General features: G+C 32.5%; 6 protein-coding genes and 1 long non-coding RNA gene across 19 annotated transcripts; 1 reads left to right on the top strand and 6 right to left on the bottom strand.

Moving 5' to 3' along the window:
• Positions 1–12,721: 12,721 nt before the first annotated feature.
• On the bottom strand, positions 12,722–17,547 carry LOC107432924 (SNF1-related protein kinase regulatory subunit beta-1). 5 transcript variants are annotated; one of them, XM_016044145.4, is made up of 6 exons: positions 16,850–16,989; positions 16,113–16,167; positions 14,532–14,785; positions 13,776–13,954; positions 13,466–13,628; positions 12,722–13,212 (listed from the first exon to the last, which is right to left on the bottom strand). In XM_016044145.4, the coding sequence occupies exons 3-6, from the start codon at positions 14,664–14,666 to the stop codon at positions 12,895–12,897; spliced, it is 795 nt and encodes a 264-aa protein (XP_015899631.2). In that variant the 5' UTR covers positions 14,667–14,785; positions 16,113–16,167; positions 16,850–16,989; the 3' UTR covers positions 12,722–12,894. The 5 variants fall into 5 exon arrangements, with proteins under 5 accessions (XP_015899631.2, XP_015899630.2, XP_024922337.2 ...); XM_016044144.4 differs by having other exon boundaries at positions 16,113–16,195; positions 16,850–16,986; XM_025066569.3 differs by having other exon boundaries at positions 16,113–16,174; positions 16,850–16,973.
• A 1,029-nt stretch (positions 17,548–18,576) lies between these two features.
• Positions 18,577–25,710, bottom strand: LOC107432911 (calmodulin-like protein 12). The gene is made up of 6 exons (XM_060811888.1): positions 25,534–25,710; positions 25,044–25,416; positions 22,962–23,059; positions 21,410–21,527; positions 20,909–21,277; positions 18,577–18,874 (listed from the first exon to the last, which is right to left on the bottom strand). Exons 1-6 carry the CDS (start codon positions 25,607–25,609, stop codon positions 18,745–18,747), a joined length of 1,164 nt encoding a protein of 387 aa, XP_060667871.1. The 5' UTR covers positions 25,610–25,710; the 3' UTR covers positions 18,577–18,744.
• A 551-nt stretch (positions 25,711–26,261) lies between these two features.
• LOC107432920 (uncharacterized) lies at positions 26,262–36,771 on the top strand. 7 transcript variants are annotated; one of them, XM_060812221.1, is made up of 3 exons: positions 26,262–26,410; positions 26,522–26,684; positions 33,788–36,771. In XM_060812221.1, exons 2-3 carry the CDS (start codon positions 26,524–26,526, stop codon positions 35,739–35,741), a joined length of 2,115 nt encoding a protein of 704 aa, XP_060668204.1. In that variant the 5' UTR covers positions 26,262–26,410; positions 26,522–26,523; the 3' UTR covers positions 35,742–36,771. The 7 variants fall into 7 exon arrangements, 6 of the variants coding, with proteins under 6 accessions (XP_060668204.1, XP_060668205.1, XP_048323857.1 ...); XR_009634504.1 differs by having other exon boundaries at positions 26,322–26,684; positions 33,788–36,368; positions 36,402–36,771; XM_060812222.1 differs by having other exon boundaries at positions 26,322–26,684.
• Positions 36,548–40,557, bottom strand: LOC107432921 (4-diphosphocytidyl-2-C-methyl-D-erythritol kinase, chloroplastic). 2 transcript variants are annotated; one of them, XM_016044137.4, is made up of 11 exons: positions 40,166–40,556; positions 39,935–40,030; positions 39,715–39,783; positions 39,424–39,528; positions 39,284–39,340; positions 38,965–39,165; positions 38,122–38,214; positions 37,931–38,030; positions 37,410–37,509; positions 37,103–37,188; positions 36,548–36,768 (listed from the first exon to the last, which is right to left on the bottom strand). In XM_016044137.4, the coding sequence occupies exons 1-11, from the start codon at positions 40,340–40,342 to the stop codon at positions 36,668–36,670; spliced, it is 1,185 nt and encodes a 394-aa protein (XP_015899623.2). In that variant the 5' UTR covers positions 40,343–40,556; the 3' UTR covers positions 36,548–36,667. The 2 variants fall into 2 exon arrangements, with proteins under 2 accessions (XP_015899623.2, XP_015899624.2); XM_016044138.4 differs by lacking the exon at positions 39,424–39,528 and having other exon boundaries at positions 40,166–40,557.
• An 863-nt stretch (positions 40,558–41,420) lies between these two features.
• Positions 41,421–47,710, bottom strand: LOC107432916 (anaphase-promoting complex subunit 8). Of its 2 annotated transcripts, XR_007239054.2 has the most exons (5): positions 47,551–47,710; positions 46,663–46,969; positions 44,050–45,300; positions 43,747–43,927; positions 41,421–42,494 (listed from the first exon to the last, which is right to left on the bottom strand). XR_007239054.2 is itself a non-coding variant. In XM_048467902.2 (4 exons), the coding sequence occupies exons 1-4, from the start codon at positions 47,634–47,636 to the stop codon at positions 43,838–43,840; spliced, it is 1,734 nt and encodes a 577-aa protein (XP_048323859.1). In that variant the 5' UTR covers positions 47,637–47,710; the 3' UTR covers positions 43,497–43,837. The 2 variants fall into 2 exon arrangements, 1 of the variants encoding a protein (XP_048323859.1); XM_048467902.2 differs by lacking the exon at positions 41,421–42,494 and having other exon boundaries at positions 43,497–43,927.
• LOC107432910 (hydroquinone glucosyltransferase) lies at positions 41,563–42,556 on the bottom strand. The gene is made up of 3 exons (XM_016044118.2): positions 42,295–42,556; positions 41,950–42,242; positions 41,563–41,811 (listed from the first exon to the last, which is right to left on the bottom strand). Exons 1-3 carry the CDS (start codon positions 42,554–42,556, stop codon positions 41,563–41,565), a joined length of 804 nt encoding a protein of 267 aa, XP_015899604.2.
• An 8,438-nt stretch (positions 47,711–56,148) lies between the features above and the next one.
• LOC107432918 (uncharacterized) lies at positions 56,149–59,852 on the bottom strand. Its single transcript, XR_007239063.2, has 3 exons — positions 59,595–59,852; positions 57,696–57,862; positions 56,149–56,614 (listed from the first exon to the last, which is right to left on the bottom strand). It is a non-coding gene; the product is annotated as an uncharacterized LOC107432918 (long non-coding RNA).
• Between the last annotated feature and the right edge of the window lie 11,585 nt (positions 59,853–71,437).

The following is a 71,437-nucleotide window of genomic DNA, read 5'->3' as shown; positions in this document are numbered from 1 at the left end:
TTTCTCTATCTAGTAATTGTGTACTGAATATTTGTTTGTTTTTATATCTTTCTATTTAACTTATTTAAACTTTTGAGAATTAATAATGAATAGTATTATTTGTTAGCATTGTAAATGCCATGATCGATATTAAAATATATATTGCATACATATATAGTATATCAATTCCATGATTATAAGGATTCTTTATAATTGAGATCAGGTATAACAAAATTTTTTAGTCTCTAATTCATCCTCAATTTCTTGAGTGCCTCAGTTTTCATTTTGGTTTTATAAATTTAACACTTCATTTTCAATTATTTCAATTGAGATATTTAATTTTAATAATTAATTAGTAAATATATATTTGCATGGAGCATTAAATTTTGGGTATGTATATTTTTTTGTGAGCAGTAAGTAATATAGATGTAAGTAATATTGATGGATAATCCAAATAAAGCATGATACTATTATGAGTCTAAATGCCCCTTCCCTAAAATAGTTATGTTTTCATCAGTGACAAACTTTATTAGAATTCCAATCAGTCTAGCAGACTTAAGACGCATGAACAATATGCACCCCATTCGTCATATAATTATTTAACTAATTCTGGGCTGTTTTTTACCAAAATAAAAATTGACTTGGCTGTTTGCTTCCCATACCACAACAACTGAACAACGTATTTACATGGCACACACACATTCCTATTAGGAGCAGCTATAATGGAATTCTTTGTTTTAAAGAGACATAATTTTTAAAATAAAAAAAATATTTTGAAAAATTATATCAAATAAAAAATCTGATTTTTATCAACTCCAATGTTGCTCTTTATCACACTTTCTAATTTCTTATTTTATAATAAATAATTAAGATTCACTTTTCTTTTGTTTCTTTCATCAATGGCTTCTCTTTATATATAAATATATATGTAAATATATATGTGTGTGTATATATATATATATATATATATAAATATATGAAATCAAATAAATTATATTAACTGTGTATACAAAATATCGGTGTAATAAATACATACATTAAAAAATTTTACATAGAAAATAGGTTTGGCTATCTATATTTAAAGAGCTAAATCTCACTTTTTATTTTAATTTTTCAATTTAAAAAATATATTAAAGCTATGAAAAAGATGTTTGGCTTCAAAAAATTGTCAAATTGACTATTTAGAGGAACTTAATTTTTATTACTTAAGGCCTTAGGTAAGAGTAGTGCTGTTAAATTATTAACATTAACAAATACTAAGATATTTAACAAATATTTTTAGATAAATCATCTTAACTATTTATTGGTACATTAAGTGGTTGATAAGTATAGGAAAGTTTCAAATAGTTATCCATATGATTTGTGGCGTCTTGTATCGGAAGAAATTTCTAATACTTCAGGAGTTCTCACAGCTGAGTATTCCTATTCAATATTTGAAATGTGTATTAAATTTAATCCAGATCATGAACGGCTCTTTTTTTCTTCTTTTCTATTTTCGCGCCTTCTCCTTTTATAAAGCACGGATTCTAACCTTTGCAATTTCAAACTCATCCAAAAAAAAAAAAAGTAAATAAATAAATAAATAAGTTCTAACCTTTGAAATTTCAGACTCTGACCCAAAAAAAAAAAAAAAAAAAATTGTCAAGGAAAATAAGATGTTTATGTGGATGAAGTCAAGGTAAATAAAAAAGCTTATGTGGATGAAGTTGAGGTGGGGAAGAGAATAGAGAAAAGGGAAAAAGCCTCCGATTGCAAGTTGTTTAGAGAGAGAGAGAGAGAGAGAGAGAGAGAGAGAGAGAAGGGCTTTTGGTGAGAGTACCATTATTGTGTTGCAGGATTTTTTACGGGTTTGCCGTAAAATTGTGATTTGGACCTTTAAAATCGAAAATTCTTTTGTGATCTAAGATCTATTATTATTATTATTTTTTTCATTGGAATATGTAAATCTTTTTAGTAAATTTTGGGGTATGTAATCAGATGGGTAAAGAAAATATTAAATAATTTCGGATAGTCTTTTTATGTAAGCTAACGATTCTTTGGTGCAAAAAGCACAGAGGTGTAATAATTTATGGGTGATATGGTTGCTCGTAATTTGAGGCAAACCAGAAAATTAGAGTTGCAGTATTTTTTTTATTTTTTATTTTTTGTGACAAAATCGTCAATTTGATGACCCAATTTGATCAAATCGGCACCCAACTCTGACCTCTACAATCGAGCAATCTTAACTTTTTTCCTTTTTTCTTTTTTTGACAAAATCTATGCTTGATTTTTGAGTTTGAAGATTGCTGAAGTAGAACTAATTGTGTTTGAGCAGGAGAAGGAGAAGGAGAAGGCTCTCAAAACCAAGGAAAACGGTATTTAAAAAAAAAAAAAAAAAAAAAAAAAAAGCTTACATACGGAGAAGAAAAGAGCCGTTTATGACATGGAATAAAACCTGGCAAGGTTATACACGTGTCAAGCATATAAGGAAAGGAATACTGAGTCCTGGGGACTCCGTGAGTATTAGAAAATTTTCCCTTGATCAAATACAATGGACAATATAATATTTATCCCAATTCATTGTCAAAATCTTAGCATGAGGAACCGGATTAATGCCTATATCGAAAAACTAGCCATCTTAGTCTTTGATGGAATAAGACCATGGTAAAGATGTGACCATGTGTTTGACACTAATCCGAAAAGAGTTTTAAAAAAATAAATAATTTTGTTTCATGCCATTCGATGAAAATATCAAAAATATGAATTTACAAAAATATCGATGAAAATATCGATATCGATGGAAATATCGATAAGGTTACGGAAAATATAAATTTTTAATTTAGAATACAAATTTGAAGATATAAAATAATTAATATAATAAAATAATATAAAAATTCAATAATTAGAATACAATAATAATAAAATATAATAAAATACTTATCCATTTAAGCATATATACTAAAATTTTATATAATATAAACAAAAAAACTAACAATGTTATTTATTTATTTTTAAATAGATAAAATCAAATTTATTAAAAAAATAAATAAAATTAAATTAAACACTAAAATAAAAAAAATAAAAAAATGTATATTAAAATACTACATATAAAAAAATAATGTATTATCCTTTATATAATATAATATTATCATATTATTATTTTATATTATTTTATTATAAAATATTATCATATTTTATTTATTTAATTTTTTTATCTTTCTCTTTCCTTCCCCCCCCACGTGGAAATTTCTTTCTTATCCTTTCTTCTTCTTCCTCTCTTCCTTTCGTCTTCTTCCTCCCTCTCTTCTCTACTAGATCACAACCAACCCACATCACAACCGCAGACATCTCCCAAAAAAATCCATCGAAACTCGACGATTTTTTGCCGACTTCTCCACCGGAATTTCCACCATATCCACCCAAAAAACGAAATCCCAACCGACTCCTGTGTTTTCAGACGAAACCCATCGAATCCGGCGACATTCCGGTGACACCCATGACAGAAACTCTTCCCCCCCCCCCCCCCCCTTTTGGTGTCGGAGGTGGTCGACAACCAACAAATACGGTGACTTTTCGCCAGTGTCGTCGATATTTGCTTCACTGAATATAACTCCTTTTCAATCATATATACTCCATTAGTAATTACTTTCTTTAGAAGAAAGTAGAAGAATAAAATTTACGGAAAGTTTTGTGATTTACCAAGAGAGATTCTAGTAAAGGATGCAATTAGCTGAGTTGACAAAGACCATACTTGCTTATCTTCTCCTGTCCAGATTCGAACCTGTAGCAAACCGACGATGCCGTTAATTATTAAAAAAAAAAAAAAAAAAAAGAGATTCTAGCAGATATCTATTTGCAAATTTCCTGTGAAAATATTTTCCAACTTAGATCTGTATGTAAAATATGGTATGAAATTATCACCCATCCTCGATATATTTCCATCCAAACTAGACAACAGCGAAGTATATTTCAAAGCGGACCGTGCACAAATTGCATGGATTTTTTTGTTTCCTTCTTTTTCTTTTGAAAACATGCTTTATGATCCTAATTTCCATAATCAAATACAATTATAACTGTATAATTGTAATACAATCATTTCATTTTCTAATTTTGGGTATATTAGAGAAATGAATAAATAATTTAATGATGTTTCCAACCGTAGAATGTGGTAGCTTCTTCCCTAGAGGAAAGTCTTTTGCCAACCAGGTGGATGTTAAATTTTTTGGAAGTTACTCATAATGGTCATCTAGTTTGATGGAACTTTTTGTTTTGATTGTGCTCTTATAAATATATATGCCTTTAAGACATTTCAAGTTATGTAATGTGATAATGGGTCGAACATACGTTCGGATTTAAGAACTAGTATATTTTCTCATTCATTATTATTATCATTATTTTATTATTTTTGATAAGTTAGCGAGGTGGATTACATCGCCAGGCCGCTTTAAACCCACTACTTGGAGAATCATTAGTGGTTATTATGCCAGCTGAGCTGTCCGAGGAGGGCTCATTTTTTAGTACGTAAGGCCCTTAGTAAGAGTAATGTTGTTAAATATCAACACTTAACCTTTTATTTGACAAATATTTAACAAATGAAAAACTATGATATTTATCACAGATCAAATCATGGTCAAATATCTCTATACATGACGGAATATACCAATAACAAATATCTTAGTCTTTGATAGGATAAGACGATAATAAAGATGTGATCATGTGCTTGACACTGATCCAAATAAGAGTTTTAAGAAAATAAATATTTGTATTTCGTGCCAATTAGGTAATTCGTCAACATTTGCTTCCTTGTTGTTCCACTTAATTTTGTTCATGGTGTGCCTAAACACAATTTCCATCTAAAATAACTCCTTTTTGATTATCTATACTCCAATGGTGTGTTTATCATTCTGCCCAATTAATCTTTTTAGAAGAAAGCAGAAGAATAAAATCTATGGAAGTTTTTGTGATTTACCAAGAGAGCTCCTAGAAGATATCTTTTGCAGACTTTCGGTGAAAAATATTATCCGACTTAGATCCGTATGCAAAACCTGGTATGTAATTATCAGCCATCATAGATTTATTTCCATGCATGCTGATTGGTGTGCCAACAATCATAAAGGATATTTAATTCATCATTTGGGATGCCAAATCTCACGCTTCAATCAAGGTTTTGATTTTAAAGAAAGACTGAAATTTCCAATCCCCATGAAATTTCGTTTAATTGGTTCATGTGATGGTTTGCTTTGCGTGAGACGCAAATTGTTCACAATTAGCATCCTATATCCCTCTACATATATCTGGAACCCTTCAATTAGGAAATTGAAGAAGCTTCCAGACACCAGGCACCACCTTCAATACCGAGACGTGATTGCCGTTCGTTATTATGTTTCTGCATTTGGTTTTGATAGACAAACTAATGATTACAAGGTGTTTCACATTTCCCTCTTAGAATTATTAAGCAAGCAAGAAGTTATCAACTATAAACTTTACTCTCTCAAGACTAATTCATGGAAAGGGATAGATGGGAATATACAAGGGAACGACCATCCATCTCTATTTCCTAGTGGCTACCATGGCTGCCGAACATATTTCAGTGGAGTTTTTTATTGGATACAATCTAGGGAACATCCAGCTTGTTCAAGATTCTTAATGTGGTTTGATTTTTGTAATGAAAGAATTTGGAAAACAAAGTTGCCAATAGATGATGATAATGAAAGTGTTATGTCCATCGGCTATTTCAAAAATTCACTTGTTCTGTATATTTCTGATGCTAGACAACGCCGAGATATATTTCAAAGCGGACCGTGCACAATTGATACATGGATGATGAAGAAATTAAGTAGCACTAGTGAGGTGGTATGGGAGAGACAATCATCTGTGGTAATACCATACCAACTTGCTTGGCCTTTAACCACTGGATTGAATGGTGAAATTTTACTTTACAAGTATTGTCGCCTTGATGATTTTGAGCTTTATTTTCGATTTGGTGTATATGATTCTAAGAAACAGAATATGAGACATCTTGATACCCATCTTGATGGAGACCCTAGTTTGGATGAATTTTTGAATTGTTCATTTAGTTATTCAGAAAGTTTATTGTTTTTCGGTGAAGGAGACACATATTAATTCTCCTTCCTTTTATATTTTTTTAATTTTTTCTCTATCAAATTGTTTTGTCCTGAATATTTATTTGTTTTTATATTTTTCAATTTTACTTATTTAAATTTTTGAGAATTAATAATGGATAGTATTAATTGTTAGCATTGTAAACGTCATGATCGATATTAAAATATATATTGCATATATATATATATAGTATATCAATCCCATGATTATAAGGATTCTTTATATAATTTAGACCAGGAATAACAATATTTTTTTTACTCTCTAATTCATCCTCAATTTCATTCGAGTGCCTTAGCTTTCATTTTGGTTTTAAAAATTTAACATCCCCATTTTCAATTATTTCAATTGAGATATTTAATTTTAGTAGTTAATTAGTAAATATATATTTGCATGAAGCATTAAATTTTGGGTATGGTAATGCATGGGTGTCGGTACAAGTACACGTTATTATTTCTCCTTCTTACATTTAAAATAATTGTATATTTTTTTTGTGAGCAGTAAGTAATATAGATGGATAATCCAAATAAAGCATGACATTATTAAAGCGGATCGTGCACAACTGATTCGTGGATGACGAAGAATTAACTAGTACTGGTGGTGAGGTGGTATGGGAGAGAAAATCAAGCGGATCGTGCACAACTGATTTTGAACTCTATTTTCGATTTGGTTTATATGATTCTAAGAAGCAAAATATGAAATATCTTGATACCCATCTTGATGGACCCAAGTGTTGATGAAAATTTGAATCGTTCATTTAGTTATTCTGAAAGTTGATTGCTTTTAGATGGAGAAGACACATACTAATTCTTAAATTTCCTAATCTATCTTTCCTTTTATTTACTTTTTTTTTTTTTTCCTGTATCCAATTATTGTGTAGTGAATATTTATTTGTTTTTATATTTTTGTATTTAACGTATTTTAGTTAAATTTTTGAAAATTAATTATGGATAGTATCGATTGTTAGCATTATAATTGCCATGATCAATATTAATATATATATTATTTGCTTCAGTTTGCATCTTTGTTTCAATTTAGATATTCAACTTAAGTATGCAGATAAGTTGTGGTCAGGTTTTCTGGAGTGTAGCTGGTTAGACATATGGGGAGAATTATTGTTTCCTTTCTACGATTTTTCATAGAATCTATGCGTGTATTGGTTTTATGCCGAAGTAGCAATCTGTTTTTGCTTGCTACACATTGCTTGTGTTTATGCCATCAAACTTAACATTTCCAAAAGAGTTCATTAAAATAAAAAACACTTTTTAATGATAAAAAGCATTTTTTAATATAAAAAGTTAAAAAATTTAAAAAGTCTTCCAATAATGTTCTTCATATGGTACTTTTCATTTTTTTTTTCCTACAAACATTTATTGATATGTTTCCCTTCTCTTATTTTTTACTTGAATTTCCTCTCAATTATTAATATCTAAAAGATAAAAAGTTAGAAATGAATAATTAAAATATGAAAGTAATTTGAGAATTTACTCATATTAAATTAAATTATATGATATTCAACATATAAAAAATGGATTTGAATCTTTACATTTGAAAAACTAAATTTATTTTTTTTATTTTAATTTTAAAATAAAAAATAAATTAAAGCATATTTTTAGAAACTTAACTCTTTACAACAAAAAAATATATATATAAAATAGATAAAAAGTTCCTTAAAAATGCTCTTACATCACTTTGGTATGTGTAATCGCCATCCATCCTAGCTTTATTTACATGCAGGCCTATTTGTGCTGCAACAATACAAATACCCATATCATGGATACAAAAGCTCATTCTTAGGCTAAGATAAAGGTTTTTATTTTCAGATAAAAAGAAAATTGAATTTTATTTCTTTGCGGTTATTATGGGTGGCAAACATATTTTATTAGAGCTTTCTATTTGATACAATTAAGGAAATATCCAACTCGTTCAAAATTCATGATGTGGTTTGATTTTTCTAGTGAAAGAATTTGGATGATGATGACAATATCATTATGTACAAAATTCAATCGTTCTGTATAATTTCGATGCTCAAATACATTGGATATATATTTCAAAGCCCACTAATGAGTGTGATGATAATATTTACATAAGAAGAGTGGTAGAAGTGTAGAATGGATGCAGATATTCGTAATCAACCATCATTATCATTCCTTTCATAATTTCTCGAACCTTCTTCTGCTTGAGGAATAATTAACTCTATTACTAGATTTGTTTACGAAAACATTGATAGAGGGGTGAATAGATCTTTTTATGTTAATTTTGACAAAAAATAATAATATGTATATGAAAGCTAAGACAATAAGCTTAAAAATAATAATCTTACAAAAAGCTTTGATGACTCGGATCAAACAGAAGTAATGGCTCCTTTCGTGAAAAGCCTTTTTACAACTTATAATGGGCTTTATATGGTCAATCCCTTTTCTTCTTAATCTAATGAACCCCTTAATTAGTCTTTTGTTGGATCAACCTTTTTTAAAAAAATAAAAAATAAATTTCCTTGTTTTAAAAGATAACAATTTGTTTTTGTTTTTGTCTTTAACATGAATGGAATGATTAGCCACCAAAAACAAAAAAAAAAAAAAAAAAAAAAAAGACATGAATAGAATGAAAATTTTATATAGTAATGCCATATTACAATTGAATTATTTTTTCTTTCTTACATTACTTATTATACTCCAATCTTTTTCTCAGAGTCTCACAGAAACATATTGCATAAATTTTTGTTTCCCTCATTTTTTTTCTGAAACCATGCTTTATGATCCTAATTATCCATAATCAGAAGCCAGGCTTTATGACCCTAATTATCCATAATCAGATACAGTTACAACAGTACAATTGTAAGACAATCTTTTATTCTTCCAATTTTGAGTATATTAGAGAAATGGCTTAGTACTTCGATGATTTTTTTTCCACTGTGGAATGTGGAAAACCTTTTTATACGTGAGGTTTTGGGTTCTAATTCACCCAATAATTAAAAAACAAATCAATTATTGGATTAACAATTAATACTATAAATAGATCAAAGGCCTCCGCCGAAAATGAAAAAAAAAAAAAATTCGAAGAGGAAGAAAAATTGTGGCCACAATTTAAGAATGGGCCACATATTGAACTACGAAGAATTAATTATCCAAAACAACGATTGCATCAAACTTTCAGTTTGAAGAAGATAAATAAATAAATCAGTAAACCAAAAAGAGACAATATAATTAATATGCTAATAATTAAAAAAAGCAACTTTTTGTCTCTATTGATCACCGCACCTGTATATTCTGGCTTCGGTGTGTGCGTGTATATGTTAGGCATTCAGAGAGTGTAATTTACTTCCCCTGTTTTCTGTACTCTCTTTCACTCTTCATCTCTCTCTCTCTCTCTCTCTCTCTCTCTCTCCTTCTTGACCTCATTGTTCTTCAACTGCGAAGAACAAACAAAGAAATTAGAGAGAAATCTGTTTGTGATCGATTATCGATTAGTTGGTATTCAGAGAGTTTTTTGTTACTTGCAATTTTACTTTTATCTCTCTCTAAACTTCCCTTGTTTTCTATACTCCGTCTCTCTCTCTTTCTCTCTCTCTTTCTTCTTGATCTCGTTGTTCTTCATAAGCCAAGAACAAACAAAGAAATTAGAGAGAAAACCAAGTGTGATCGACGGTTAGTTAGCTACTTGGCATTCAGATGGTTGTTTGTTACTTGCAATTCCAGTTTGATTTGATCTCTCTCTAATCTTCCCCTGTTTTCTATAATCTGGAATCTCTCTCTGTCTTTCTTTTCTTCTTGTTGACCTCATTGTTCTTCATCAGCGAGGAACAAAAAAGAAATCAGAGAGAAAACTGGTTGTGATCGATCGGTGTTACTTGGTTACTTGGTATTCCAGAGCGTTGTCTATTATTTGTGCACTTTTAGTTTGATCTCTCTCTGTCTCTCTCTCTTTCTCTCTCTCTAATCTTCCCCTGTTTTCCATACTCCGTTCCTCTATTTCTTTCTTCTTCTTGACCTCATTGCGATCGATTATCGATAATCAGCCAAGAACAAACAAAGAAGTCCGAGAGAAAACCGTTACTGTGATCGATTATCAGTTACTTTTTACTTGATCTTTTTATCTTTCTCAGTATGGATAAGGAACAGGAAACCCAGTCAAGAGGCACTAGTTCTTCTCCTCCTGTGGCACCCAAAATGCAGAATGTTGAAGAAGCAAAAAATGATCAGATTCAGAATGCGGATGATACTACTACTGCTGCTGCTGCTGCTACTTCAGACGACGTCGTTGCAACGGAACAACCAGAAGCTGGTGGTTCGTCATCGTCTCAAGAAGTTCCGGCAACAACAAGCGGTGATAGTGGTCCTCCGACGAAATGGCCAAAAGACAAGAGAGGCAGAGGAAAAATTGGTGCCCAAGCTGCTGCAGACACATTGATGAGAATGATGCTCACGGGGATGAATCACGACGTCGCTTCGTCTGGTTCCCGACTCATCCAAGAAGTTAAAGAAGAACCATCCGCCAAGAAAGCAAGATTGGAAGCTCCTCGTATGACCTACGATTGCTGTGCCTGCAACGCCTCCTTCTCTACTATCCAGGACTTGACTGATCACATGCCCTCCCACCACCAATTTGATGGCCCAGCGGCAGACTCCGTGGCCATGCAGCAATCTACCGCTAATTCACATGGAGATAATGGAGGTGATGAGCCCCAAAAAGAAATGCAGCAGGACGATGATGGAAAAGGTAAAGGGATCTACATTCAACCTGAGCTTCCGGATGATGATGATGATTAGCATGTTCAGGGCCCTGTAATAATATGATGGATTTGCATGCAAGTAGAAATTGATATTTTGGGAGGAGGAGGAGGAGGAGGAGGAGACATTGATTGGTTTTGTGTCTTTGTTAATTGGGTGGTTCTCCATTTTACCCTTTTTTTTTTGTTTTTTAAGTGTAATTCATGATACTGTTTAGTTTACTGCAAGTTCTACATTTGTATGATCTCTCACGATCTCTTGCTTCGATAAACTTTTCATCTATAATATTCACCAAAACTGATTTCTTATTGTCTACTTGTTTTGTTGTTTGTTCTTTAAATAGTTTCTTTATTCTTTGATTTTATTATTATTATTACTTTTTTTTTTTTTTGGGAATATTTTTAATCTTCGATTACGTGTACTTGCACAGTGTATTTTCAATGATATTATATTTTAATTATTATATAAGTTGATGTTAACGTCAAAATTGTACTTAATTAGACATTATAGATCATGGGCTTTCCATATTGGTCCCATAATGGGCTTAAAGGAATTTCTTTGGGCTAACTAACCCATAAGGAATGGAAGGCAGGCACAAATCCTAAATGACTTTGTAGGAGAATCAACTGGTTTAATGGCTATATTGAATTCGAGCATACCAGTTGGCTTGTTTGAGCCTTATGTGACAACCATCACCGTATTTTGATAAAGACCACTTGTCATGGGTATGGTGCCTAACTCGGCAACACAAGTTCCTAGTTCTACAAGGTAGGATAAATATATGTGTACATTTTTAATACAATTTTTTCTTTCTTGGTCAAGGTGTAGATATATTATACATGTGATATCCATTCTGATACCAAACTCATTAGCAACTACAATTAAGACTTAATTCATGTTTCAAGCAATGGTATAGAGAAGGAAAAAAGGTACACCCAGTTGTTGTAGATGGTACTGAGGCAGGTTTGCCTTTCCTCAAGAGGTCTTCTTAGACATTTACCTTGTAATTGGAATTTGTTTCCAAGGAGGTTGATCTCTAAGGGAAATAGATGTGTTAAATGCAACTTGATGGATGAAAATTGTTTCCATGTTCTTTAACTGGCTCTTTACAAAAGGTAGCTAGTTAGGAAGTGTGGAAATCCACAATTTATTTTGGTGCGTTGAAGGACTTTAATTTTGGCTGTTTTTTAAATCTGTGTTCTTCGGTTGCTTCTCTTTTTAGTATCTTTGATTTGGAGCGGTTAAGTAAAACTTAAGAGAATCATTTTGAGACCAGAATCCCAGACAAGATTGTGGTTCATTGTCCTTTTAAAATAGAGATGGACCATATGGTAACCTCTGCATTATACTCCCAATTTATGTATTTTGAAAATAAATTTAAAAAAATCCAAAACCATAGCCACATCACCGTGACCGAATACCTCCAGAGCCATTCCTTAACCTTTTATCAAAATGGAATCATATTTGAAATATAGACAAAGATATTCTACAAGAGGAACCGAAATAAACAGAGGATTTTGTGCAATAGAGCTCAAATGGAACCAGCAATTTTGAAATTTCAAGCATATATAATAAATTTTCTGATATGTTGTCCATTTGCCTCCATTTTTTTTTTTTTTTTTTGAGATAAAAGAGAGATTCACTCACATTTGTTGATATTGGTAGAAAAAAGAAATCACATAATTAAATTTCAATATATATATTTCTTTCTAAATAAATTTATATAACTGCTTGTATGTTTGATTTAGTATGTTCCCACTCCATATCCCGCATAAAAAGGATATTGAGGCAAATTGCTTTTCGTAATTTGAAGGAAGGAAAATTTCGATGAAGCAAAATCACTAAAAAATTATCTAAAATTGCATTACAACATAACAACGAGAACGAGTTTACTTAAAAAAAGAAAAAGAACATTGACAAGAGTTAAGACTGCTAAACCCGTTCCATTAAGCAAATGTACTTTCACAGCACGAGTGGAAAATACATTTCTAAAGTCATCTTTACAGAGTTGAGATCAAGGACCCAAAAAATTAAAAAAAAAAAAAAAAAAAAAAAAAAAAAACAGAAAAGAAAAAAAAGGTGGGATTTACTTTTTGAGTGGTTTGTAGAGGACAACAGTGACATATTTGGATTCAAACCTATGAGTTAAACCCAACGCAACCACAGATTGGGAGGGCCATCCTTTCTCCATAAAGAGGTGGTTGAGTACAACATGTTGGGGCTTCGAAGAAGAAGCCTCATCTGAATTCTCCATACCAAGGACGGTTAGATTGAGCTGGGATGGAACAATCGCTGGCTCTTTCGCAAAATCTTCCTCGGATGGAAATGCTTGACTGTAGGTAGAGTCAGGAGATGATGGTACATCAAACTCGGCTACACTATCAAGGATTTCTGGCACATAATCCTACAAAAAGCATAGAAGGATTGATCTCGTTTTAATAAATGCATTACGACAGTCCACCTCAATAAATTCACACCTCAAATAAAAAGAAACAAAAAGCAGATGGTTATGCGGCTCATGTATGGCAGGTATAAGATATTTACACATTATTTGACTGCTTAAGGTGCCTTGTTAACTTAACTTGCACACTAGGAAAATCAAAACCGTGGGAGAAGGAAAAAAAAAGAGCAGTGACAATGTATGATAAAGTACATACATGAACATCAAGAAGATTACAGATACGACCCATCTCATCAGCTTCAAAGGGAAGTTCTGGGATGTATCTCGATTCACCATCAACAATGAACTTATAGTGGTATAAACCAGATGGCAGGACCATGAGAACTGCAAAATCTTTACCAGATCTCTGCAATGTTCTCCTGCGAAACACAGGTATAATAACTTTTAGCATGGTTGTTGCAGATACAAAATTTTCCAGCCACTGAAATAGCAGTTCATATGTCTCAACAAGCATTCTCAACAAGCATTATTGAGTTCTTGTTCATCATGAATGGTAAAACGGTTACCTAGAGTTCCAGTTATCCCAAGATCCCTCCACAGCAACATTGCTACCATCATAGCTCCATGTAATCATGGTAGGAATTCCTCGCTCTGGAGGAGAATCACCAGCATCACGAGAATTGTTCTGCCACATTTGAGGGTACAAGGGAGATCCATCACCCCTTCGCAATGGAGCTACTGGAACCTGCAAACATGCATAAGCCAACTATTTTCAAATCCTATTAAGATATTTCCATCTACAGGTCAAGGTAACCGGCCATTCCCCTAAATCACTCAACAGGAGACAACTATTAATTTCCCTTCAACACTTCTCACCAGCCTGCACTGAAACTATGAAGACCATTGCACCAATATTTATATACTATATAAAGCAAATTACTGATATGTTGAAATGGCAGCTATGTCTATTAAGCATTAAATAAATATACTTGAAAGTAATAAAATGTAATACTTAGATCTATGTTTTATGCTTTCCTATTTGGCTCATCACTGTTATACAGTACTACAAAAGAATCAAATCTATTACCAAAAAGAAACAAAAGAATCAAATCAAACAAGGAAAATACAATTTTTCTATATTCAATGTCCAAAAAAACAACTTTTTACTTCTGGACCGGTTATCTCACAAGCATACTCCCCACATATAAGAACATGTTCCCTAGTTTACCATTTGTGGGAAACACCCTGAGCATTAGGAAACACCCTGAGCATTAGAATGTACATATATAATGTCTCTCTGCCTTTCGAATTGTATTCCTTACATAGCTATTATGGATCAGATGGTTTTGGAGTATCCAAGTTTCATAGGGCTGAACCCGCCAACCGAAAACACTTCCTTTCAGTTTGATAGTACACTTGTGCCGGTAGACCAGAATCAAATCCCACACAAACCACATGGAGTATTCTTTGGTCTCCAGAGTGATGACAATTGAACTTCCATTAAAAATATGAAATGAAGCTTATCCACTGTGTGCAAAACTGGGTGGTTGGTTGACAATGGTACACGTAGCCATCCCTTAGTCAAGAAATTTAAAATCAAGCAAGAGAAAAACAAAGTTGTACAGTAAAATGGATCCTTCACACAATCATCAGTGAGTTGAATTGTACTCATTAAAGCTAAGGCACCCAAAGATATGATGAAAACTATTTGAAATCCCAAAAACTCAAAATTCAAACATAACCAGGTTCAATAAAATAAACACACAAGGTACACTTAAGATCTATCAACTAGATTACTCAACTGACTGTTTATTTTGGTTAAAGAGAATAAAATCATACAACATGATAATTAATCACTTCAGCTCGGACAAATCCACAACAAGAGTCAGCTCTTCTTTATGCCATATCAACTAATATTAAGATTTAAGAGTGACCAACTAAGAGACATAAATGGGAAAAAATTATGATTACAGTTGCATCAAACAATCAGTAAAAAAGTAATTAAAAGCAGATAGGCATTTGTATGACCAAATATAAAATCCTTCACCCTAGAAGAATTACAATTTTTCAGAAAATTAAATGATAGAAAGATATATTAATTAAAGATTCCAGAATATTTTCCTAAGAATTATAGTATTATTGTCTACTAAACACTGAGGCACAAGAACATCTTTAACGCCTTTTATTTCACAAGATATGAATCTGCGACCAGTTTATTTATTAGACAAGGCAAGCAAAAGGAAAGAATTCAATACTTGACTAATAAAATTATTAAACTTAACAATTCATACTCAAGCGAACTCATTGAAAAGAAGAAAATAGAATTGATTCAAAGAGAACAAGTACTGAATTTGACGCATGCATATATAACAATAGTATAGACAAAGAAGCATATTACCAGAATTCAGGGTTTTTACTCTTATCCCTCTTGATAATTTTTTTAATTTTGTCAAAGTCCTAATTAAAAGCAAAAACAATGTTACTCTACCGTGCAAGATAGCAGCTCAATTTAATTGCTAAAGGGACAAACTTAATAATAAGGCCAAATTAGCTAATTTTCTTTCACTTACTCATACAATATATATTCACCAAAAAAAAAAAAAAAAAGAAAAAAAAAAGGGGGGGATATTCTCTGTTACACAAGTTCCGATCCATGCAAATATTGACACGCCAATGCTAAAGGGGAATTGTTTACCACTCTATCTTGCTATATAGACAAAAACGAGAATAGTGAGCTATTATACTTCCTATCGACATTCAAATGGCAAATAGTGTATTCACTAGAGAAAATTCCAGAAACACATGCATGTGGCATGGATTTGCCAATCAACGAAGTAAAATAAATAAGCACTCTACATTTGACAAGCAAAGGTTCTCGTATTAAAATGAAGCATCAGACTTACATGGAACCACAACTAAGCTGCATGGAAGCCGCATAACATTGACTGACATCATATCCTGTAAACTATGAACAAATGTGTGACATCTGTAAAATTTAGACCCAATCAATAAGCTAAGCTAGCCAAGCACTGCAACACTAGACAAATGAAAGTTACTATGAACAAATGTGTGACATCTGTAAAATTTAGACCCAATCAATAAGCTAAGCTAGCCAAGCACTGCAACACTAGACAAATGAAAGTTCTCACATTGAAAGAAAGCAACAGTCTAACATGGAACCACAACTAAGATGTAAGAAAGTCGCATAACACTGAAATTAACGTACAAATATTCAACAAAATTCAATCCCATTTTTATTTTTATATGTAACATTTCCTTTTTCTATCTAAAGCTTTGCATGACCATTTTTCAAACTATAAAAGGAGGAAGCATGGACTATAAGGATATACAATGGTGATAAGGAACACTGAAAAATGAATGCAATTTCCATATTAGTTGATTCATTTCCTTCTATAACTATTTGTACATCATAATAGCTCTATCATACAAACAATATCTTTTAAAACTTAGTCGAAATATATCTCGTAAACCCTCTAAAAGCTTCTACTCCCAAGATCATTGAAATTTTCAATCAAATTCGCATTCAGATAACCAAACGAAATCCATCATACATGAGAACTAAGAAACCGTACATTCACATATACGTACATAGAAAAAGAACAAAGATAAAGCAAAAAACCTGAGAGCCGAACAAGATCGGAGAAACGGCGCGTCTGGGACTTCCAGGGGGAGTGTTGTTTTCCATGAACTCAGAAGAGGCCATGCGACCAGGAGGAGCCGGCGCGTAGCCGCCACGCATCCCGAAATCGCCGTTGGATCGTCCTCCGTTAAGACTATCATCGTCACCGTTCCTTCCATTGGCTCCTTCGTCTCTACCGTTGGCATTCCCCATAGCCAAAAGCCTTTCTTTTTTTTTTTTTTTCCTCCACCTATTTCTTCTCTGCGTTTCCTTTTTAAGCCTCCTTCCCTCTCTCTCTCTCTCTCTCACCTCACAGAGATCCACCAACTACTCAAAAAACTTATTTTATTCACCTATAAAATACATATAATATACATACATATATATCTATACATTATATCTACACATTATAAATATATATACGTACGAAATACGCAGGGAAGGGACCGTGGTGGATGGTGGAAGGTAGCCGATGCTAGAGTTTTTCCTTCTTTTTTTTTTTTTTTTTTGTTTGTTTGTTAGTCGGAGTTTAGGTTCGGCGACTGAGAGTCTGACACGGCAGCGACGTGAGACAACGCGGTTGACCGGCTCCGATCGCGAAATCTGATATGTGAGAATATTTGCAGATAGATAGAGAGAGAGAGAGAGAGAGATGGGTGCGTGCGTGGATAGATTAGATCAGGGGGTATGTTGTGGGGGACCCACCCGTAGGTAATATCAGACGCTTTTGGTTGCTTTTGCTCGCGTGAGTTTATCCGGTAGAATTGTTGGCTGGATAAACATGAAAACCATGACGGGAGGTGGGTCCCGCTTGGGCCTGTACCCACAGGTTTTCATTTTTATTTTATTTTTTATATTTTTTTATGCCGTTGTTATTGACACCAGGGTCCGTGGAACGGGGCGCCCCGTTTTCTCTAAAAGAACAATCGCCGCTTTCTTTTTCATTCTTCTTTTTTTTTTTTTCTTTTTTTTTTTATGTGGATTTGGGTTTTATTTTATATACTACGTCTTCTTTTTTTGAAAAAGTTTGTTTTATGCTATTTTTTGTTTTATTATTATCATTATTTTGCAAATTTTTATTATGTTTCATGCTTTTAAATTGTAAATTTTTTCAATCACTATTGCTCCTAATGCATAATGGTAGTTAACGGTGTTAAATTTCTGGCTACAATGACAAAAATATCCTTTCACAGTGATGAAAGTAAGTGCTTGACAGTGAGTTCATTGTCTTGTTTGTTTTCTTTTAATTGTCTTGGTGTCCTGGTTTCCTTCTAATTTCTATAATATAAATATTACTAGTATTGTTTGGATATGAAAAAAAATAAAATAAAAAATTAGCCAATTAAAGTAAACGCCTAGTTGGAAGTATAAAAGGGTAAATTTGTCATTTCAATTTTTGCTCGGGTTGACTAAACCAAAATGAAGGTTGAAGGTGTACTATAGGTGAAAAATTGAAATACACACGAGGTTAATATGAAAAAGTGATCAAACGTGTAATTTTCCCACACCTTCACTTTATTTATACTCCAACTCAGACTTGATGAGCAACAGAAAATTCTTCTGTTTTTTTGTGTTTTTTTTTTTTTTCCCCCTCAAAAAAGTTTTGGTTGTTGTTTTAAAGTCAAAAAAAGAACGTGCAAGTAGTTGGTTTTACAGTAACTTTTTTTGTTTCCTGTAGAATTAAATTTTTATAGTGCAGCTGAAGCTGAAAGTGGTTGCAACAAATAGAAAGGCAAAGATATTAATCACGTTTTTTATTATATCGGAAATTAAAATCACAAGCTTATACAAGTAGAAAATTCGGTCCATTTTGATATGATGTATCTTAATGGGTAAAACCCAAATAATATACAATTATCATGATATTGGGAACCATATATTTGTAATAATTGAATTTAGAGGATTGGACAACGTTGTTTAACTTGGGGTTTATTGCTGCTCTTGCCATTTCCTTCTTTCCAATAAGTGCTTCCCTTGCTCTTCTCTTCAAATTTCTTTTGCCTTCTTCTGTTATTCATCACCAAACTCAAAAAAATTTAGGTTTAATCATTTCTATTATAATGATTATAAAAAAAAAGTTTGAGAATCTCAATCAGAAATATGTTAAAAATTAATTTCAGAAAGAGAAAATTGAGGATGGGTGAGGTGTTTGTACATTCAAAACCAAAACCAATTTTTACTCGTGAAAAAAATTATTGATTTGGTAAGAAATCTAGCTTATTAATACCTAAATTCAAGATGTGGATAGTACATTCAATTATCAAATTAGAACAGTCATAAATTTAAAATCCTTAAAATGATAACCTAATGAAAATAAAATAAAACATAAAAAACGAAGAAAATTAAAGGTATGTAAGTGCTATGCATGCAATAAAATTTGGTATAAGTTAATATAGTCATGAGTTCTCGATTCTTTTTCTTATATAAGTAACAAAAGAAAATAAAGTATAGAAACTTATGAAGGTGTTTGAGGAAGAATACATATAGCCTCTCGGAAAAGATTAAAAAAAAAAAAAAAGAGGTTGAGGATGAATGATAAGAAAATTAATTCAAAAACCAAAATAAATGTATTTTCTTTACACATCTATGTAACAAAGTGTCTCCCGGCCCAACCAACAAAAAATAAGAAAGGCATATGAATCTATAGATTTTCTATTATTTCTTGTAAAGATTGAGATCCGTATTCTCTAATTCTATTTACCATTTGTGAGAATACTCTTCTGACTGATCTATCTATATATATATATATATATATACATGTACATATATTTTTTTGGTGAAATGATCTATCTATTTATATACCTTTTATACTGTCTTCCAAAGATCATTATCGATCACATTCATTCAAGAAATAAAAAAGTGCAAATTAGTGTACGTCGTAGGGTAGAATTTCATTTTATACAATCTAAAAAAGCAAAGAATTTCACTTTTCAATAAATTTGGGGCCTCAAAAAAAAAAAAAAAAAAAAAAAAAAAAAAAAAACTAGACCACCTGTGCGAATTCCACATTTTTTTATGAGAAAAAGTTTATATTCCTAATTCTCACCACTTATGAGGATAAAAAATGAGAAAGTGAAGATTACTAGATAATGGACAAATCTTAAACATGGTGATAATATTCCGAATTCTTACCATTGAAAATACCCCATTTTTTTCTTAAAAAAAAAAAAAAATACCCAACTTCTAGAGAGTGATTGATCACTGACAATTTTGTTTATTTTTAATTTTTGCGTCAAGAATATATGAGATGCGAGATATTCATATATATATATATATATATATATATTTGACAACAGTTGGTTTGTTGGTCTCAAATATTATTTTTGTTTTTAATGGCATTTTATTTGTTAGTTATTGTATATACCAAATATATTGAGCATATGTAATTAACAACTCTAAAAAAAAAAAAAAAAATACAAAAATCATAACCATGTGATATAGAGGAAAAACAAAATAGAAGAAACAAATTATCAAATACAGTGGAGTAATATTTAGGGTAAAAAAAGAAGTGGAAGTACAATGAAGATACAAAATAGGTATTTTTTTATTTTATTTTTTTGTTTAACACAGAATGATGAGACAGAAAATTGCAGAGTTATTTTTAAAAGCATATTATAAGAGGAAGAAAAGAAAACAAGAGAAGTAAATGGTCATAAAGCCATGAGAAGCTCCATACAACAAAGGTAAACAAAAACTCTGGTATACTATAACAATAATTGTTATCCAAAAAACAAAAATTAACCATTGTTTCTAGGTTCATATTTCATAATACTTGATAGAAAAAAAAAATACTAAATTTATTAGATACACTACCAAACAATTAGTATCCTATTATAAATATGAATCAAAGTTCAAACAAACATAAAACAAGTACATATTACTACCAACGAAAAAAAAGAGAAAAAATAGAGGCAAGAAAAGAGACAAACAAGCAAACCAAGTTTTTCTGTTTTAAGTTTGTGGGATATATTATCCCTAATTACATCAAACTAGGTTCAGTTACCCAGTAAATAAAAATTTGAAACTTGATATAAATATACAGAGAGGTTGGTTACTTACTTGGCCATTATAACTTCGACAAAATCTTTGTAGTTGATTTGGCCATCCCCATCAGTATCAGCCTTATTAACCATCTCATTAATTTCCTCTTCAGTTAGCTTCTCACGAATATTTGCCATAACATGTCGAAGCTCAGCCGCGGAAATGAAGCCGTTTTGATCTCTGTCGAACACACTGAAAGCTTCCTTGAGCTCTTCCTCAGCAGCACTGTTCTGCTTTCGAGCAACTATTTGAGCGAAGTCTGAAAAGGCAATTGTACCATTCTCATCCACATCCCCATAATTCACCATTTCTTGAAGCTCTGCCTCTGTAGGACTTAGGCCTAGAGTCCGCATAGCATTCCCAAGCTCGCTGGCTCTAATACAACCAGGCCAAAAAATATGTATAATTAATATAATATATATATGTATATATTCAACAATCTCAGAATATTATATTGGAATTTATAGAGATTTATAGAAGTTAATCAAAAGATAGAGAGGGAGATGAGATAGAAGACCACTGCCATCCTTGTTGAAGATGTTGAAGGCCTCTTTGATCTCATTCATTTGTTCTTCAGATAATAAGTCGGCCATGGTTGATTGGTGTTTTGGGAGCCAGAGCAAATGGAATGTGTGTTCTATTCAATGTTTAACTAGGAAATAAAGCAAAACGAAATCGATTATATGGTTTTTATAAATACTTCTTCAAGTATAAAGAGACTATAGTTCTTTGTTTGCAACATGGAAAACCAAGATAGAGGGATATGCCATTTATAAATATTAAAAAAGATTAAATTAAAATTATATAAAATAAAATAAAAACATAAAAAAAAAAAACAAAAAAACAAAAACAAAAGGTGGTGGTCCACAGGCATATGATTCTTTCTCATCCACTACACCACAAGTAATCCTTCTTCTCATTTACTTCATAAAATAACTAGAAGGATAACAATATATGGCCTGGCGACAATTTTTTTATTAAGACTTTACAATTTCACAATATGTCATTATTTATGACTTGAAATTTGAAGCAACACAAACTTTTTTGTTAATAAAGAATTAAATAATCTGCAACAAAAATATTTATTTATATTTATAGACTTGTTCTAGTAGTGGTAAAACTCTTAAAAATACACATTTAAGTTGTACATGGATCTGACCAGATATAGATGAATATATTGTAATATCTCTAACCAAAAAAAAAAAAAAAAAGAATGCAAACAAAAAGAGAATAAAATAAATAAAGAATCAAATAATGGTGAAACTTCAAAATAATAATAATTATTGTTATAATTAATTTCTTTTTTTTTTTACATATGTTATTATTATTATCATTACTGGAAATTTGGGTTACATCTCCTTTTAAATTGCAATTTTTTTTTTCCACTAATACTCCTAATGCATATGGTAGTTAATGGTTTTTAATTTCAGGTCACAATGACTAAAATATCCTCTTATAATGATGATACCAAGTGCTTAACATATTAATAGTTTCGTTTGGATATAAAAAAAATTAGCCAATTGAAGTTAACGCTTAGTTACAAGTATAAAAGGGTAAATATGTCATTTTAAAGTTTTATTTGGTTGACCAAAATTTTAAACAAGATTTGACTAAAATGAAGTTTGAAGGGGTGCTATTAGTGGAAAAATTAAAATACACACAAGGGTAGGTAAATATGAAAAAAGTAGTTGAACATGCAATTTTTCCAACCTTATTAGCTTTTTATTTATACTCCAACTCAGATTGGATGAGAAAATGAAAACTGTTCTGTTCTGTTTTTCCTCAAAAAGTTTTCACTGTTTGTTTGTTCAAAACCGAAAGAATGTCGAGTAGTTGGGGTCTGTAGCCGAAGGTGAAAGTAATTCCAACAAAAAGAAAGGCAGATATTTTGAACAAGTGGGAATTAACATCACAAAAGGTTATACAAATGGACAACTAGGTCCATTTTGACATGATATGTGTATCTTAATGGGAAAAACCCAAATAACATATTACGATTATCATGATATTTCGAAACCATATGATAATTGTTAACATAATTGAATTTAGAGGATTGTACAATCACGACAACCTTGTTTATTACGCGACCGTTTTTTGCAGCTACTGTCATTTCCTCCATTACAAGTCTTGCTTCCCTTGCTTATCTCTTCTGATTTCTTTAGCCTTCTTCTGTTATGCATTGCCAAATTCAAACATTAGTTCTATGTTTAACATTTCAATTATATTCATTAAAACAAAAAAAAAAAAAAAAAAAAGAAACCAAAGTTTGAGATTTCATCAATCAGAAAAATGTTGAAAATTAATTTCAGAAAGAGAAAATGGAAGATTGGGAATGTGTTTGTACATTCAAGACCAATTTTTAGTTATGAAAAAAATGTATTGATTTGGTAAGAAATCTAGATTATTAATATCTAAATTCTAGATGTGGATATAGTATATTCCCGATATCATTATCATATTAGAACAGTCATGCATTTAAAGGCTTAAGAATATCGAAGAAAATAGATGGTTTTACCTAATGAATTTAAATAAAACATAAAAAAAAAAAACAAAGAAAATTAAAGGTATATACTGCTATATATTTTTATATGCAAAAAAATTTGGGATAAGTTAATTTGATCATGAATTCTTGGTTACTTTTCGAAAATAAAAAAGTGGAAAGTAAGGAAGGTGTTTGAGGAAGAACATATATAGCCACTAGAAAAAACAAAACGTAAAAACTTTTAGAGGATGAATGATATGAAAATTAATTCGAAAAAAGCATTTTCTTTACACATCTAAGGAACAAAGCGTTTCCCACTCCATCCAACAAAAAGAAAAAAGCATTAGAATCTTTAGATTTTAATTATCTCTTGTAAAGATTGAGATCCATATTCTCTAATTATATTTCCTATTTGTAAGAATATTCTTCTAATTGATCTATCTATTTACATAGCTTCTATAATGTCTTCCAAAGAGCATCATCGATCACGTTCATTCAGGAAATAAAAAAGTGCAAATTAGTACTTCATAGCATAGAATTTCATTTTATTCACCAAAAAAAGCATAGAATTTAATTTTTCAATAAATTTGGCATCTAAAAAAGGAAAAAGACTAGACCACCACCTGTCTGACCCACATTTTTTTTTTTATGAGAAAAAAATTATGTTCCTAATTCTCATCACTTTTGAGGGGAAAAAAATATTAGAAAGTGAAGATCACTAGATAACGGAAACACATCTCAAATACAAGACATACGCTTTAACTGGAAAATATTCCAAATTCTTACTTTTGAAAACACTCAACTTCTAAAAAGTGATTTAACAATTTTATTATTTTTTATTTTTCGCCTTAAGAATGTGTGGCATTCTAGATTTGAAAACATTTGACAACATTGGGTATGTTGGTCTCAAACATTATTTTTGTTTTTCATGTCATTTATTTTTTTAATATTATATATATACCAAAAATATTGAGTATGTGAAATAACAACTCTAAAGAAAAACATACACAAAAATCATAACCATATTATAAGATGAAAAACAAAATACAAGAACAAATGATCAAATACAGTGGGAGTAATATTTAGGGGGGAAAAAAGAAGTGGAAAGCACAACGAAGGCACAAAATAGGTAGATTTTCTTTTTCTTTTCCCTTTTTTTTTTTTTCCTTTTTTCTTTTGGATAAGTAACGATCAAACAGGAAATTGCACAAACATTTTAAAACGCATTGAAGCAATATATATATATATATATATATATATTTGATAAGAGGAAGAAAATAAACAAGAGAAGCAAATAATCACTACGCCAAGAAGTTTCATATAATAAGTGTACCAAAGACTTTGACATACCATATTTAACAACACTATAGTCACTTAAAAAGCACAAACTATTAAAACCCTCATCAATAAAAACCTAAAGTATAATAATTTCCACAACCTAAACTATATCTAGCTTAGTTCATGGACAATAAACATAAACAAGTATATATTACCACAAAATATGAGGACAAACAAGCAAACGAGACTTTTTGGTTTAAATTTGATGAAAGTTCCAATTATATATAATTTAAGCGATATATTATCAGAATTATATGCGATTGGAGGCAAATTGCCCAACCCAATAGATAAAAATTTGAAAATTGATATAAAATATTATAGAGAGGTTCTTACCTGGCTGCTATCATGACTTTGACAAACTCTTTGTAGTTGATTTCGCCATCTCCATCAACATCTGCCTCACGAATCATCTCATTAATTTGGTCATCCGTTAGCTTCTCACCAAGATTTGTCATAACATTTCGAAGCTCAGCTGCCGAAATGAAGCCGTTCTGATCTTTGTCAAACACACTGAAAGCTTCCTTGAGCTCTTCCTCAGCAGCACTGTCCTTAAGCTTCCGAGCCATTATTTCAAGGAATTCTGGAAACTCAATTGTACCATTATTATCCACATCCACATCAGTCACCATTTGTCGAAGCTCTGCCTCTGTAACGTTTTGGCCTAGAGACCTCATAATATTTCCAAGCTCGCTGGTTGTGATACAACCTGACCAAATATATACATATAATATTAAACAACCTCAGAAAATTATAATATTGTAATATATATATATATATATATATATAGATGTAGAAATTAAGGGAAGGTGATGAGAAAGAAGACCATTGCCATCCTTGTCAAAGAGGGTGAAAGCCTCTTTGAACTCGGCGATTTGTTCCTCAGATAGTATATCGGCCATGGTTGATTGGTGTTTTGGGAGCCAAAAAATGGAATGTGTTTTTGTGCAATGTTGTGGAAAATGAACCAAAAACGAAATTAAACGGTTTTTATAAATACTTCTTCAAAGACATGGAAACTAGTTCTGTTTGCAACATGGAAAACCAACAAAGAGGAATATGCTATTTTTAAATATTAAAAAAAAAAAAAAGAAAAAAGAAAAAAGAGGGTGGAGGTGGTCCATACTCCAAAGGCATATGATTCTTTCTCATCCACCACAGCGCAAGTAATCCCTTCCTTTTGTTTTAATAATTACTTGTTTTACAATGTGCCTTCCTTCATCGCATTTAATTTGTAATATAATTGAAGGTTGAATATATATTAACTATACTAATCGTGTGACAAATTTGTTATTTACTTACAAATTTTTTTGACTTCACAATTTTTTAAAATCTGACTATTTATGCCTATAGAAATCTGTAACAAAATTTGAATCAACCCAAACTTTTTTGTGATTAAAGAATCAAATACTGCCGAAGAAAAAGAAAGATAGGATCAAACTCACATATAAAAATTTTAAAATACGTAATATGTAATTACTAATTATTAGATTTATCACAGATTAATTACGCACTTAAGGAAAACGTACGAAATATTTTTTTAATATTATTTTGTTTTTGTTTTCTCTGCTTAATTTGCCTCTCTTCTCCTTCTTGTTTTTTTTACCTCTTCATCGTCTTTCATTCTCACTTGGGTTGGACTATTCTGCAGCGGTTGAAAACCACGCGTCTCTTAAACAACAGCGGAGTTGTTGTTCTCTGCAGTTTGTGATCCCAGTTTTGTTTTCTTATTCCTCCATTTTTCTCTGCTATTTAAAGCTTGAAATTTTGATTTTTCTTCTCCTTTTTTTTTTTTTTTTTTGTTATTAATAAAGATATGGGTCAGATTCGGTTTGCTGTGTTCCAAGAGTTGTTCAGCAAAATCCTTGTTCTTCTTCGAGGAAATTCAGTTGCTGTCTCTATGGTTATCTATGAAATCCAGTGTTGTCTCTTAGTGCTGAAAAACCTTCCCTGTCACAAAAGTATGACAATGAGCAAGTAAGATTCCTTACTTTTAAACTTGGTTCTGGATTTGTAGCATCAATTTACTTTTCATTCCTTTTATCATGGATTAATTTGGGCGATTAATTAAATATGCCTGTATTGATTTGGAGAGTTGTAGATGAATGATTCTACACGTTTTGCTCAAAAGAAAAGAATAGTGATTTGATAATGTTCCCTGGTGTTTATTTATTTTTAAGTGTGTCTAGGGTTCCGCCCCCTGTGTTTTTATTTGTTCTAATTCTTGATTCCTTATCTTTATGGAGTTTGAATTGTCACAGCTTTCATTAGCTTAGCTTTGAACAGAATATATCTCCTTTTTATTTCTTTTGGTATTTATCATTTTAATTTTCCCATTGACAATGACTTTGTTTATTTATTTATTTACTTTTATATTTGGGGCAATTATAGCTACTTCTTGAAATAGTGTGTTAATGATGTTATAGTTGAAGCATATATATGCAGTTACCACCACGATACTTTTTTTTTTTTTTTCTCCTCCCAATTGATTTAATTTACGTTTTATTATATTGTGGGGATACCTTCAACATCCTTCTTTTACATCATAAGGTATTAATGTTCGATTGTGTAAATATATGAATATGTATAGACACGTGTTTTGGAGTTATTCCCATTTTTCCACCTACTTTGTGTGATTTTTTGCGAGTGAGTGTTTTCTGCATCTAGAATTCTTCTGCTATTTTCAGCTTTTGATGCACACTATACATGGCTTGCCATTTCCTTCCAACTACTTTCTACATATGCAAATGAAGTTTCGGACTTAAAAAGACAACAACATAGTTACTACTTCACTACGAAATCGAGCACACCTTTACATTCTTCCCCTGTAATCTTCAGCTGATACACAAACTCCATACATTGTTAGCCCACAATGTAATATCATCTAGCTTAGAAATAATTTCCTCCAAAATGCCCTATCATAGAATATATAATATAATAGTATCATATGCTAGAACTTCCACCCTGTGCTGCAGTAAAAAACGCACCACTAGAACAGCAGATAAAGGCAACTGGCATTAAAAAATATGTACCATGGCTCAACAATTTTATGCAAGCTAACACTACAATTTTGAAGTGAACGAAGTAGTGCGTACTCATTCTAATTACTACATTTCAACAAATAAGTGCTATTTTATTTGAATTTTAAAATCCTAATCCCAAACATCCACTCTTCACTGCTCTGTTTCGCTCATGTGAGCTTCCAGCTCTCCTTCAGCTTGAGAATATTCTGGGTGCTCCAAGGCAGAGTTTGAAGGATGTGCAAGGCATGCTGGGGCACTCTTGGAGGCCTTCCACTCCATTACCATCCACTGTCATTTTTTGCATTCTCTATCTTATGGTCATTACCAACCATTGATTTCCTCTGCATCATGGCATTTTCATATGCTCTTATTCTCTGTTCCTTTAGTTCTTGAGCTTTAGTTATGGTTGTTTTCTTGTGTAATTTTAGTAAATGATGGGTCTGTGAGTTGTTGGAATTTTATTCATGTATTCTTCACAAAAAGAAATGCTCTTTCTCTGGTTCTTGAATTTTTTACTTATTTATTTATTCTTTGAGAAGAGAAATTGCTACTCCTTGGCTAGTGCAGTTTGTTGAACTCAAAGACAGCTTTACTATCAATAAAGTAAGTGACTGCATAAGAGGTCTGATAATTGGCTCTTAAATATTGTTATTATGAACGTGCCTGTGCTGCTTTTAGATTCTCAAATGTATAACAAATCTTCCTTTTATGCTTTCTACTGTATTAATTACATACCTTTCGGTTGCTGTTACTTTGCAATGTTCACTGAGCTTGACGGTGGCAACTTTTGAATAGATGCCCTTTTATTGAGACACTGATGATGGAACCATAGAATAGCTTGCTTGTTAGATGTTGGTGTGAAAATTGGATAAGTTGGGGAAATATTTTTTTTTTTTCCTCCTTTTTGTATTCCTGTTCTTCATATGGGGTCAGGTCTTGGAATGACTTCCATTTTTGCAAGATGGGGCTCGGGAAGTTTCAGTTCCTTCCATGCTTACACTGTTTGACAATGCACAACACAATCACACATTTTCTCTACTAGTGGTTGGGAGTATATATTTCCAAATTAAGACTCTGCCACAGCACACTTTCTGTGCCTATGTGCTAAAGCTTCAGTGCTTGCAATTGTTTTGGACCAGAAAGTCCAGGTAGCCACGTTGGTCAAATTATGTTGTGTGTGTGCGTGTGTGTGTGTCTATATATATATCAATACTTTTTTGCCATTGTCATGTGGAGAGGAGATTAGAAACAAATTGAGTTCACCAAGGACTCTTTCTGTAGCATGTGCTGAGAACAATTGCTTAACCTACTTTACTCTTAAGATGCATTTTAAGTCTGAAACTTATTATTTAAAATATATGTAATATATTATATCTTTCATGTGTGTGTGTGTGTGTGTATATATATATATATATAGGTCTTTTTACTTGCCTGAAACTGTTAAATATATTCCATAATTCGCTTTCAAAGGTTACCAATATTAATATCCTTGACCATTCTTTTCTAGTTGTTTGTTTTTTCGTCATGTAATTTATATATTAGGTGGTCCGTTCATGTTCCATTTTTTTTTTTTTCATTGCTTCCAAGTTCGTGTTCCTTTTGACTAGCAATATGTGCGTCAGTTGCATCAGGGCTCAAAGTATGATTGGATAAGGTTCACTGAGAATATATAGTATAAGCTAAAGCTTCATGTTTTTATTTCCAACCACTAGGAAAATAAAGAAATAAAGGGTCATGCACCAACTAGTTAAAAACTAACAGTTTTTTTATTTTATTTTTTTATTTTTTTATGAATTTGTAATTTTGGTTTAAATAATGGGTTTTGGGCTGTTTTTTATATCTGTTGTAAAAATTTGAAACTATACTTTGGCATGTTTCCCACTTAGATCAGCGTAATCAATCAAATATTTTTAATAAATTTAGTGGAACAAATTATATTTAGTTATATTATATCAATTCCATATGTCAAAATACATAACCAGATTAATCTGTTAATGAAATAATAGTCAAAGAGGGACAATTCAAGATTTTTCAGTTTGGGAGAAAGCCTAACATGCATAATAGTTAAGGAGACCAAAAAAAAATGTTGTTTATTTATTAAAAATATTGATATGAGAAACTCCACATTGAGATTTTTTTTTCCTTTTATTTTTATTTTTTGGTCACAAAATACTAAATTTTAGGACAAAAAAGAAAGAATCCTTGAATTATAGCAGCTTTTCATTTTACCCCTAAATAAAGGAAATAAAAATAAAAATTATAACATTGTCTCAAGAACTATTGTTTTTATGTCAAACTAGTAATCCAATAATTTAATGACATTTAAATAGTAACAAAAATTATGGGAGAGTATATATATATATATGTACATATATATTAAAAGGAATTATGAGACAATATGGTTTTTTTTTTTTTTTTTTTTTTTTTTTTTATTGGACAAAGTGTAAAACTTATAATAGTTTCATGGAGCAAAATATAAAAAGTTACAAAAGGGTAAGTTTCTTTAATTTTATGAGCTTATTGTGGTAACTTATTAATGTTCAAAGTGTGCTTATTATTTACTCCATTTGAATGTGTTATTTTTTAAATTGCAATTGTTTAACCACTGGTGGTAGAAAGTTATTTTTTTTTATTATTTTTCTTTGGGGTTCATATTTATTTTTTTAATTATTAATTCTTTTTTCATATATGCTTAATGAAAGTTTTAGAACAATAAAAAAAATAAAAGAAAATGTCAATATTTTATACAATATAATATTATATAATAATATAATTAAAAAAGCTTATGCCAAAGCAACAGACAAGACAGAGTCAGGACATATCTGATCGGATCTGCAAAGAAGAGAAAACTGCCTAACGCCTAATGCATGCTGGAGGCAGTTTTTTTTTTTTTTTTTTAAATATATAAAATAATAATAAAAAATAAATAAATAATTTGTTTGTTTTTTAAATAAATAAAAAATCTTTTTTAAGGAAATATGTCAGGGCTCCGGACACGTGTGAATCATGAAAGGCGGGTGTGAAAATTATAAAAGGGAGAGAGAAACCAGAAACGGTTAAAATAAAAATAAAAATAAAAATGTGGGAAAAATTTAGGAAACAAAGTAAGAAAATACAAGGGCGACGAGGCAATCTACTATCCTTCCGTTAATAGAGTTTTTTTGGTTTTTATTATCAAATCTCTCTCTCTACGTCTCTCTCTCTCTCCTCTTTTTTTCAAAACCCTAATTCTATCGCTCCGATTCAGTTTGGGCCTCGAAATAAAATCTCTCTCCTCTCTCTCTATACATATATATTTCTCTCTCTTCTCTCTCTCTCTCTCTCTCTTTGTTCAAAGGATTACCCATTTTCAACAGCGATTTCTTGATCGATCACGCTCTTCCGTCTGCATTTACAGGTTGGTCTCCTTTTCTCTCTCTTCTTTGTCTCTCTCCTCTCTGTTTCTCTGGCTCTTGCTCCGATCAGGAAACGTTTTGTATGTGTTCCATTAATTTCGTCGTGGTTTGCATTCTCGGCGGTGAAATCGGGAAATTCGTTGGTTTCTTCTAATCACTGAAGATTGAGGGGATTGAATTGTGAGCGGATTTTGAGGTTTGGGAATTGGGCAAATGGGTTTTTCCTTCATTTGCGATTTGGTTTTCTTTGGGTAATCAGCGGATCTTTGAGCGCCGCGGTAGTATGTGTGATCCGAAATGCTATCACATTGGTTCTTGGCTTGTGGATGATGATAATGATAATTCCTCTTGAGTTGTTTTTTTCTTAGGGATTCGGGATTAATGTGGATTTTCTCTTTTCATCTTTCTTCGATACCGTATGTTTGGACAAGATCCATAATTGGGTTGTTTTTGGAATTGGTGGACCAGAATCACGAGGAATTTCGTGCTACCTCCCATGGTTTATGACCGGAACTGGTCTGGAGTGTTGGTGATAGTCCGCTTGGTGTCTTAGGCACAAGGAAAATTAAAGAATTGTGTAATTTAATCCGTATAAAGATGAGAGAGATGGGTTCATGGCACCGATTTTTGATTCGGATAATTAGTATTACGACTGTTAAGGTTCTTGGAGTTTAATATAGGAAGGGGGGATGACCATTAATTTAATGGGCACAGATTGATCTCCATTCTGAATAGTAACATTTGGTTTTCCATGCATTGGGTTCATGTCCTGCTTTCCTGTGATTGTGGACATTGTAACTTATTGATTGAAGGTGGCTCTATCTTGTTACCAGGATGTTGTTTCTATGATAGGTTTATATTTTCAGTCCTGATATTGATATCCAACCACACACGAAACTGACAATTATGCATGTTATAATTACATAGAACTCACTAACAGGGCTAAGTCTAGATATATGAAAATAAAATTAAGTTAATTAGTTGTGGATTATTATCATCAGTTAATTGTCATGTCAATCTGCTGCTGTATTTGTTTCTACATCAGTACGTTCAAATTCCTGACAATTATACGTTATTGTAGTTTTCCATTATATGTATTTTCCTATGTAAATTGGGGTTGGGGTGGAGAAACTGTACTAGTTCATATGTTGAATCCAGTTTGGGGAATTGAATTTAAGCATGTCTATGAGATGTTTATAGTTGTTTGATATTTGTGCATTTATAAGCCAAAAAGGTTGATTGAGTTTTTGGCATTACATGCTTTGATATTCCTAGTCACAATCTTCTAACTCATATCTAAAAGTTTTCTACAAGACTCTGGTTTTCGTGTGGAGAATTTTAAAATGGCTTGGCATATATTGCAAATACGAAACATGTGTACAGAAGGCCTGTGGTTGTTTATTTGCTTAGTTTCATAAGAACGTTGCTTTGCTTAAATAAATCGAGTAATTTTGATGATCCTTTAGAAGTTTATGGTCTTGAATCATGCCATGTGTTGTGAAATTTTTGTATATTTTTGGATAGTTATGTTTATGTTGTGTTCTTAGTTAATGTAGTACAGAGGCAGAGCATTAAGAGTATAGCCACTTAGATGATAATTATGTGACTTGTTTGTTCAGATAGGTTATGCTTATTCTAGCTTTGTGTTTCACTGTTTATTTTACTCATTTGCTTTCTAGTACTTTGCCCATATTTTTTGCAACAGATAATTTTCTTTATGATCTTGAAGCTTTTTTCTTTTTGCTTAAGTCTTTTATACTAGAACATACTCTTTATTTAGTTATTTATATATTTTTCAAATTTTATATGGTTGATAATTGATTGGTATTCATTTGTTTGGTTGATTGCTTAGTCTGTTACTTTTTTCCTGTTTTATTTGTTCAATCTTCTGTAGCATGAAGTAGGTTTAGGCAACTAGAAAATTATGAGCTTTTGAGTAATGTTTTACTGGGGAACAGAATATCTGAACCTTTGGAGGTAGCACTATTTAAATCCCGGAGGTAACTTTTATTTTAATATTTATGACCTTGTTGAATAAGTATATATGAATATTAATACTCTAATTTTTTATTGAGCAATTTTCTGAGATATACATTTAAGCCTCACACCTAGTTCAAGGATGATAGGACATGTAGGTCAAATAATATTTAGGACTCTCTACCATATATGTGATGGTTATCGTTATTTATTGGTTTTTTCTGTTTTGCCTAGCAACTTGTGCTTGAAATTATCTTTCAGTTGTTGGAATGCTTCTTAAGATGTTTGAATCTTGCAAAGGAAAACAACACTTCACTGAGACTATTTCTTAATTATTACTATAAGAATGATGATTCTCAAGCACCTATGACTTTCATGAGTTACTGTACTTTTTCTGTGATATTGTTTCTTTGTTTTCAACGAAGCCCTAAATTTATGTTTAGGAGCCAGCTCTGTGATCTGTAAGCTGTTGCAATACTGATTCTTTCTTTTTTCTCTCTCTTTCTCTAGATGTGTGCATGCATCAAATATTTTTTATTTGCTACACTTTCATGGTAGATGGATGGTTTTAGTGTGAAGCTAATGATGTTTCATTTAGTGTGAAGCTAATGATGTTTCATTCTAATTTTTGGCAAATACTATTAAACATCAATCTAAAGTAATTATTATACCTTAAACAGTGCAGAAATATGTCTCCAGCATCAAGATCTAAATCAAAGGATAAGAAAGCTAGCAAGGAAGCCCAGAAGGTGTCTTCAAAGCCTTCAGGACCTGCTAATGCTGGTAATGGTATACCAGCTAGTGCATACAATCCACTTTTAGGGACTTTTCATACTCTTGAATTGTCATCAGCACCCTCTACATCTCCTCTTCACTCTAATGGTCGTTTCCGGAACATAGATGACACAGATGATCATTCCGGTGGCTCGCTTACAACTGGGATTGAGTATGATTCTGTTTCTAATAATGGTAGCTGGTCTGGTGAGTCAGAAGATCACAAAGATAAGACATCAAATCCTGCAGCCCGGCAGGAAACAATACCAGGAGCTGACAATGACAAACGAGAAAAGATCCGTCAGAAGAATGAAAGAAAGCATCAGCGGCAGAAGGAGAGACGAGCTCAGGAATTACATGATAAATGCAATGGCTATCTTATGACAAGAAAGCTTGAATCACTGGCTCAACAGCTTGAGGCAATGGGATTTTCACTTGATCGTGCTACAATGGCTCTTATACTGAATGAAGGTAGAGTAGAAGAGTCAGTTGCTTGGTTGTTTGAAGGTGGAGAAGAAGCCGATAAGCACAGGGATCCTGATCCAAGTGGGGGCAACATAAAAATTGACATATCAGAAGAGCTTGCTCGAATTGCAGATTTGGAAACAAGGTATAAATGGTCAAGACAGGAGGTTGAAAGGGCTGTTGTCTCCTGTGAGGGTGACCTTGAGAAGGCTATAGAAAGCATTAGATTAGCTAAACAAGATCCACCTTCTGGTTCACCTAAGCCAGAAGAAACGGGCGATCCTCCAACTGCCAATGGCAAGCTTTCAGTTGGTGTTAGTCAGAATTTGAGGTCGCAAGCAAAATCCAATCCTCCCCCTACAATACAGCAAAGAAAGGATGAAAAAGATTTTAACTACACAAAGCAAGCAGTCACAGTTTTAGGGTCTTCAGAATCTGCAAGCAAAAACCTGCAGCCTCTGAAGAGAGTTCAACCAAAGATGGAGTGGCCAAAACCTCAACAGCCAGCAATGCCAGTAGAGAAACGATGGCTGAATGCAGGATCAAATCCTTCTGTTTCCTATTCTTTGGTGTCACCTTTACAGGTCTCTTCATCACCAGCCAAGACAGAAACTCGCTATGTAGCAATGGGAAATGAAATAAAAAACCTTCAGACTGGAACAGTGAGGGAGCCAGTTATTGTAATGCAGCGTCCCCAATCTCTCAATGCAAAGCAAGCTCCGGCTAGTATGAGCTCAACACTTCCTGGAACAGCTGCTAGTTGGTATCCTTCTAATAATGTTGAAGCTATGAGGTCCAGTGGCTTCTTGCCTCAAATTCCGAGTACTAGAAGCCTCAGTCCAAACAAGCTGAGCTCAAATCAGATATACCACCAATTCCAATATCAACAACAGCAACACTTTGTTCCTGGAAGCAGCCCTGGGGATTCCCCTGGATCAAGCCGAGGCAATGGCTTGTGGAGTAGAACTGGGACATCTCCGACACTATCTGCAGCATCCTCCCTTGGTCTATTTTCGGGGGTGGGTTCAGCTGGATCATCAGGGGCATCTTCTCCCGTAGACTGGAACACCGGTAGCTCAATGCGGGACTTTGATTACAACAACATAGATTGGACTTTGGATAGAGGTTCGTCAAGGCCCAATGGACTTTGGCTGGGGTTGACCTCTTTCATGAAGAACAGCCCAAATCTCTACGAGTCAAAAGCTTCTAGGGTGGGGGCTCAACCTGCCATGAGATCAGCTTCCACTAATGTGAATGGTGTTTCCATTGTGGGACTGCAGGATGGTGGAGCTGCTAGAACTGAAACATCGTCGTCTGGTTCTCGGGACTGGACGTCTCCGTTTGAAGGGGAGGATCTGTTTAGCTTGCCCAGGCAGTTTGTTTCTTCTCCTTCTCTTTAGGCGAGGAAGTATTTCAATGAATAATAAAAAAAGAAAAAAAAGACAAAAAAAAAGAAAAAAAGACAAAACGGACGTGCGTGGATTTCATGTTGGTGTTGGTTCTAATGATGCTGCAGTGTTGATTGTTGGTGGATCATCTTTAGTGAAAAAGCATCTAAAAAGTCCTTTGCTTAATTTTTTTATTTCCTTTTGTGCATTACATTTCTGCATATCACAAGTGGGGGAAAGATTAAGAATAAAAGAGCGTTATCATAGTAACCCAAGGCAAAATCGCATTACTAATTTTCGATAATGGTGCATGAGGATGAGTCAGGGGGTTGGAGTACATTGGATTTTATTTGATCATTCTAACGAAAAGGAATTTTATAAGGGAAAAATAAAAAGAAAAAAGAAATATTTCGAATTGAAATGTATAAATACAGAACCAACAAGAGCAAGAGACGATTTCGTTCTAGTGTAATTTGCTAACAACGATTTATTTCTTCTGAAGTTTTCCACGACCATCAATAAGTAGAAAACTAAAAAATGCCACTCATCCCTACCTGGCAATTCCAATAAAGTAGCGGTATGGACGAGAAGTGACATATATACGCTGGTATGGATGAGAAGTGAGAAAGCAGGGATGAGGTCAAATATACTCTCAAACCAAGCAGGCATGAGGTCAAATATACTCTGTTTTTCAAACCAAGCAGAGTATGGATGATTGAATATTTTCCCCACAAGAAGAAAGAACATTGATTGTTGATTCTCATACAAGGGCAAAAGCCTAAAGCGATTTCATTCTCAATTCATTTATTCAATACTAGTACCGCTTCAATTGAGATCTTCATTTATTTATTTTTTTCACGGACAGTATTTACAAAAAAGAAAAATAAGTTGGAAATTGAATGGATAAAAATGTCCATCGTGTTTCCTATGAGGATGCATTACTCAATTGACTGGGAAAAATCCGTCTGTGGGCTAGAAGCAGTTTTTGAAGCAGGTTCTTTGTACCACTCATTTTCTTCACGGGTGAGAAAATTGGCCTCTGCATAAAGGAAGAAATTCCAAAGGTAAAATACAATCATCTTAAGCAGCCTTCACGTATTTGAAAAATTATTTTATTTTTAAGTTTTGATTCATGGTGTTAACCTTAAACTACACCAAGAAAGCAACATTAGAAATTTTCATCGCAGCAACTCTTAAGGAAAGAACTCATCTATTGAGAATTTTTCCTTTCTATAGTGGATCTGATCCTAAGCTGAACTTGTGGTTCATTGCAAAGTAGAACTTGTGGTAGCATGATATAAATCATCCAAAATTTTAAAACAATTTTTTGATACCAAGTATGACACAGCCAGACATTAGTAGGAGAGACTGACCTGACAAAAATACATCCTTGTATTCATCATCATCATAAATGAACTGTGGAGGATCAGGGGAACCAATCCCAACAATTGTGCTTCCACTGCAGCATGAACAATAATATGGAGATGACTAATACGCAGAAAATAAAATAGACTAAAATGTCAATATCTCATGATAATTAAAGTCTTTAATGTGAGTAAATTAACTTTTGAACTGAACTATGCACATAAGAACAATCTGAAGAAGCTTAACTGAAATCTAACGTCCCAACTGCAAATTTTTGGAATATAAGCTGTCAACACAGGGATTCAAGCATTTTACCTCCCAGACATAAACACAGCATCATACTGTCCACGACTTGCAGCGATTACACGCTGCTTTAATCTTTTAAGAGATGGAAGAACTTCAAATGCAGGAGGCTCTGTGAGTAAACGACAAATAAGAAAAAATGTATGTCAAGCAATGCATGGATAAGAGATGTCATTATTGCAGTAAGAAATCTCATTGTACCAACAACAAATTTCTTGGTTTGGTACAACCAACTCTGGCAACACTATAGAGTGAGTTCAAAATTTTGCATTGTAAATTTAAACTGTCATTTAGATTCTTTTGACCTAGAATGCCAATGCAAACAATGCGTAGCTACGATATTTCAAATTTTGAGTACAGGAAATATAAGTCAAAATAAGAAGCCCATTTGAATGTATCTGATCATGTAAGCATGAAGTATGTTACAAAGTAGTGCTATACAAATTAACTACAAGTAAGGATAAGAAACACTGGAAAAAAGGGAAAACAGGGAAAACAAATAGGTGTGTTCAACTTTTCTGAATGAAACGTACCTAAATCATTGATACAAACATCTTGAGTTATTCCATCCCTTGAGATTTTCTCTAACAATGCCAAAGGATCAACCTTACTGGTGTTATCCAGCCTGAGGCGCTGAGATATAAACAATCTTTATAAAAAAGATGGTGGATGAAAGAAATAGGTGCAAATAATAACAAATTCGCTAGCTTTAACCCTGTATTACCTTATAAACTTCAGCTGTTGAACATGCCTGCTGGGGCTTTATGAGAACCATTGGAATGTCTAAGGGAACAGGAGGGAGAATGTTCTCAACAACCTGGACAACCAGATGAAAATTTGAGAATGAACTATTACATTTAGGATTAAACAGCAAGCAAGTTCAGCGGTACACTATACTTACTAGAATCTTTCCAACCAAATGCATATGCACATATGTGCATTACAATAGAAAATGAGGTTGAAATGTCAGCATAACCACTCATTCTTACACAGGAAAAAAAGTATCTTTTCTTGTCTATGAGAATATGATATGGAGAAAAGGTTTCTCTTGTCTAAAAGATCAGAAGAACATAGATGCTGTAGAATGGGACAGCACAGCAAGATAAGAAATTTCTTAGACAAATGGTACTTCAAGTTAGAATGCATAGTGTTGCATGTATGTGTGCAATTTAGGGAAGAGTACCGCTCAAAATTATATAATAGTCACTGAAACTGCTCATGGCACGACCCCTACCAATGCAAGTAATATCCCATGGATTCAAGACCTCATTGTAGGCCCATTCTAGCGCCCGTACAGCTAGGATGTTTCTTGCCATATTAACACGGTGGGTAAGAAAATACAAGCAGTGGCATAAAGTTTCAAGGCTTACTCTCGAAGCATCATATAAAATTGATGTCCTTGGTGTCCCCAAGAAGCAAATATCAAACAGATTAAAAATTGGATTTTGTGTGTTTCTACAATCAAGCAAATATCTCCTTAAAGTTACAAGTTTGTTTTCTAAAGATGAAATTTTGAGAGAGAGAGCACAAAAAACCTCAAAATTAAATTTGTAAGATAAAGACATACCTCACCTCGACCGGTACAATAGGCAGCTCCTTGGGAGAAAAAGAAGGGAATATCTGAACCAATCTCACTTGACCATTCTTGGAGTTCCTTCTCTGTAGCACGACAATTATTGAATTGATTTGCTGCCCACAGTGCAGTTGCAGCATTGCTGCTTCCACCACCAAGCCCCGCTCCAGTGGGCACCCTTTTATCAAGATGAATCTGCACAGATTTTCAAGTGGAATATATATATATATAATGAATTAGTAAAAAATAAGATATACATTACATATAAAAAAGATTCAAAATCATGCAGGAACTAATCGCATTCATTTCTTACCCAGAAGAAATTATCGGTACCAGTTTTCTTCCTGTAAAGGTTAAGCGCCTTAATAATCTGCAGAAAGAAGAAAGCTAATGTTTGATTTATGCAGCACTAGAAACACAATGGAAACAACATATGCATATTGATATACTAACCAAATTTTTATCATCAAGGGGTACTCCAGACACATTGGTTGACAAAACATCCTTCTTTTTTGATGGTGACAAAGAGAACTTAATTATATCTCCAAGGCTTATAACCTAAAGGCCAAAAAGGGTAAAATGTTTGTCATGTTAGACAACATTTTGGGGCTATAAGGTGACCCTAACATCAGACAAAATAAATGCATAAATTTTTGAACTTGCATATCACTTATGCCTTAGAAGTTCTTGGATCATAACGAAAATTACCGGGCAGCAGAAAACTTCAAATTACGAGGAACTTACATGAAACAGAGATGCCAAATCATGAAACCCATCTTCCCTTTTGTTAGTTATTCTCAAGAAAACATTTATCTGCGTTCATCAAAAGAAAGAAAAATTAAAAAATTAAAATGCATTAATCTCCATCACACTGACCTATCAAATTAAGAATAAGATGGAAAAACCTAATTATCAGGAAGTAAAAGTGCAAATAACAATCGAATATGCATATATATATGTACACCTTGCAAGGCGAGAACAGATTAAGCCTTGAAAGAGGCGCATCCTTGTCCACCACATCCGCCAACTTGTTTATTCTTTCATCAGGATCATATACTATCTAAATCCCACCAACCAAACCCACCAACATTTAGAAACGTTAAGCGTCTTAAAGATATTTAAAACTTTCAACGACAAGGAAAAAAGAAACTGCAACCTTAATTCAAAGCTTTTGAGAAATATAATAAATCAATACCTCTATTTGTCTTCCGGCAGAAACCCTGAGTTTTAACAATGGGCTTCTTTCAAATCTTGACCTTGAGCTGAAAGAACAAAACCCATGTGAGGTGACGGAAGAAAAAGTGCTGCACCTACTGGAATTGGATGAAAATTGGAGGATATGGTTGTGACAGAGGATATGAGAGGAAGCCATGGATAAGCTAGGAAAATCTAAGGGAGCAGAAATCAAGCTAATGTCTAACTAGTAGGTAGTTGTAAATTTGTGCACTTTTTTCCTTTTTTATCAATTTCAACAAAGGGAACCAACGTTTTTCATAGATGGTTTGTCCTGTTCAATCGTTCATGTTGGACTCTCTTCCTAGATACAGCATATTGGACTCAAGAGGGGTGTGAAAAACACCTTGGAAACTTATTATTTTATATATATATATATATATATATATTTTTTTTTTTTTAAAAAAAATGGAAATCATTAAATTGAGAATAGGGAATTTTTAAGACTAGGTAATTAAATATAAGATCTATTATTAGTTGAGTTGCTTTTTAAGGATAAAGTTTCTCTTTTATTATAGCTAGGCTTATATTTTCTTGTATATGTTTTTAATAAAAAATGGGTTATACAATATTCCTGCAAAAGGTGACAAAATGAGTATCTTATCCCCAACCTATTTCCTGATTGTCTCCTAAACCCCAATCCATTTCCTAGTTCTCTACTAAAGCATTTTTCTCTGGTCTCTCAATTTTTGATTCCCGAATTGTTTCTAATCATTCATCAGAAGTGGGGTTGTGGCCTCATTTCAAGATTGAGGAATAGGGATTGAATTGAGAATTGAATAAGAAAACATTCTTTTTCAAATTAGAATTAAGATCTGAACTTACTACGTTGTCTACATTCATCTCCTATAATAATTAGAGGGTTTGTATTGCGATCATGATGAAGTAGCCAGGAATCTGTACTTTATTATTATTATTTTTTTTAAATTTATTTGTTTATTTATATTTTTAACTCTATGACACGAAATAACACCTTGTGATTCATGAAAAAATTATATATGAAGGCCACTTTAAGATGCTAAAAAATTTATTGGATAAAAAAAATAATTTGATGACTCATCAAGCACTTCGATTTCGGATTAATTATCTAAATAAACAATCTCAATTACTCTGCATTCCACCAGTTTAACTTTTACATTTTATTTATTTATTTATTTTTGTCTTTTTAAGGACAGGCAATAATAATTTTATGCAGATTCATGGTCTCAGGAAATTTTCATTTCGTTTGCCTTTATTCGTCTTGCTGATTTGTATACATATGAGGCAAAAGTTTGCAGTAGCAAGAACTCATGGGGAATTAGTATGCAATGCTAATTCAAACCATTCTGTAACCAAAAAGATTATCCCTTTTATTCAATATTAAGTAGCGTTCCATATTTGAGCAACCTCTGCAAGAGATTTTGTAGAAGACCCTTGATCACTCACACCCAATCTTGCTGCTTCCTTGAGCTGTTTAATGCTCTTCCTAATCAATTCCCCTTCTTCTCCTTCAATCACTTCCCTTGCATACTTTGCAGTATCTTGGTGCCCAACTAGCCCTTTCTCATTCATTTTGACTCTCAGTTCCACTTTCAGATCATCAGCCACCAACACTGCGTTCATCTTTTGCTATGCAAAAAGTGGCCATGCAATCAAAGGCACTTCATGAACGATGCTTTCCAGTAATAAGTTCCACCCACAATGGCTTCGGAATCCTCCAGTTGAACCATGGCTTAAAATCTCCACCTGAGGAGCTCAGTTTGGCACCAAAAGCCCGACTCCTTTTGTCCTCTCTGCAAACCCTTTTGGCAAAAAACCATAGGCATTGCCAATGCAGCTTATTTCTTCACTGTAAAAGCCGATATCTGAGGCTTTTTCATGGGGGCTTCTCACTACCCAAAGAAACCTCTGCCCACTGAATTTCAATCCCTTCGCCAACTCGTTTAACTGCTCAGTTGATAGTTTCCCACTACTTCCAAACGACGCCAACAACAATGACCCATTTGGCTGATTTTCCAACCATCTCAACCACTCAGACCCATCATCGACATTAATGGAAGCTCTTTGTATCAGAGGTCCAACAGGGTAAACAGGGGAGTTACCAAGCAGCACTTTTTTCTTTCAAAGCATCGAAAGCAACTGGTTCCAAATCCATGGAGCTGTTGACTATGATCCCAGAAGCAAGAGAAAATCTCTTGGTCGTGTGAATAGCCCACTTGTAGGACTCGCTTTTCCTGTCATGAAGAGCGTCTACAAGGTCAATTCCATGGACGGGCCCACATCCTGGTATCTTGATCGGCTCATGTAAATCCCTGCACTCGCAAGAACAGGTTTCATCAAGTTTTGGAGAGTAAAAGATCAAAGACAAGACCATCGCTGTCATGGGGAAGAAGACGTAAGGAGGGTCACCGAACTCTTTAGCTATATTAAAGCAATCTAAGCCAAACACGTCCACGATGAGGGCGACCAAACGGGTTGACTCAGTTATGGCTTTGAGTTGGTTCTGTAGAGCAGCGAGGGAGCCAGTGAAGGTGAGGGAGATGATGGTTTCGAAGGTTGAATCATCAGGGAGGTCATGGAAGCTTATTTAGAGGAAGAAAAATGAAGGATACGGGTTGTGGGAGGGTTTAAAGGAGCTGTTGTTGGGGTTTCGAGGGTGGTCCGCCATTACTGAGAATGAAGATGATGGTGAAGTTGTCGTGGTGGAGGAGTTGTTTGGCGAACCGGACAAGAGGGATGAGATGGCTTATACCCGGAATTGGAATGAAGACTACGGATGGTGGTTTCTGGTCATGGGTTGCCTCTTCCATGGCAGGTTTTGGAAGGTGGACTTGGTTTTGGAGAAAGATGGATATTACAGGATTCAGATTTCCATTACCATGAACCAAGTTTCTTTCTGAAATGGTGTTTTCATTTTTCTTTTGTTCATATATTTGTTGGGGTCCATTATATGTATCTTTCGTAAAATACTAGGGACGGCTTTGTACGGACTTGGAGTGAGGGGGTAGTTGAATCAAATGGTGTGAATTGTCTAAATCAAACACCAAAAGAAAATGGGGTGGGTTGGTAATATAATCTTTCCCTTTAATTAAATTATTTTTTATTTGGATTAACAAAAACAAATATTGGCAACATTCCAATTACGACAAAGTCAATAAAACTTAAATAAGCATTATGTATACAGCCATGTAGACAACTTTGGAGAATGGTTCCATGATAACATTGACATATTGTCGATTCTTCCTAGCTATATATCCTTGCCAAGAGAACTGATTTATAGCAAGTACTTACAATGGTAAACTTTAAAAACAAAATAAACAAAGTTTCTTCCGATTGGTCCTTTAAACAGTTGCATTAACATTCAACTTGTTATGGTGTCTCATCTCCCACATTATATCAATTTTTTTATGTATTAACGATATAATGGATATACTAAGAAATTAGTTTGTAGGCTATATATGCTCTGAGGAAATGATTCTGAGTCTCAAACTCTAGAGAGCAATAGTACAGATTACAAAATTACATGTTTTGGACAACAATCAAAGAAATTTTCAACTTTGATACCTTCCAAGCCTTCTCTTTGGCTGTTGATTTCCATTAGCCCGAAACTGGCAGAAGCAGAGGCGTACATTTAATGTGCAGTAGGGAGACAACTTCAGGGAGGAAAGTGTTCAACATCCATAGAAGGGAAACTAGATTGTCCTAGTCTCATTCCTCGTAGTATATTCTTTGCTGTTTCCTTTTCCTGCACACAGAAATAAAATCAAATATATGCTTGTTTTCAAGAAACTTTAGACATAGCTTATCTATTAATCTAGAGAAGATATAAATATATATATATATATATATATATAAAATAAAACTCACTGGGCCAGTGTAGTCCAGAAGTCGGGTGCAATAAACCTCAGCATCTTCAAATCTCTTTTGGCCTCTGTAGTATTGAGCTAGAAAAAGCAAAGCTTCAACCATATTTGGTCCTTCCCTCTCTTCAGTTTCCATCCTTTCCAAATCCTTCTTGTAGTAAAAAGCTGCCTCTTCAAGTTGTCCTAGCTCGCAGTGTAGCTTTGCTAGCTGGTGTAGTGCAATTGCTTCCCTGTCATTACAATTAACTGCCCTTTTGTAACACTTGACTGCTTCCTCGAGCATGCTAAGCTGTTCAGTTTCATAACAATGAGCCATGGCAATCCACAATCGAGAGTCATTTGGCTGCAAGAAAACAGATTTCTTGAAGTAATGAAGAGCATAGAAGGGCATGCCCATCATCTCATAAGCTTGTCCTAATCCATACCATGCTCGATAATCACATGGATTTATATCTACAGCACGCCGATAGGCATCAACAGCAGCTGGAGTATTCTTCATTTCAACAAACTCATGACCCATAAGTGTCCAAGCAGACAAATAGTTTTTATTCAATTTGAGTGCCCTTTTAAAATAAACAACTGACTTCTCATGCTGCCCTTTTAAACTGTAATAGTTGCCAATAATGCAACAAGATTCAGGTCTATATTTATCAGTCATAAATACCCTATGGGCCAGGTAACTCAGGGCAGAAAAACACTCTTTTGCATAAAGCACGTTGGAATACATATCCATGTCTTCAACTCGATAAGGGTCATTCCTTAGAAGTTCTTCAAAAATTGCTTCAACCTGTTCAAATTCCCTTAAACTATATTTGGCTTTTGCAATTTGAGCCTGAATGTAATTGCTAAAACTGAAAATACTCTGCAGATATTCATATTTTGCCAAGGCTTCATTTTGCATCCTTAGCTCTTGGTATGCGCTGGCAAGAAAGAAGTCCTTCATCCAATGGCTATTGAGATTAAGGCTGTTCAAAATGTCAACTGTAGTGCATAAGGACTGCAACTCTGACCAGGCACTCCAGTTCCAAGGGTAGCTATTCACAGATTCCACAAGAACAATACGAGCAAGATTCTCACTGCCTTTCTCTTTGAGCACAAGGCCATACAAGTATAATCCAAAAGGATCAATTGTGCCATTCTTTCTAAGTGTCGATAACTCCCTCTCCAGAGCAGCTATTTCACGGTTAACAGCATCACTCTTACCTAAGGGCCCCTCCAGCTCTATCATTTCTTCCTCTTTCCGCTTTTCTCCAGCCTCCATTGAGTAATAACAAAAGAAGAAATATATTAGTCCTTCCGGATATGTAAACGGCTCAAAACGGTAATTCAATCAAACTGAATGGCCATTATGACAAGCTTCATTACAATTCTAGAGTTGTAATTGTATCTAATTATAGAAATTAAGATCTTAAAGCATATTTTCAGAAGAAAACGAGGGAAATAGTCCATGCAGTATGTTTCATGAGATTGTGATCGAAGAATTGGAAGATTTCTTTAATTTTGTGGTTCATTCGAACTGGAAGTTATTTCTAAGCATCATGTTCAGCATGCTAATGAAGAAGCCAGCCTCTAAAATATTTTAGGTAAGATGAGTTTGGATGGACTTCTAAAAGACCATGAAAATAGTAAAATTTTGTATTCAAATATAAATATTAAGAAAGGCACTTTAAATTCATCTTGGAACGTTTTATCAATGAATTTCAGGAATTAATTTATCTATAAAACATAAATATAACATCAGTTAAAATCTAATTCATGCAACATAATATTTATAATACTATTTTCTAGAGCTTAATCGGCAGACTTAAGGTTTCATCAAGTGGGTTTAGAACTCTTCTAGGGATGCAAAGCAATTCTCATGGACTAGGCTCTCTCTCCAACTTCAAATTCTGATTTCTTAGAATCAACCAGCGCTTACATTTCTTACTGGGGGCAGATTTTTGTAGATCCAAAGGTAGGTTGCTTCCGAACATTAGATAAGCTACATTGGGGATTTTTTTTTTTTTTTTTTTTTTTTTTTAATTTTCCTTTTCACAGTACTTAGTAAACTAATAAGGTTTTGTTAAAACGTCTTGGGACCAACCCATCAAAATCTGATCAGATAACTTTTCCAATTGAAGTTCTTTACCAATTAAACTATCAAAGGGACTAGCCCTTCTAGTGCTGAATCAAGTTCATTTTCTATCTAGAACATGGATGAAGATAGTGTTTTCCGTCTAGTGTTACCATAAGTTTGATCTTGTATCCTGAGATTAGTTATAGCATAGTTTAAAAGTGTAGGTGTCACTGAAACAAAACTATTTGAATTAATTTTATTCCAATTTCATCACCAACAACCAGCATCTCATTTAAGCTCCCATTGCTTCAGCTTCTACAATATATATCCCTACTAAATCAATAAACCAGTCTTCACCAGAAAATACCCTTCTTTAAGTCTACTTCTATCAGTACTATACTCGACTTACGTTGACAAAACATAATTGATGAACAAGCACAAATTCTACCAAACCAACTTACATCTCATCACCTATAAATAACATGAAAAAGATAACTCTAATTGCAAATGTTGAAGCAAAAATAAAAAACTATAAGATGACTAGAAGAGTAAGCAAAAAACCAGATAAAGAGCATAGCAGCGCAAGAACACGGATTTCTTTCCAATCTGATCCCGGAGCACGTGTGCAGCCCTTCTGTACTCTCGGCAATCAAAATATGTTTTGGCCAAAAGGTAAAAGTCACCATCCACGACCTCATCTTCCTCCATTACTGGAGTAGATACATACAACACACCAGAAATCGGTGTTGAAGTGCTCTCATTGGTATGGAATCTGCGGCGGATGCTTGAGCTTCCTCGTTGGAATCTGGTGTTTGCAGGAGTGAACTTTGCTGGGTCTTGCTCAATACCCACCAGCTGTTCTGCCGCCCTGTAAAAGGCACATTTAACAATCCAATGACTGTACAATCAAATAATTCCCAACAAATAAAACCCAACTATGAAAATCAAATCAGCATCAAGTAGAGGTTAGGTTTAAGGTCCATTTGTTTCCTTTACTCCAAAATGCAGGGACATAAATCAACAAATATGGGATATTTTTCTAACCATAGAAAAATTAAAAGAGCTGATAAATTGAGCTAGACACAGCCATACAGTTACACTTGGAAAACGAAGAAGAAAACAAAAAAAGCTCGAAATATAATTTCTTTCATGATTTTATCAGATTAGACAATCAAGATTTTGACTTTAGCATCAAATCAATCAAACATACAAAGGCCCATGTTGAAAAACAAACAAGCAAAAAAAAAATATTAATAAAACAAAAGCGTTTGAACCTCCCATTTTCTTACAAAAAAGCAACAAAAATACTAAATAGTTGTTTTCAAAAGCGCACCCCCCCCCCCCCCCCCCCCCCAAACAACAAAAAAAAAAAAAAAAAAAAAATTCCGTTTTGAAGGAGTTACAGACGAAGCATAAAGAAGAACATTTTGCGGGTTGAGAAGAGGGTACCATTTGGAGGCGGCGTAGAGGCAACGATCACTGAGCTGACGAATCGCAGTTCGAAGCTCGTTCCGGCAATTCTCTTTGGAGCTCATCCTTGGCTCTGTCTCTCACTCTCGCTCGCTCTCTTTGATTTTGCTTTCAAATCAAAACTGTGGGCGCCTCTAACGTGCGCCGTGTTGCTGGGGGGTGATTTTGAGTGGCCCACCACCAGTAATTTATTATTTAAATAAATAAAAAAAATAAAAAAAAAATTAAAAATCTTAAAAACCTAAAATCTGGCCGATATAAAGTTTATAAATTAAATAAGGTAGTATGATTATGATATGTGCAAGTGATCTACATTTGATAATTTAGAATTTTCTCTTTATGAAATTTATCTAGATTCATATAATAAACAAACCATTTTAGATTAAAATACGTGAAAACCAATCTAAAAGTTCATTAAGAGTTAATTTCAATTATAAAGAATCCTTTTTTATCAATATATATATATATATATAAGAATCCTTATAATTACTATGTAATTATATAAACATATATTTTTAAATATCAATTATGTCATTTAAAAACAATTAAATATAAAAACAAATGAACATTCAGAACCCGAGGAATAGAGAAAAATGTAATAATAATAATAATCAATCATAAAAAATGATTACTATCAACTAGAAAAGGCAGGAAATCCTAACTAAATTAGCCCCAACAATCAAAATTAGAACCAAGTGAATTTATTAAAAAAATTGAAGAGAGCAAAGTTATGCAGGAGAAGGAAAAAAAAAAATAAAGGAAAAGAAAATACTAAAAATCTAAGTGGTCTTATTGCAACCTTTTCTCGGAAAAACCTGTGGGGAAAGCCAATTAAAGGAAAAAGAAAACCAAATTACAAAAATCTATAATAACTATTATCACTAATATCTTAGAAATGAAGACTGTAATAAAATAAAGGTAATTCATAAGACAAAAAACTGTTTTAGACAAAGCATTGCTTAGACAATGCATTCGCGTGTTGTCTTCCTTGAATATATGAGACAAAACATAGGAAATCCGAGGGATAAAATTGAAACAATTGAGTAGTCACCTGGCTTTATATTTCCAAAGGATATGGCTAGATCTTTTAGAAAGCAATGGAACTACAAAAGGAGGAATTACATTCAATCCACACCTTGGAACAACCACAGAGTTGAGCACATTCCAAAATCGAACAATAATAATAATAAAACAATAGTGGTAATTTTAGAATTGTATCCTCTCTCCTTAAAAGCAATAGACATTCGAAATAAGGGAATGAACTTTTAAACCTAATAATATATACATCAACATCATGTGATGTATGTGCTTTTTTTTTTCTTTTTTTAAATGATGTACGTGCTCCTCATTGGATAAGAAATATTGAGTATCTTAAAATTGTAGACAATCAATTGAAGAGAGATTGCTTTACTAAAAAAAAAAACTAGTTAATACTAAAAGAAAGTTTTGGCGCAGAGATGCGAGATGGTTAGAGCAAGTGCCATGATAGGCTAATTCAAGCTTATTTGTTTTAATACATTTGAATCAATAATCAATTTACATACAGATAAACAATGTATCCTCTATACTACCTATCAAAGGCAAAAAGTAAATTCCATTAGATGCCTCGAATATTCTTTGTAAATTAGTGTTTTTACGGATAAAAATTTTGCATGTTCAGGTATGTGATACAAAAATTAAAACAATGTAGAGTGTAAATTTGCAATATTGGTCACTCATCAAACTCAATCAAACTTAGAACGGATTGCATAAATTATGGTACGAAAAAAAAAAATAATAAATGAAAGAAGACATCTCGGAATCATATACATGCAAGAAGAAATTGATAAAAATAAGTAGGCATTTGGTTAGAAAGCAAGGCTACAGAAAGCTTTCTTTCGCTACTGCTCTGAGTTTGTTGGTAATAACATTTTCCCAAAACAAGCTCCTGGACTTTAGATGATAAAATAAAATAAAAAATTAATTAATTAATTAATTAAAAAAAAGATGAATAAATAAAACGAAAGAGAATAAGGTAATTTCAGAATTCTAGTAGTTAACCCCAAAAAAAATAAATAAATAAATAATTCTAGTAGTGGTTAATCAAAAGAGATGTTAATGAAGGAATATTTGTAGGCATTCTATACCTCTGCCTTTCTACCTCTGTAAATATTTATAAAACAATAAGAAATCGAATGTGCAATACTTTCTCACTCTCGTTATGTTCGTTTAGTTTGCAATCATATATATGAAAAATGCTTATATGAAGCCAGCTAGGATCTTAGTTATCTTAAGGAGTATATGCAAGGTGAGTAACATTTTCTTCTTTCAAACGTGCTACCCCACATTTCTCATAATTCTAGAACTTCTTTTGCTTTTTTTGATTTTTCAAATTTCATTCATGTAAATATCTTTTTGACCAATATTACAGGTAAGGAAAATCTAAACATTAATTTAAAGTTAGTTTTGAGGCTTAACTACCCTATCAAATCCTCTAGTTTAAAGGGTTAACGATGGTACTTTTACCTCTAAGTTCAATAGGATGGCTCAATTGATTTTCATTTTTTTTTTTCTCCCAATTGAGTGATTCAATATCCATTTGGTTTTAATATGGAAGTCATTTTCAGTTTTATCCAATTGAGATCCTCAACTTTTAATAATGAAAAGTTTGATCAAAATAAATGTCTTATTATAAATCCAAAAACACTATTAACTTAAGAATATTAAAAAAAAGGTTTAAAAAAACAAAATACTCTATTACATTGATTAACATGGCATGCTCAAATTATAATAAAACTAAAATTAAATATCTTAATTGCAAAAATTGAAAATGGAGGCCCTAAATTGAAACTAAAATAAAAACCAAGCACTCAAATAAAATTAAGAACAAACTAGATGTTCAAAAAAAATATAGTTACCCCTAGTATAAATTATAAACAATCCTTTATAATCATGGATATATATGATATCGATCATGGCATTTATAATGCTAACAATTAATTCTATCCATAAATAATCCCCCAAAACGAAGCTAAAAAAATTAAATATAGAAACAAGTAAATCTTCGGTACACAACAATTAGAGAAGGAAGAAATAAGTAAACGGGGGAGAATAGAGAAAATTTAAGAATTCTACTATGTGTCGTCTTTCCTTAGGAATAAACTTTGTAATAAGTAAATGAATCTTTAAAATATTCATCGGGTCTCCACCAACATATGCGTCAAGATGTCTCATATTCTGCTTCTTCGAATCGAAAATAGTGTTGTACATCATCAAGGCAACAATACTTGTAAACTAAAATTTCCCCATTCAGTCCGTTTGTTAATACCAAGCAATACTTGGTATGGTATTACCACAAATAATTGTCTCTCGGACATCACCCCACCACTACCGCTATTTAATTTCCTCATCGTCCATTTATCTGTTGTGCATCGTCCGCTTTGAAATTTCCACCGTTTTGGAGCATCAGAAATATATAGAATAAGTGCATTCTTCGAACGTGTGTATGGACATAATGAAATCATCATGATAATATATTGGCAGCTTAGTTCTCCAAATTCCTTCATTACAAAAATCAAAACACAACACGAATCTTGAACAAGCTGGATGGTTCCTAGAGAGAAGGAAGTAGAGACGGATATCTAATACATAGTCACATGTGACCGTATCTATTATGGCAATTAGGATCATAAAGCATGTTTTCACCAGAAAAAAAAGGGAAATAAATCCATGCAATATGTTTTTGTGATTGTGAGAATGTGTGATAAAAGAATTGGAAGATAACAAGTAATGTTAGAAAGAATAAATAATATATACAATTATAATATGGCATGAATAAAAAAAAAAAAAAACCATTTCATTAATTTTTTTTTTATTAGATTCCATTCATGTTAAAGAAAAAAGAATTGCTACCTTTTAAAACGCATACAAATTTTTTTTTCACTAATGCTACAGGATCAAAATACTTGCCAAAATGGATAAGTTTATAAATATTTATTATAATATAAATTTATAAATATTTATCAAATGACATATGCTAACATATTATCGTTTGATATATTTATATAATTTAAATATTAATAAGTGAATTTTTAAATGAATGAGTTTATCAAAAAATTAATTTAATTAAATATTATATTTTTCACACCATTTAATAAATAAATTTAATAAATATTTTTGTAACTCTACTATTTTAATATCATTGTCCTCTTATTTAATTTTGTTTTTTTTTTTAAATTCGATCTCAAAATAGATTAATTCAAAGGCCCATTAGATGGGAAGAGAAGGGAATGCGAACGTAATGAAGGGGTCTTCAAAGCCTTCGATTTTTCAAATAGTATAATTTGCAAATAAATAATACTTCTTAAAAAATAATTAATAGTCAATAGTAAAAATGTATAAATAGGTTCAAACTTTATTTAAAAACATTTTAGCAAGAAAAAATATATATTTCCAAGAATTTTTTTTATTAATAATGTAAATAATAATATATAATAATAACAATCAATTTTATGTAAATAAAAAGAAAAAAAAATCCAAATAGGAAATAATCGACCCTAAAAATGATCAATGCCTTTATTTTTTCAGATAATATAATTTAAAAACAAAATAATACTTATTAAAAAATAATTAATAATAAACAGTACACAATGTATAAATAGTTTTAATTTTTTTTATAGAACATTTTAGCAATAACAAAAATATTTTTTTTAAAAAAAAGTTTATTGGCAATTTAAATAAAGATTTTTTTTGGTAAATAAGTTTAAAGATAAGCTTTTTGGTGAATGATTTTTAAAATCTTTACAAAAATAAAGATTTTTTTTTTTTTTTGTGAATAAGTTTGAATTAATAAATATTTTAATATTTTATTGATTTTTTTTGTTTTTTATAGTTAATTTTATTATATTTAAATTTTAATTAAAAAATTAAAAGCCTACATTGTGCAATTTGAAAAATTAAAAGTCTAATTACACAATAATAAAATTGCGGGGCTAAATCATATAAACTTCAACCATACATATATATATATATATATACACAGATAAATAATAGATATTTTAAATATATGTGGACGAATATTTGCAAAATATAATTTTGTGTGAAAGATAAGAAAAATTATTTGGCTATAAAACCCTTTCTTGTCTCATGCGTAAACCCCTCCCATTATTCATTATTAACGGTAAAAAATACTCGTTTCGTCTCTGAAAGAGAAAGAGATCAAGAAATAGAAGATAATCGTCTTCATCCTCATCAGTCCGATGATGGTAACCTGCACCTCTTGGAGGATGTGGCGATCGCTTTAGCTGAGTTTGGCGTACTTGCCGTATTTCCAAGAAACCGACGAAACACGTTACGACCAGAGACAATGTTCAAGCTTTGCATTTTCATGTAATGGGCCAAGAAGTTCCCCTGCCTGAGATGGTGTTTGATGGTCAAGATGTTCCTCTGCTGGTGGTGCTTGAAAACCAAGTTGGTATCTTTGGTGCATTTCCACGGCGTGCAAGAAACACGGCTAGACGCGCGAGACAAAATCTGGGAGTTTTAAACCAAGTTGGTATCTTTGGCTCATTTCCACGGCGTGCAAGAAACACGGCTAGACGCGCGAGACAAAATCTGGGAGTTTTTCACTTTGATGTACTTGAAAACCAAGTTGGCATCTTTGGCACATTTCCACGGCGTGCAAGAAACACGGCTAGACGGGCAAGACAAAATCTGGGAGTTTTTCACTTTGATGTAGGTGGCCAAGATATTCCTCTGCCCCTTCACCAGGTAGTGTCTGACGATCAAGATGTTCGTCTGCCTCATCATCAGATGGTGCCAGAAAACCAAGTTGATATCTTTGGCGCATTTCCGAGAAATCAAAGAAACACAATTAGACGCCCGAGAGAAAATTTGGGAGTTTTACACTTTGATGTAGTTGTCCAAGAACTTCCTCTGCCTCTTCATCAGATTGTTCATGATCATGCCTCTTCATCAGATTGTTCATGATCAAGCAGCTGAAGAAAACCAAGTTGATACCTTTGGGGCCGACCAAGGTCAAGAAGGTGATGAAGTTTCACCTTCTGAAGACGACAATGAATTGCTCGATTCTTCATATATCCCAGAAACTGAAGAGTCAGAAAGTGATTAGGTTTACGATGGTTTCAAATTGATGGCGGCATGCAGGTTGTAATTTTATGAAAATTAATTCAGTCTAGGCCCTGAAACTATTCTCCTAACTTTTGTACAATCTCTCATTTTTCATCATATCTGTGTTCAATTGTAATATATTTCATTTTTCTACAACGTTGGTAGTGCAATATCATATATGTGCTATCATATACATAATATATAAATACATAGATATACACTTTAATTTGCATGATGAAGATGAATTTGTATTTACCAAAAAAAGAAAAAGAAAAAAAGATGAAGATGGATTTGTAGTTGGTGTTTGCATACATAATGGTGGAATATATTCTTTAATTTCTGGCAGTTTGGAAGTCCTTGGGCAGATGGGACTGCATCAATTTCTCAGTCTGGAGAAACATTTTTCTACAGGTTCAAAGTTGATAAGGTATAGATCATTAATTTTTTACTTTCATGAATGTATGTATGTATGTATGTATGTGTGTGTGTGTGTGTGTGTGTTTATGTATGTATGCATGAGCGCGTGTCTGTTTTTTTTTTTTTTTTGTGTGTGTGTGTGTGGAATATATTCTTTAATTTCTAGCAGTTTGGAAGTCCTTGGGCAGATGGGACTGCATCAATTTCTCAGTGTGCTATCAATCCTGGAGAAACATTTTTCTACAGGTTCAAAGTTGATAAGGTATAGATCATTAATTTTTTACTTTCATGAATGTATGTATGTATGTATGTATGAATGAATGTATGTATGTATGTATGTATGTATGTGTGCGTGTATGTGTGCGTGTGTGTGTGTGTGTGTGTGTGTGTGTGTGTGTGTGTGTGTGGAATATATTCTTTAATTTCTAGCATTTTGGAAGCCCTTGGGCAGATGGGACTGCATCAATTTCTCAGTGTGCTATCAACCCTGGAGAAACATTTTCCTACAGGTTCAAAGTTTATAAGGTATAGATCATTAATTTTTTACTTTCATGAATGTATGCATGTTTGTATGTGTGTGTGTGTGTGTGTATTTATGTATGTATGCATGAACGTGTGTATGTGTGTATGTATGTATGTATGTATGTCTCTGTGTGTGTGTGTGTGTGTGTGTGTGTTATGTACATATGTATGTGTACATGTCTATGTGTGTGCGCGTCTGTATGTACATGTATGTGTGTGCATACATGTATGTATGTATGTATGTGCATTTATGTATGTTTGTGTGCGTGTGTGTATGCGCCGTGAATGTATGTACTGTGTATATATGTATGTTTGTTTGTAAGTATGTATGTGTGTGTGTGTGTGTGTGTGTGTGAACATATTTATGTATGCATGTGTTTTGTGTATGCACTTATGTATGTATGCATGCATGCATGTGTGTGTTATCTATATGTGTGTATGTTTATTAGGACGCACCTTAATTTCTACAAATTAAGAGGGTGCTATCTAATTGTAATCTTATACTGCTAGCTAGCATAATATAGTGTTTTGCTTGTATTAATTTGACTTGCAATTCTATAGCCATCTGCACAATGTTTCCATTCTGAAATTTGGTAATGTACAGTATTAACCTTGATGGGGTCTGTAACAGAACAGTCCCAACTAGACATTTCCTTGCAACTCTCTGCTAACATGTTTTAGATCATCTATTTTCAAACTATTTAGTGGAATAGAAAATATCTATATATATATATATATAATAATTGGGTAGGCATAACTAATGTAAAATAGCAATGATCTATCTGAAACAGAAACCTGTTAAGGTTGTGTAAGCTTTCTATTTAAAAAGGAACAAATTGTGTTCACTTGGTGTTTATGTAACAGATAGTGGCGTCTGGACTCAAGGCCTCTGTAACAGGGTGAGTTGCAAGTGATTTAGAAATTAGCAGAAACCAACATTGATTCTGTGCATAACATATATATGTAGTTATCAATGTCATTTATTAAAAGTATTCAATTCTATTACGAATTTTTAATCAAATCAAGTCTAGTTGAACAAGCATTTGAGCATGTCCTGATATTTCTTTTATAAGCTCCTTTTTATTCCATTATGGAAGGAAGACATTCAAGATGTTTCCAGTTTTGTCGGTAATGTTTTCTTTTTATTATATTTTGAATGCCATTCCTCAAGCAGTAAGTTATTTGCTGCATAACAAAATGATATACTTCTTTTAATGGATGATTATTTTTCCAGCCAAAAAAAAAAAAAAAAAAAAAAGGAGGAAAAAAACTTATCATCTAACCCATAGAAAATTTTAACCGAGCTAGAAAATATGGTAAAATTTGTAATTTTAAAGCAGCTTTTTTTTTTTTTTTTTCTTTTGATAAAAAATTTTAACGAACTAGAAACAAATTTTCAAACGTCATCTAAATAAAATTATATTTTGATCATGTGTCACGTATTAATATTTAAGTTTTCCATTTTGGCTTTTAGAACCAAATGCATCCAGGGAGTTTCAAAATTTTTCCATATCAACTTTTACTTCGATGTCCAAAAGAAATCCCTTTCTACTTCCGTATTAGTTATCTCACAGCGCCATATTTCACATATAAAAACATATTACCTTCCAGTCATGTGGGATGTACACCCTGCGAATTACAATATACCTAATATGACACATCCCTGAGAATATACATATGTAGATATATAGTATATGCCACTGCCGTTTGGATTGTATTCATTTAAGTAACCATCATGAATAAGATGGTATTGGAGCATCCATGTTTCACATGGCTGAACCCCCAACTGAAAACACTTCATTTGAGTTTGACAATACACTTGTGCCGGTAGACCTTAATCAAATCCCACCCAAATCACATGGAATATCCTTTTGTCTCCAAAGTATAGGCAATTGACTTTCTACTACAAACATGATATGACAATTATCCACTGCATGCAAAACTGGGTGGCTAGTTGACAATGGTACATGTAGCTGTCCCTTGCTCCAGAAATTTACTATCAGACAGGGAAAAAAAACAAAACAAAAAAAACAAGTTGTTCAGTGCAGTAAAATGGATCGATTGCTCAATTATCAATTAAATTGAACATATCAGAGCTAATTAGGCATCCATTATATGATGAAAACTATTAGAATTCCAAAAATTCAAAATTCACACATAACCAGATTCAATAAAATAAACACAAATGGTACATTTCAGATCTTTCCCTAAAAGCATCATCTACTCAACTGACTGTTTATTTTGGCTGCAAAGACTAAAAAATCATACTAAATTATAATTAATCATCCCAGCTCAGAGAAAACCCACCACCAGAGCCAGTTCTTCTTTATGCCACATCAACATGTTAAGAGTGAAAAATTAAGAGATATAAAGGACAAGATTCCAAAATAGGAAAAAATATGATTACGGCTGCGTCAAATAATATGTAAAAGTAATTAAAAACAGATAGGCACGTGGATCGTCAAATATGAACTCCTTCAACCTAGAAGAGTTATAATTTTCAGAAAAATAAACAATATAAAGATATGTTGGTTTATTGATTCCAGAATATTTTCCTAAGGATTACATTATTATAGTTTACTGAATACTGAGGAACAAGAAAGAGACTTTTTAATGCCTTTATTTCACAAGATATGAATCTGCAACCTGTTTATCTATAAGACAAGGGAAAACAAAAAGACTTCTATACTTCAATTGATAAAATTATTAAACTTAACATTTTACACTCAAGTTGACCAAGTCAAAATGAAGAAACTAAAATTATTCAAAGAGAACAAGCAGTAGATGTGATCTATGCATATAGACAAGGAAGCATATTACCAGAATTCAGGGGATTTTTGAAAGCCAATCCAAAGGAAAGTTGCTTAGTGCCCTATCTTGGGATATAGACAAACACGAGAATAGCTAGCTACTATACTTCCTACAAACATGCAAATAGCAAATAGTGTTTCACTTGAGAAAGAGTCCAGAAACACATACACCTTGCATGGATTTAGCCAATCAACGAAGTAAACTAAATAAGCACCTTATACTTGACAAGCAAAGGTTCTCGTATTTAAGTGAAGCATCACACTTACATGGAAACACAACTAAGCTGCATGGAAGCCACAAGATAGTGACCGGGCATTCTTTTGAAGTGTTGATAATCCCCTCTCCAGAGCAACTAGTTCATGGTTAACAGCATCTATCTTAACTAAGGGCCCGAGCTCTATCATTTCTTCCTCTTTCCACTTTTCTGCATCCTCTATTAAGTAATAATAAATAACAAAATATATTAGTCCTTCCAAAATATGTAAATGGCTATGTATAAGAATGCAATGAAAACAGAACATTCAATCGGACTAGATGGCCATTATGAGTAACTTCCGAAAAATTTAATAATAGTACCAAGAGATAAAGGTCTACCAGATTCCACAGTTGGAAAGCAAATGACATCAACAAATTATTAATTCATTTGTCTAATACACCAGAATATGAAAAGGAAGTATGATTGTGCAACAATTCTAGATTTGTGATTATATCTGATTATGGAAATTAAGATCCTAAAGCATGTTTTCAGAGGAAAAAGAGGGAAATAATCCATGCAATATGTTTCATGAGACTGTGAGGAAAGAATTGGAAGATTTCTTTAATTTTTTTTGTTCATTAAAAGTAAGAAGCTATTTCTAAGCATCATGTTCAGCATGCTATAAAGAAGCCAGCCCCTAAAAAATTTTAGGTAAGATGAGATTAGATGGACTTCTTAAAGACCATGAACATAGTAATATTTTAGTATTCAAATCTAAACGTTAAGAAAGGCACTTTAAATTTAGCTTACAATATTTTATCAATGAATTTCAGGAATTAAATTCAGCTATAAAATATAACAATAACATCAGTTAAAATCTAATTCATGCAACACAATATTTATTAGACTATTTTCTAGGATTTCTTACTTTAGAGAATTAGATAAGCAACATTGGCGATTTCTTTTCCTTTTTTTTTTTTTTTCTTTTTTTTTTTTTTTTTTTTTTCCTTTCCCTTCTTCACAGTACCAAGTGAACTAATGAGGATTTGTTAGAACCTCTTAGGACCAACCCATCAAAATCTGACGAGATGAGGTTGCTAATTGAAGTTCTTTATCAATTAAAATCCCTAGAGACTAGACGTTCTAGTGCTGAATCAAGTTGATTTTCTATCTAGAACATGGATGAAGATATAATTTTCCATCTACTGCTACCATAAGTTTGATTTTGGGTGCCGGTTCCACCATCAATTTTAACTTGTATCCTGCGATTAGTTATAGCATAGTTTAAAAGTGTAGCTGGTGCTGAAACAAAACTATTTGAATTAATTTTAAGCCAATTTTATCACCAACAACCAGCATCATATTTAAGCTCCCATTGCTCCAGCTTCTACAATAATAAGTCTCCACTAAATCAATAAGCCATTCTCGACCAGAAAGTACCCTTCTTTAAGCCTACTGCTACCAGTATAATCTCAACTTACATTGACAAAACATATTTGATGAAAACACACAAATTCCAGCAAATCAGCTGGTGGGTCTTGCTCAATACCCACCAGCACTTCTGCTGCTCTGCAAAGGCACATAACAATCCAATGACTACAATCAACTAATTCCCAACAATAAAAACCAATATGAGAACCAAAACAGTACCAACAAGTAGCGGTTTAATTTTGCATTCGTTTGCTCCAAAATAAAGGAAGATAAATTCACAATTATGGGATCTTTTTTCTAACCACGGAAAATTAAAACCGCTATAAACTGAGCACGACACAGCCCATTTGGTCTATTGGACTAAAAGATTTAGTCAGGCACTGTTTTATCCCCTTTTCGTGCAATAAAGCAACAAAAATGCAAATAATAGCTTATCAAAAGCAAGATATCATTTTGAAGGTGCTTCAGTGGAAGCAAAAGATTAGACTTTTGAGGGGTTATATAGGGGGAGATTTTGTCGGTTGAGAAAAAAGGGTACCATTTGGAGGCGGCGTAGAGGCAACGATCACTGAGCTGACGAATCGCAGTTCGAAGCACACTCTGGCAATGTCTCTTGCTCTCTTTCTCTCTCTCTCTATCTCTCGCGAGCACTCTTGCAGTACTTTCAAATCTGTGGCATCTATCACGTGATTTTGCGACGCCCACCACCAGATAATGATTGTATTTTTTTAAAGTAAAAACTAAATAGAAGCTTTAAAACATAGGCGATCAAATTCCAACCTTCTTTGAAAAAAAAAAAAAAAAAATCTTTACAAACGAAATTAAAAATTAAAGGGTTTTTCTCACCAATGTCTCATTTCTAGTTTCAAAAATCAAAATTTTCTCACCAATGTCACATTTATAGTTTCAACGTTTTTCCACTTTATTCCGTTTGGTATCTTTTTAGCACAGCTTTTGAAGTCCAGGTCTATGAGCTGGGTTCCCCACCCAAAAAAAAAAAAAAAAAAAAAAAATCTTTTGAAGTCTGTAAAACAGCTTTTATATTGTGACCCTGTAAGTACTAAATTATATAAATCAGAATAAATTTTTCAGTCTGGTTATACATTTCACATTATAGAGCACGTACACTTGTTTTTGGTGAATATAGAGCACATACACTTTGACAAATAAAGGTGTAAATTTTCAATTGATATCTCATATTTTACTAACTTTAAAAGGTATTGATGCTAATTTGATACATGTAAAGAAAAAAAAATGTTGATCTTGTATTGATAAATAATTCAATTAATAGTTGAAATTATATGATACCTTAGGATTTTCTCTTTATTTAAATTATCTAGAATTATATAATAAACAAACCATTTTAGATTCAACTACGTAAAAACCAATCTAGAAATTCCTCTTGAGTTAGTTTTAATTATAAACAATCCATATAGTCATGGCATTAATAATTTTTTATTAAAATATTGATCATGTTGGTTAGAACTAATGCTAGAGTTTCAAGATTTTGCTTAGACATTTTAATATCAAATTAGCAGTAATACCTTTGTACACTATCAAACTAACGTTTACTAAAGTTGGTAAATAGAGCGGCATAAGTTTAACATATTTACAACGAGAGTTTTTAACTATTAAAGTGCATGTACACAGTACATAAGGAGAAATTCTCTCTGTCTCTTTTTTTTAGTACAGATACAAATAGGAATGAAAAATGATTAATATAATATAGCACCCAAAAAAAAAAAAAAATTATAATGTACACGGTTTGGACTGATGCTAGATTTTTTTCACAATGCTAATTCAAAACTACAAGTGACAAAGTATGAAATGTTGAAACAATACATGGCATCTTCCAAAAAAAGAAACAATACTAACCACAACTCATCCTCTAAAGAAACTGAAGTTAAAATAATATTAAATAGAAAAATATAGGCAAATTGCACTTTAATATTCTGAAATTTCAGAGTTGTTTGATTTTGATACTAAATTGAAATCTCTGTAAATCAAAATCAGAAGTTTCAAAATCATTGCAAATTGATTTGTTAAAATTAACAGTGATAATATCATCATAATGTCATGTTGATGTCAAAATTATTTTTTTGAAATAAAAAATATTTGAAAAAATTTAAAAATAAATTTATTATTTTTCCACTTTATATTTATGGTATTTTTATTTGAAAAATTATATTCATCCTTTTTTTTTGTTTAAATTAAAATCGCCACAACCATAATTAAATGTTTCTGGACTTAGATCAAAAGTTAAAAATAATTAGACCAAAATAAAAATTAGAACATAAAATAAAAAATAAACTAAAATTTTTACGAAATTATATTCTAATTAATTTTTCCATTTTTCCATTTTTGGTCTCCATTTTAGTTTATAAAATGAATGGACCAATTTTTTTCAATTTTTTAAAACTATTATTTAAAACAATTAATTTTTTAATTTTAGGTCTTTTTTTTTTGGTATTTTGGTCTCATTATTTTTAATTTTGATCTTATTTTATGTCCAAAAATATTTTATTATGATTGTCGATATTTTAATTTAAATAAAAATAGGTATAATTTTTCAAATAAAAAATCATAAATATAAAATAAAAAAATAACAAATATATTTTTTCCAAAACTTTTTTTTTAAAATTTTCATTTTAATTTTATTTTTTAATTTTTGGTCTAATTTTTTTTTTGGTATTTTCTTCTTTTTTTTTTTTTGGGTTTAGTATAAAAAGTTGTTTTTAATTTTTTGTGTAGCAAAATAATTTTTATTAGACCTTAAATTTTAATTTTAATTTTTGATCTAATTTTAAATCCAAAAATATTTAATTATGATCATGGTGTATTTTAATTTAAATAAAAAATAAATTGATGCAATTTTACAAATAAAAATCTGTAAAAATATAAAATGGAAAGATAAAAAATGTATTTTTCCAAAATATTTTTATAAATGCATCGTTTTTTAATTATTTTATTTTTTAAGTTTTGATGTAATTTTTATTTTGGTATTTTGACCTAATTTTTTTTTATTTTGACATAAAAAAATATTTTTCATTTTTGATCTAACAAAATTTAATCTTTATTCTAATTTTTGTTCTAATAAAATTAAAATAAATTAACATTTTATTTCAATTTTATATTTTGTCTAATTTTAAATCCATAAACTTTTAATATATGGATGTGGGTATTTTTATTTAAATAAAAAAGGAACAGTTACAATTTTTCAAATAAAAAACATAAATATGAATAGTAAAAATAATACATTTATTTTCTTCAATTTATTTTAAAATATTTTTATTTTTGCAGACATTAACATCATTAATTTTAATATACTTTATTTCAAGGTATTAATTTGCAAGGATTTTAAAATTTTAGAACTTATATTGAACAAATAAAGAATTTAGAGTTGAAATCGTATTTTAAAATAGCGAAGTACAATTTACATAAAAATAAATTAACGTTCAGAACAATAGAAAAAAATAATAATAATAATAAATAAGTAGATACAAGATAATTTCAAAATTTCAGTATCTGCGACATCTTCGTAAAAGTAATAAACTTTCAGAATAAGTAGATAAACTTTCGACTCGAATACCTTCATCAACATTAGCATGGATATAAATCTTTTTGATATTTCGCTCCTTAGAATCATATGCACCAAATAGAAAATAGCTTCTTAAATTGTTTAAGGAAGAATACTTGCTGACTAAAATTTCACCATCCAATCCAGTTGTTAGAGGCCAAGCAAGTTGGGATGGAATTACCACAGATAATTGTCTCACCCATATCACTTCACCACTAATTAATTTCTTCATCATCCATGTATCGATTGTACATGGTCCGCTTTGAGATATCCAGCATCTTCGAGCATCAGAAGTATATAGAACAAGTGAATTTTTATGTGAGCCGAGGGACATAATGATTTCATTATCATCATGTATTGGCAACTTTGTTTTCCAAATTCTTTCAGTACAAAAATCAAAGCACAGCATGAACCTTGAACAAGTCCTATATTTCCTAAATTGTATCCAGTAGAAAGCTCCATCGAAGTATGCTCGGCAGCCATGATAGGTACTAGGAAATAGAGACGGATGATGATTCCCTTCTTTCTTGGCTTTTATCTGTTTCCAAGAATTTGTGTTGAAGGAGTAAAGACGATAGTTTATAACTACTTGCTTGCTTACTAATCGTAAGCCGACAATATGAAACACCTTATAATCATTAGTTTGTCTATCAAAACCAAACGCAGAAACATAACGAGTTCCAATAATAGCATCTTTTTTGTGATTGTGTGTGGTGTTTGGAAGTTTCTTCAATCTCCTGATGGAAGGGTTCCATAGATATGTGGGGCAAAGGAAATTACCAATACAGTATTCGGATCTCATGCAAAGCAAACCATTAATTGAACCTACTAATTTAAATTTAGATAGGTCGCCAATTGGAGATTCAAATTTTTCTAGAAAAGCAAACCTCCTATCAAAGTGTGAAATTTGGCCAGAATGAGCCATTACATATCCTTTATGATATTTGGCGCACCGGTTGGCATGCATGGAAATAAAACTAGGATCGATGATGATTTCATGCCATATTTTGCAGACGAATATAAGTTGGCCAATATTTTTCACCGAAAGCCTGTAAAATATATCTTGTAGGAGCTCTCTCGGTAAATCACACAACCTTGTGTTTCTATACATTTTAACCGTGAATTTCCTCTCTTCTTTCCTTTACTCTTTCCTTTATTCTGAAGACAGTATTTAGGCAGTAAATATTTATATAGGAATTGCATTTATGTTGAAGCTATGAGATTTTTCTAGTCCTTTTGGAATTTTTAATGTTTATTTGTTTAGTTTTTTATGATTGTTTAATTTCCTTTTCCTCTATTTATTTAGTTCCCTATTCCTAGTTAAATTAGTATTCTATGCCTATTTAATTTCCTTTTCCTCTATTTATTTAGTTCCCTATTCCTAGTTAAATTAGTATTCTATGCCTATGTTTAGTTTCTTATTCCTCATTAAATTAGTATTCTATGCTTATGTTTTATTATTATTTTTTTTTAAGTACATAGATTTTATATTTTATATTTTCAGTTTATTCAAATTTTATATTTTATTTTGTGTACTAAAATTTTTCATTTTATCATATAAAATATTTTTCAACTTTTTTCTTAAAAATTAACAAATTTTGGAATTTTAATTTTAATTTTTTTCAAAATTCAACATAACTTTGAAATTTTATTTTCAATTTTGTTATTTGGAATTTTATTTTTATTTTGCTGCTGCTGCAACTTTATTTTCAACCGTGTTGACAAAGCCTACTTTTTACCTTAGAAAGACAGTAAAAGAGTAAAATTTATATGAGTTATTTATATTAACAGTAAAAGAGTATAAATTTGTCTGAGTTATTTATGTTAACAATGACGGTTAGGATCTTTACCATTATTTTAAAAATTAAAATTTAAAAATATTTTAATGATTTAAAAAAGTTGAGTGGTATACTAAAATCCTAATAAGATAAAATAATATTGTGTGTGCTCATTTAAATTAAAAAATAATCTTATATTTTAACTTTTAAAAACTAATAAATTAGGTGTAGATGAAAAATTTATAAGAACATCCTAATAAGAAAATTTAAATTAATTAAAATTAATTAGAGTGGAACATCGAAGAGGCAAATCTTGACTGATTACCTAATTGGCGCCTAACAAAGTGCTAAACCTCTCAAGGCTCCTGTTTTTCGTCAAACTCTTTTTGGATAGTGTCAACCACATGAGCACATCTGCATCATCTAATCGTATTAAAGACTTCGTATAATTCCTATATACGTGTGTGTGTATATATATACTATAAATACACATCTATGTATGTATTTCATCCTACAATTTTAGAATTACCGATTTGTATTGTCAAATTAGGTATCATCGATCACCGACAAGAAGTTTTGATGGCTGTGGCTTAAGGCTCAAATAAGATGACCAGTATGCCCGAAAACCATAAGGCCCACTTAACCAGTTTAACTTGCATCTGTTCCAAAGTTATTTTCTTTGTCCCTGCCTTCTACATGGATTGGTTGGCACGAAGAAACTCCTCAAAGCCCACTATGGACCAACATATAAAGCTCACGATCTATAATGTCTCTACAATCTTGACATTAACATTTAATATAATAAAAATATAGTGTGGTAATAGATATATATATATATATATATATATATATATATATATAATCAAAGATTAAAGATATTGCTTCCAGGCAAAAAAAAAAAAAAAAAAAAAAAGGTCAAACATATTGCTTTAAGCCAAAAAAAAAAAAAAAAAAAAAGATCAAAGATCTTACAAAATCAAAAAAATTAAAAATTAAAAAATAAAAACAAAGATTAAAGAAACCAAAAATTAAAGAAAACAAGTGCAAAGGAATCATCGTTGGTGACGATTAAAAGTTTATATAAGCAACAGAGAGATCATTATCTAAATGGAAACTGCTTTAGTAAACTAAATAGTATTCATCAATTATAGTACTAAATTAACAAGTGTAAAATGTAAACTTAAACCAAATTGACAAAACAAAAGTACCCATAATTAATTTCTCCTCCTCCAAAATATCAATCTAGGACATGCATGCAAATCGATCATCAGGCCCTGGATATTGATCATCAAACATTTTCCAAATTGTAGACTCACTGCTGCTCATTCTGATCGTGATCAATCTTTGGGCTCACTCACTGCCTTTGTCCATCTGGTGTTGCCTCAGTCAGACTCTGAAGTGGTACGGAAGGAGGTTTATGATCAACTTGCAAGGGCCATGGATGTTAGAAATTTTATGAATCTAAATATACATAATAAATTCCATAAATCATAAATTACTAACCTTCAAACGCAGCCATTGATAAATTAGATCTTTAATCCTGCAAAATAGAAACAACGTAAAGTAGTGCCTATGGACACACTACTCTCAAACCACTCTCAGATTTCTGAAAATCCTAATCTCCAAATACTGTATGGTATATCATGTTTGCTTGCCCTAGACCCTTTAAATAGTCTCTGCAAGTCAGACTTATCTATTAATTTTGACACATAAAAATAATAATAATTTGATAATATAATTATACTAGAAAAAATATGGATAAGTCATTGGGCTTATAAAGAGAGTTGGTCCTCCAGTCCAATGGACCAACTGGAGTCTTATAGAGAGTGTGTGACCAAGGGCCCTACTACAAAATAATAAAATAAGTCATTCCCATTAATGGCATAAATATGCCCTGTAAGTGAGTAATTGAGTATGCCAAGTCCACAAATATTAATTTAATTCAACATTCTCCCACTTGGACTGCATAATCATCATCATATAAAATCCAAACTCACTTACTATAGAATCTCCCGAACCATAATGCCATTTCATCCAAATATATAGTATACCGACAGGGCACAACAATATACTAGACTAGGCAGTAGAGATTCTTTCAGTAAATCTGCCAAAACATGATACCATTTCAACTGAGCACTTTGCATGCCATAAACTCAGTCTAGGTAGTAGAGATTTACCTAACCATGTGCAATCCCCCAACACATAAAACCATTTCATTCAAGCACATTGCGTATCGATAAGATACAACAATATACCCAAACTAGGTAGTAGGAATTCACCATGGTACCTGTGGATCAACATACACATATACATAGACTAATAGTTTCAACAGGCCTGTAAATACAAGGAGTAATAATATGTGTAATAAATCAACTCATAAATAAATAATGATCCACATACATCAATGTATTAAAATATTCAAAGAAATAAATAATACTCAACATGTATATTACTACAGAAAACATAACAAAACTCCCACTGACCCACAGCAGTCTCAACTGCCTAACAATCCCATACGGGACACATGCTCCTCAAATATGCCTACCGGTAAAGCCTTGGTCAGTGGATCTGCCATCATGCTATAAGTCGGCATGTGAACAACAGTAATGAGGCCCTCTTCAACTTTCTCCTTTACCACAAAATATTTCACATCAATGTACTTCGCACCAGGAGTACCTTTTAAATTATTGGAGAAAGACATCGCTGCAGTATTATCACAATACATCATAATAGGCCTCTCAATGGAGTCAACTACTCCTAAATCACGGATAAAATTCCGTAGCCAAACTGCATGACGGGTAGCCTTATAACACGCCACATATTCTGCCTCCATAGTCGAGGATGCTGTCACTGACTGCTTGGCACTCCGCCAAGACACAGCACCTCTTGCCATGATAAATATATAACCAGTGGTAGATTTCTTGTCATCCACACAATCTTTATAGTCTGCATCACTATAACCCACTACTTCAAGAGAGTTGGTGCGACGATATGTCAGCATATGATCTTTAGTACCCTGAAGATACCTAAAAACCTTCTTAACTGCTTGGTAATGAATAGGACCAGGATTGCTTATAAATCTACCAAGCGCACCCACAGCAAAGGCTATATCAGGCCGTGTACAAACTTGAGCATACATCAAACTACCTACTGCTGAAGAATAGCGAATATTCTTCATTACCATCCTTTATCTATCATTCTTGGGACACTGATCCTTAGAAAACTTTTCACCTTTTGTAACCGGTGCATTTCCAGGAGAACAATTATGCATATCAAATCTCTTAAGAATTCTATCAATATAAGCTCTCTGACACAATTGCACTACATAATTAGTCCTATCTCGAACAATCTTGATGCCCAAAACAAAAGAAGCCTCACCATACCAAGATCTTTCATATCAAAATAGTTGCACAACATCTGCTTTGTCTCAACTAATAGGTCAGTGTCATTAGTAGCCAAAAGTATGTCATCAACATACAACACCAGAAATATAAAACTGCTCCCACTGACCTTCATATATATGCATCTATCAACAACATTCTCCTTAAAGCCATTTTGGGTGACAACCTCATCAAACTTAAGATACCATTGTCTTGAAGCTTGCTTAAGAACATAAATAGATTTCTTAAGCTTACAAACCAAATTACCATTCCCTGTTTGTTGGAAACCAACTGGTTGAACCATATATACATCCTCATATAAATCACCATTCAGAAAAGCAGTTCTGACATCCATCTGATGCAACTCCAGGTCATAATGCGCCACAATCGCCATAATGATTCTAAAAGAATCCTTTGTGGATACAGGAGAGAAAGTCTCTGTATAATCAATTCCTTCCTTCTGGCTAAATCCTTTAGCTACAAGTCTAGCCTTATACCTCTCCACTTGACCATTGGAGTCCTTTTTAGTCTTAAAGACCCATTTGCACCTAATAGGCTTGCTACCCTCTGGTAACTCAACCAAATCCCATACTCCATTTGATGCCATGGATTTCATTTCATCTTCCATTGCATCCAACCAAAAATTTGAGTTTGAACTGCTTATGGCTTCCTCATAAGTGACTGGATCTGAATCATCACTTATGTCAAACTCATGCTCCTGCAAGTAAACCTCATAGTCATCAGGAATAGCTGATCTCCTAGTCCTTTGTGACCTCCTCAAAGGTACATCAGCCTCTGCAATAGCTGGAATATCCTGTTCTTCAACAATGAGTTCATTCTGACCGACTACTGGTTCATCAACTACTGGATCAACAATATCTCTATTAGGAACAACTATACTGGGAATGAAAACACTTTTTTCTCTAAATTGAGATTCCCTTGGACCATTACTATCACCAAACTCAAAATCATCTTCAAAATAAATGGCCCTGTCTGATTCCACGATCCTGGTGGTGTGAGAAGGACAAAAGAATCTTGAACCCCTAGATCCTATACAATAGCCAACAAAATATCCACTAATGGTTTTAGGATCCAACTTCTTAATTTGGGGATTATAAATCCTTACTTCAGCTTTGCAATCCCATATTCGAAAATGATGCAAATTAGGCTTTCTTCCTGACCACAACTCAAAAGGTGTCTTAGGAACGGACTTACTTGGAACTTGATTCAAAATATAAGCCGCCGTCCTTAAAGCCTCTCCCCACAAATAATCTGGCAACCTAGAATTTGCCAACATAGACCGCACCATATCCAACAAAGTTCTATTCCTTCTCTCAGCTATACCATTTTGCTGAGGTGTACCAGGCATCGTATATTGCGCATCAATGCCACACTCACGCAAATAAATAGCAAAAGGCCCTAGGTTCCTTCCAGTCTCATCATATCTAGCATAAAACTCACCACCTCTATTAGACCTTACAGCTTTTATTTTCTTATTCTTTTGAAGCTCCATCTTTACCTTAAACTCTTTAAAGGCAACTAAAGAATCTGACTTCTCACGAATAAGCTCAACATGTCCATAACGAGAGTAATCGTCAATGAAGGTAATAAAATATCTATAACCACCCAAAGCAGTTGGTGTAAAAGGTCCACATATGTCAGTGTGGATTAACTCCAAAACATCTTCACACCTAGCTAACTTATCCTTTCTTACCTTGGCAGTTAACTTCCCTTTCACACATTCAACACAAGTCAACAGATCAGAGAAATCAAGATTAGGAAGTATCTCATCCTTCACTAACCTTTTCATTCTGTGCCTAGAAATATGTCCCAAACGTTTATGCCATAACATTGAGGAATTGTCATTAACTCTTGGGCATTTGGAAGCAACAATAGAATTAACAGAGAAATTGAGACCATTATTAAATAAATCAAGCTTATATAAATTGCCACATAAAATTCCAAAACCAACAACTTTACCATCCTTAAATAATTCAACTTTGTTATTTCCAAACAAAAAACTATAACCTTGACTATCCAAAACAGAAATAGATAACAAGTTCCTTCTTATTGAAGGTACATAAGAAACTTCTTGCAACTCCAAAACATATCCAGTGGCAAGCTTCAACTTGATTGTTCCTATAATGTCCACCTTCACTCTTGAGCTATCTCCCATATAAACATGCTGCTCAAGATTGGTTGGGCCCCTTCAGCTTATCATCCCCTACAATGAATTAGTAACATGAATTGTTGCTCCAGTATCTAACCACCATGAATTCATAGGCACATCGATAATATTGGTCTCAATCATTAAAATATTACCTTTTTTCTCTTGCTTTCCCTTTAAGGTCCAACAGTCTATCTTCTTGTGCCCAACTTTATTGCAGTATCCATACCTTCCATTGAAGTACTCTTTCCTTTCTCTAATCTGAAAACCATCATCCCTCGGCCCTTTAGGCTTTATACCAGAAAACTTCCTCCTATTGGGGTTAAAACCCTGCCCAGGCTTGAAACCTTGTCCTGGCTTGAATCCTTGTCCCTTCTTTTGGAAAAACTTCTTGGACTTATCTACCTGATGTGAAACCATAGCAACAGACCTAGACTTACTTAATTTAATATCATCCTCTTCCTTGACAAGGATAGTAGTCAATTCCTCCAAACTACAACCTTCTTTCTTAGTATTCAAACTCGACCTTATATTATCAAACTGTGATGGAAGACTCCTCATTATAGAATAGGTCAAGAACTTCTCTCCAATGTCCATCTTAAGGTTCTTCAGCTTATTACAATAGGAAGAAAGTAGCATAATATGGTCCCTTACTCCTTTAATACCATCATACTTGGTATTGTTCAATAGGTCCAAATAATGATGCTTCTCATTCATATCAAACTTGATAAACTTCTTTCATATCTCTTCAAGAAGTCCCTTTACAGTATCCACTTTAGGAATACTAGCATATATGGTCTCATCCATGTAATTCTCCATCATCATCATACAGCACTTATTAGAATGTTTCCAATCCTCATAAAGTTTCTTAGCTGCTGCAGTACTCTCATCAGTCGGTATCTCTGGTGGATCTATCTCCAAAGCTAAATCCAATTTCATGAAAGTCAAATTCATAACTAAGGTTTTCTTCCATTTCTGATAATTTGTCCCATCCAATTTCATCATGGCAGTCATGGGCAGAAGGTTTGGGGTGCTACTAGCTGTAAAAATAGTAAACAACAAGACATTCAAAAAATTTAAGACAATTCAATTACTATTTTCCAGCCCCTTAACACAAAAACACAAACATAAATATCGCTTAGGGTCTTTGTAGCACTAAAGATACCCTTACGCGGGCCAGGGACAGTCAACCAAATAACCACAATCAAATGCATTGAACTGAATCACTGACAGGGCAACTCAGAACCTGTAATACATGGCATTTAATTAACTTACACTGCCATTCCAGGCGTCATACAACGCAACTAGAACTGCCGACAGGGTAGCTTAATTACCCGTATAGACCCTGGTTAATAAGTGGGAGAAAAATAACATATTAGCAATTTCATGATATAGGTAAATAAAAGATAACCCATCCACTATGCTAACACATATTACATTGGTACACATAATGCAGATAAAATAAGTCTCACGACAGGT

The sequence above is a fragment of the Ziziphus jujuba genome, chromosome 10, assembly GCF_031755915.1.
Source record: "Ziziphus jujuba cultivar Dongzao chromosome 10, ASM3175591v1".
Lineage (NCBI taxonomy): Eukaryota > Viridiplantae > Streptophyta > Magnoliopsida > Rosales > Rhamnaceae > Ziziphus > Ziziphus jujuba.
This window is presented reverse-complemented; position numbering and strand designations above follow the sequence as displayed.

Coding starts and splice junctions, on each gene's coding strand:
- LOC107432924 (XM_016044143.4), bottom strand. CDS start 17,062: ATGGGGAATGCCAACGGTAGAGACGAAGGAGCCAATGGAAGGAACGGT. Junction 13,955..16,849: donor CGATCTTGTTCGGCTCTCAG/GTTTTTTGCTTT, acceptor GCATGTTTGCAG/GTTCCAGTAGCTCCATTGCG. Junction 13,629..13,775: donor TGGGATAACTGGAACTCTAG/GTAACCGTTTTA, acceptor TGTGTTTCGCAG/GAGAACATTGCAGAGATCTG.
- LOC107432911 (XM_060811888.1), bottom strand. CDS start 25,609: ATGGCCGATATACTATCTGAGGAACAAATCGCCGAGTTCAAAGAGGCT. Junction 23,060..25,043: donor AAAGTCATGATAGCAGCCAG/GTAAGAACCTCT, acceptor AATGCATAACAG/AAGAAGGCTAAAGAAATCAG. Junction 18,875..20,908: donor GTCGAAGTTATAATGGCCAA/GTAAGTAACCAA, acceptor AATTTTTTTGAG/TTTGGTGATGAATAACAGAA.
- LOC107432920 (XM_060812221.1), top strand. CDS start 26,524: ATGGGTCAGATTCGGTTTGCTGTGTTCCAAGAGTTGTTCAGCAAAATC. Junction 26,685..33,787: donor AAAAGTATGACAATGAGCAA/GTAAGATTCCTT, acceptor TAAACAGTGCAG/AAATATGTCTCCAGCATCAA.
- LOC107432921 (XM_016044137.4), bottom strand. CDS start 40,342: ATGGCTTCCTCTCATATCCTCTGTCACAACCATATCCTCCAATTTTCA. Junction 39,166..39,283: donor GTACCGATAATTTCTTCTGG/GTAAGAAATGAA, acceptor AAATCTGTGCAG/ATTCATCTTGATAAAAGGGT. Junction 36,769..37,102: donor CAAGGATGTATTTTTGTCAG/GTCAGTCTCTCC, acceptor TCCTTTATGCAG/AGGCCAATTTTCTCACCCGT.
- LOC107432910 (XM_016044118.2), bottom strand. CDS start 42,556: ATGGTCTTGTCTTTGATCTTTTACTCTCCAAAACTTGATGAAACCTGT. Junction 42,243..42,294: donor CGATGCTTTGAAAGAAAAAA/GTGCTGCTTGGT, acceptor TGATACAAAGAG/CTTCCATTAATGTCGATGAT. Junction 41,812..41,949: donor CAAAAGGAGTCGGGCTTTTG/GTGCCAAACTGA, acceptor CTTTTTGCATAG/CAAAAGATGAACGCAGTGTT.
- LOC107432916 (XM_048467902.2), bottom strand. CDS start 47,636: ATGAGCTCCAAAGAGAATTGCCGGAACGAGCTTCGAACTGCGATTCGT. Junction 45,301..46,662: donor GCTGCTATGCTCTTTATCTG/GTTTTTTGCTTA, acceptor TACTCAATGGAG/GCTGGAGAAAAGCGGAAAGA. Junction 43,928..44,049: donor TTCTGGACTACACTGGCCCA/GTGAGTTTTATT, acceptor TTCTGTGTGCAG/GAAAAGGAAACAGCAAAGAA.